We start from the raw sequence: 70,987 nt of genomic DNA, 5'->3' as shown, positions 1-70,987 counted from the left end.
ACATACCCTGTAAATGGAAGTTATATGGATATATTAAAACCTCAAGTCGTTATCAACCAGATATTTTGAAATTTAGTCGTTTCATGGCAACTCTCTGGTGATAAACTTGGAAATCTTTGACCTATCAAATTGATTAGGGCCTCCCGTTAATGCACCATTAGTTTGGTTTGGATTCAGGTCTGCATTACTGTAGACTGAACCATCCTTCCTATCTCATGCTTCATTAAAAATAGTGCAATATCGCCTCATACACAACATGATTCAAATAGATTCCGTCGAATATTTTTAACTTGTCTCTCAATATTTTTGTTTTGTTTTTCTTCAAGGACTATGAACGTTCACTTCGACAACTTAGTCTCGACGACATTGAGCGCTTGGCGGGAAGACTGCTTCACCCCGACGGCGAGGGCATGGACACCTCATATATGGACTGAAAATGCCCCGCTGGAAGTTGCTTACTGTGATTGTGTTTTGCGAGGTGCTCAGTGCTTGGAGGTGCATACAGTGTTCAGAGTGTGAGACATGGAAAACACAGTATCAGTTTTCATGCAGAGAGCCCCGGCTGTGTGCCTAGTCATTGGCTGAATCAACACAGATAACACTGACTGTCGATTATCTCTCAGCAATAGGGCTTTCTTATCCATGACCAAAGGCCTTGGATAAGAAAACTTTGCATCAGTCACTGTCATTGATGACGCAGCAATGGCACAAGACCTGATCCCATAATATTAGAATACAAAGGAATCCATTTATGCTGTTGGTTTCGCATGATCTCTGGCTGCTACAACTCCCAGTGGACACTAGCTTCTACTGGAGGGTATTTTGTTAGTAATATCTGTGTTGGATTATGACTGGGTGTTTTCTGTCAACCACCCATGAGAAGGTAACACATGTTTTATTCCGTAACTAACTGATGTTCATTGTATGATTTGTAAATATGTTTATATATAATACATACATTAAACCACAGAAAAAAAAAAAGACAAGTGTTAATGTTTACTGTTTTGTTGTATGCTTAGATAGATAGATAGATAGATTCAAGCATCACAGTTCCATAGTGCAAAACATGTTAGTAAAAAGGCAGTAAAAAAGTTAGTAGTGCAAAATATAAAGTACAAAAAAATATACCATGTATAAAAATACAAGGAGATGAAGAAAACTGTTAAAACTGAATATAGTGCAGGGTAACAGCTGTGATACACGACAATTAAAAAAGTGAATATAGTGCAGAAGAGACTTTTAAAAATGAGTATAGTCCATATATTAAATGTGTAAAAATAATACATTGAATGTTGACTGGGAAGGCTTTTTTAAAGCTGTTTTCTAAGCATAAAAAGCAGAAGTGGTTGAAAATATAAAAGGGATGTTGAGTATAGAGGGATTTTATAAGGCGGGACTAAAATACGTCATCTATGTGTCGACCAATCAGGTGACAGTGACGCGCATAATCATATTTTCTGACCAATCAGATTGAAGGAGAGTAATGCTAGTATGTGGTAAACTGACGGTTATATCTATTGCTGCTAATTTTTGGATAATAATTCTGTTAAAATGCGATGTTTCTCGCCGTTTTTCTACGAATAATGAAGGACAGACACGTTGGATGAAGGGGGGGATATAATTTAATTGGACAACGGTAAGGTCATAATGGAGCATCAGTTGTTCCAGTGGATAATCTAGTGTTAGCACAAAGCTAGCACATCTCTATCACTTCCTGCATTTACTGTACCAATTAGCCTTAGCCAGCTAACATTGACTGGCCTGTGTTGCTACATGATTAGTTGTTATGTAGGTCAATGTCGTTATAGAGGATTAAATAGACAGGTTTCATCTTGAAATCCTACTTAAGTTTAGTGTGTAAACTGGGAGGATTCAGCACAGTGTTGATGTATGTGATGCTTTGGGCGTTAACGTTACACCCCTCTCTCATCAGGACCACTCTTCTCTTTTGCAAACCAAGACAGACTTCCCTAAGGAAATACATGAAGCTTATTTATTTTTGTCATTTGCAGTGGGTATTATTCAACACTGTTTTTGTTTTTCTTGCTCAGATATATATATATATATATATATAATGCAGCCAACTTCATTCTCATTGGGCTTTTGGGGATTAGTATTTTCCTATGGGGCTTTACACCTTGCCACTAATGTCATATGATCAGTATGCTGCTGTAATGCTCTGGGGTATTGTGTGTAGAACACTATCAATGCCTAGTATAGGTAAAGCATTTGATGATTTGGGATAAATACTACCACTATAGGCCAGTGACTGTTTATTTTCTATAGGGATAATGTGCTAAAAATGCCATTTACCAATGTAGAGGTGCTATTTGTTACTTGTGCATGTGAATTTCTTATTAATCAGTAATTTGATGATGTGTGTATCAAATTGGGAAGTATTTCACATACTAGACTGAAGAGAAGTGAATTTAAGAAGTCCTATTCTTTCTAACTTCATCAGTGATTTTATCTGAAAGCACAAAAGACAAGTTATCGACTATGTCTGCAATGCTTATGGGATAAATACTACCACTATAGGCCAGTGACTGTTTATTTCCTATAGGGATAATGTGCTAAAAATGCCACTTACCAAGGTAGAGGTGCTATTTGTTACTTGTGCATGTGAATTTCTTATTAATCAGTAATTTGATGATGTGTGTATCAAATGGAGAAGTATTTCACATACTGGATTGAATGTATTCAGTAGAAGAGAAGTGAATTTAAGAAGTCCTATTCTTTCTAACTTCATCAGTGATTTTATCTGAAAGCACAAAAGACAAGTTATCGACTATGTCTGCAATGCTTATGGGATAAATACTACCACTATAGGCCAGTGACTGTTTATTTCCTATAGGGATAATGTGCTAAAAATGCCACTTACCAAGGTAGAGGTGCTATTTGTTACTTGTGCATGTGAATTTCTTATTAATCAGTAATTTGATGATGTGTGTATCAAATGGAGAAGTATTTCACATACTGGACTGAATGTGTTCAGCAGAAGAGAAGTTAATCTAAGAAGTCTTATTCTCTCTAACTTCATCAGTGATTTGATCTGAAAGCACAAAAGTACCTGCCCACACTCTAACATGCCTGTTATCGACTATGTCTGCCAATGCTTATGATAATGTGCTAAAAATGCCATTTACCAAGGTAGAGGTGCTATTTGTTACTTGTGCATGTGAATTTCTTATTAATAGTTGGTTTAATGTAAAGTTGATACAAAGTAAGAATTTCGGGTTGGCTGCACTTCTGAAATTTAAGTACTCTTCAACTAAACAAAGGGAGAGAAGAGAAGGCTTGCTAAATGTACTTTTTAGTTTTCAGCCAACTTCATTCTCATTGGGCTTTTGGGGATTAGCATTTTCCTAGCTAGGTGTTGGCTCAGAGTTATTCTAGTTTCAGTCAGATTTAATGTCACATGAGCTACTCCTTTCTTTCTGTCTATTCATGTTTGTTCTCTTTTACCAATTTAGTAAGTGCACCGAGGAAGGATGGAGACTCTGATTCCCACCATCAACCGTATGCAGGAGGTCTTCCTCACAGTGGGAGCAGAGGTCATACAGCTGCCTCAGATAGTCGTGGTTGGATCTCAGGTCAGTCAGGAAAAAAAACACAATGATAAGCTTAATTATAAACTTAACCATCTGTAACCCTTGCCAGGACTTCACTGTTGTTACTAAAACTTTAAGGTCTCTGATCTGAGTTTGAGGTTTTGATTTGATCATAAATTTGATATGCATTATTAATGTGTCTGCGGTGCACACTGATATAGAAAGACTGTATTAGTGCTGCTAGAAAAACATGCTGAATTGCTCTCATTATGTGTCATAACAGAGCAGTGGAAAGAGTTCTGTGTTGGAGAGCCTGGTCGGACGGGATTTCTTGCCTCGGGGATCAGGAATAGTCACAAGACGACCCCTCGTGTTGCAACTTGTTAACGTTGCCCCTCTGAAGGAGAGACTGAAGACTGAGAATGGTACCTTCACTTTTACCCGATTATTCATATTAAAAACAACAGGGAAGTTGTTTTGATTATCCTTGAAAACCCACAATCAAGTTATGCTATACTAAATATCAGCATATCATAGTAGGACAGCAGGTTTGTTATATCTGTCTAGGCATGTAGTCTGCTAGAAGTAGTTTGTGCGGTTAACACTCTGGCATGGCACTTTCACTCACTGTTTGAACTGCTACTTGTAGAGCCTCTCTTTGCTGACATGCATTCTTTCTTCCTCTTCTTCTTCACTACTCTTTCAGGACATGGGGTAAAACAAAATGCCCAAATCAGCTACCCAGGTCTCTGTCTATTTGGTCTGCGTGTACTTGTCTTTGTCATTTGTTTTGTGAACTCTCTAAATCATTGTGTTCGTTCTGATCTTCGTCTGTCAAGCATGATATATCAGTCCATTTGTAATTTTCACTTCAGTTTGCATTATTTCTCCCCAAACCATACATTATTTGCAGACATCTCTGTAAAATTACTTGCACTCACTCTAATATGTTTGTCCAGGTGTCAAAACTGAAGAATGGGGTACATTCCTGCACTGCAAGAACCAGGTACATTTATATGCTTTCTGCCTTTGTCCTGTGTAATGTCCTGGGTTTAGCTGATGCATCGTTCTCACACCTTCTTGACAGATCTTCGCAGATTTTCAGGAAATTCGCCGGGAAATTGAAGCGGAGACCGAACGCAGTTCAGGTGACAACAAGGTGAAAGAAAGCATTGATGTTAAGTCAGTGATGCCTTAAATTTAGCTTTTTACATGGCATTCATGATTTTCTCTCCTTTTTTTTCATATCCTCTAGGGAATCAGTCCTGAGCCCATATATTTGAAGATTTTCTCCCCCAAAGTCCTTAATCTCACCCTGGTCGATTTACCCGGCATTACTAAGGTAAATTCAGCCACTCGACAAGGATGTGGATTTTGTTTCATATGTGCAAACAAACATAATGGCATTAGATAATGATATCATCATCATCATCATCATGTCTGCAATCATCACAGATTCACAGCAGCACCACATCTGTGCTGTGTGCTTACAGTAACGCTGCTGAATGCTCATTGTTGTTGCCTCAGGTTCCGGTTGGTGACCAGCCAGAGGACATTGAGGCACAAGTACAAGAGATGATCCTGTCCTTCATTTCCAATCCAAACTCCCTCATCCTCACAGTGTCCCCTGCCAACTCTGACTTGGCCACCTCGGATGCTCTGAAATTGGCTCGTGAGGTTGATCCAGATGGTAGGACATTTTGTAAACGGGCGCCTCTTCTCCTCAGATTTCATTTAAATTTTCTTGCCTCTCCATCGGTGATTATTACATAACACGGCCTCAAGTTGAAAAGCATTGTGAATTATTAAATGTGCAGGAACACTGTACTGTACTCAAGTCATTTCAGGCTATTGGACCCGTCAGTCTTTACTGCTAAGAGCAATCTGACAGTTAACAGTTGCTTACAAAATTAATGTTGCAGTCATAGTGCACTCTGAATAATAGATGGATGGATGATGAGATTCTGCCTGTAGTAATTGTCTGGGAGGTTGGCAGTATGGCCTTAAAGTGCCTGTTGTACACTGATAGTGTGCAAGTTAGGATATGTGTATCTGGGTACAAATGCTCCCCTGTTGTCCTGAATCCTGTCCCATTAGAGACCTGTTTCCTTGTTTTCTTCTATGATGTCCTACTGCACACTTTCTTCTAGTCTTCCTCAATATAAATGATGAAAAACTGAATTATGAAGACTGTTAACTGTCCTTAGAAATATAATCTAAGATGTGTGTATGTCTATCAGGTCGCCGAACACTGCTGGTGATCAGTAAGCTGGACCTGATGGATGCAGGGACTGATGCCCTGGAGGTCCTTCTGGGTCGAGTCATTCCAGTCAAACTTGGGATTATTGGGGTTGTTAACAGGTTTGCAATAATAATTGATTTATTTTTGTTTAGCTATGTAATGTTTTTAGATTCACAATACAGCAAGGTGGCAAGTTGTTCATGCCCTTATTACCCTGATCATCTGATTACGCTCCCTCTCTCTCCCTAATCGGTGATCGTCCTAGGAGCCAGCATGACATCAACACCCAGAAGAACCTGGAGGACACGATGAGGGACGAGCATGCCTTCCTGCAGCGCCACTACCCCTCGCTCGCCTCCCGAGCCGGCTCACGCTATCTGGCCAAAACTCTCAGCAGGCTGCTCATGCACCACATCCGGGACTGCCTGCCAGAGCTCAAAACCCGAGTGACCGTGCTGAGCGCCCAGTACCAGGCGCGACTCAACGGCTACGGCCAGCCAGTAGAAGACCACAGCGCCACCCTGCTGCAGATTGTCACCAAGTTTGCCAGCGATTACTGCCACACCATCGAGGGAACGGCCAGATATATCCAGACCTCAGAGCTGTGAGTCTAATCTCTATATAGTAGCGTTTCAATACTTTATTGAAAAAGATCACAAAAAAATGTATACCAAACATGAACAAGACATTTTCAGATTTATTGTTAATCAGATAATCAAACAGAATATATTCAGTATATTCTGTATATTATTATTATTATTATATATATATGGTATGGTATATATTAATATATATATTAATATATATATATATATATATATATATATATATATATTATAATATATCGGGTCAATAGACAGACATTACACCCAGGACAACGTAGCACCATTAAAAGGTCATAGAGGGCTGGCTGCGAACAGGCAGCAGTGCATGCATACTGTATGTGTAGGCTCCAAATGTATTATTACAGTGCAATTTTGCCAGCGGGCAACATGTTAATATAGTTAATTAACGGTTGCCAGTTGGAGTAGAATCTGTCCAGGGTGCCTCTCATAGTGAACTTCTGGAAAGATGAGACATCACACAGCCAGGATTTAAATGAAGTAGCAGTATCTTTATTGGACAGCAAATGCTTTTTTTCTGATGATAGCAGCTTTTGTTTCATGTTTTAGTGAATTGGCTCTAATTTTCTCAGGTTGTCATCAAATTTCGTACTTTTGTTGCACGGCTCAGCATTTTACCTACATTGGTTCACAATGTCTATCATGAGGGTAATGTCCTTGAGGTAATGTAAATTGAAGTGGTATCAGCATCTTCTGTTGGCACCCTCGTATCTACAGCTCTCTTGCCACAAGGCGATTAATTCATGCAAATAAATAGGGAGCAAATATTGACCTTTTTTGGATGACTGCATTTAATTTTGGAGCAATTAACATTGCTGACACACAGCACTAAGAAACCCACCCTGAACCCATCTCTTCTACAGCTGTGGGGGTGCTCGGATCTGTTACATATTCCATGAGACCTTTGGGCGCACTTTGCAGTCCATCGACCCCCTGGGAGGATTGAGTGAGCTTGATATCCTCACTGCCATCCGCAATGCTACGGTGAGCTTCTCCCGACTTCTGTTCGTGTAATTAGTTTAATCCAAATTCCAGTCAAGCTCTCTCGTTTGGGGGAATAGCAGGTAAATTGTAGAGCTGCTGTGTGTGTGTGTGTGTGATTTGCCCTGCAGGGTCCGCGGCCAGCACTTTTTGTGCCCGAGGTGTCCTTTGAGTTGTTGGTGAAGCGGCAAATTAAGCGTCTGGAGGAGCCCAGTATGCGCTGTGTAGAGCTTGTTCATGAAGAGCTGCAGAGGATCATCCAGCACTGCTCCTCTTATAGCACTCAGGTTAGCCAAAAGATGTTTTTTTACTTGATTGACTTCCAAAAACAGAGAAACATTAATTATGACAACACCATGTTAAGAAAATCTTTTGTCTTTGTCTTTGCAAGGAGCTTCTGCGATTCCCCAAACTGCACGATTCCATTGTGGAAGTAGTGACAGGATTACTGAGGAAGCGCTTGCCGATTACTAATGAAATGGTAATCCACAGCTTAGATAAGATGATCTTTCATACTGTAATAATTTAACAGCCAAGTTCTATTAACTGCCCGAGATTGATTATGCTTTTTTCCCTTCAGGTGCACAATTTAGTATCAATAGAGCTCGCCTACATCAACACAAAACATCCAGACTTCATGGATGCAGCGCAGGTCTCTGCATCTGTCAACAGTCAGCAGGTAGTTATTTGTCCCTTATGGCAGGTACTCTCATTTATCATTTATTCTGCTAGGGTAAACAGCAGAAGTCGAGTTCTGTAAAGCCTTAACCATTATGTTTCACAGCCAAACATTAGAGCCCCTTTCAGAGTTTGTAGTGGAATTCTAGGCTCAGCGAAAATTGCTTTGACCCTCTGACTTCATCGGATTTCTTGCTGACAGGCGGAGGCCCTCGATGGAGGGAAGCGCTGGAAGAACGAGAAGGTTGCGGATGAGAGAATCCCGGCTGCAGGCTTTGGCAGTCACAGCAAAGGCCAGGCCATTAACCTCCTTGACACAGTGAGTAGTGGGATTAGCAGTAGGACAAAACACTTAGGAGTGAATACATTGCACACTGTCAACATTTTACTTTGCCTCTCTCTCTCTCTCTATCTGCCAGGCGGTACCCGTATCCCGCAAGCTGAGTGCGAAGGAGCAGAGGGATTGCGAGATCATCCAACGCCTCATCAAGAGCTACTTCCTCATTGTCCGCAAAAGCATCCAGGACAGGTTCGACTGAAACAAGTCATGAGCACCTTCTTTTTTTCTATTGTTAAGCACAGTTGTTGTTAGTGATGCTGATTTTGTATTTGTCTCGGGGCTGTGTGTGTCCACAGTGTGCCCAAGACAGTGATGCACTTCCTGGTGAACTTTGTGAAAGAGCATCTGCAGAGTGAGCTGGTGGGTCAGCTTTACAAACAGCAACTGCTGCAGGAGCTGCTCATTGAGTCACAGGACACGGCACAGCAGCGGACTGAGGTTGCTCAAATGCTTGAGGTAAAATTGGCCGATGCTTTTGTTCTCTGAATGAGTTCTGAGCATGAAGACCAGCAAGTCCTTTCTCTTTTTCTTTTATCTAGTACTTCAAAAGCCAGTGATTCAACTGCCCTCTTTGTTTTTTTGTCTTTTCTTTCTCAGGCGCTCCAAAAAGCGAATAACATCATCTCTGAGATCCGGGAGACCCATCTGTGGTAGCCAGAGGAAACGAACAATTACCTTGTCATAGGACAGCTTTGAGAGTATGAGAGTGTATGTGAGTTTACAGCACAGAGAGAGAGTGTGTGTGTGTTTGTCTTTGTGTGGCAGCACCCATGTTTTCTCATGGACCAATGACCATAGCAGATTAAGATCTACTTTCCCCCCCCCCCCCGTCATCTGTCGCCCTGACCAGTTCACCGGGGCTGTTGCTTTTCACTGTGAACGTTGTGTAGCGAAGCAAATTGATTAAACACTCAGGCCAAAAGTGTTACCGCAAAGTTGAAATGTGAAAGACAACCGCGAACAAAATCTTTTTGTGACAAAAATGTTTGATGGGTCGTAAGATTGTTGCTGTAATTGTAAAATGTAAATTATATGTGGAGTGTCTAAGTTGTTCTCTAGGGTGTTTTTGTTTTTTTGTTTGTTTGAAGGCGGGGTGATCAAAATGTGTTCACACTGTAAATTTCCACACTTTCCAAAAAAACTGGGCTTCCTCTGAGCCACGTTAGCAGGTGCTAGAACTATGCTAGATTAGATGTGTTCCAACTTTAATCCCCTTTTGTTGGAGCACTCACCAGAGATGGAAATGAAGCGGAAACCCAACTCAATTATTGCTGACTGCAATGCAACACTGAAGGCAGACCGCGGCCATTTGCAGAAATTACGGGATGAATGCAGATTGTTTTTCCAGCTTTGTAGTGCTAATCAATATCAGGTTTATTTTCCGGAGCCAAATTTACATATCAGCCCATTTGTACCGTTAACTGTTGCACTGACTTTCTAGTTCTGTGTGTAGTCATAAACGAGGAGACCAAAACATCCAACATATATTTACCCATTTATAGGTCTATAGGAGACAAGTTGGGCAGCTATAGTATGTAGAGTATATATACTATATATTTAGAAATGAATAAAATGTATCATGATAGTCAGGAGATTATGTTGTATGGGTAGGGTGCTCCATCATTTGCTAGATTTTAGATCCAGATGGCAGGGCGGTAATGTTCTGTAGCTTCTCTTTATTTCCTCGAGCCATTTGTTCGCTGGTTTCCGCTGTTAATGATACAGAGATATAAGATAGTTCCCTATTATTCTCCCCTGTCCAGTAGTAAGGACACTGCCCAAGTATAAGAGACTCGCTATGCAGCTACATCCTGCATGCAGAGCCATTTGCTCCCGTGCCAATTATAATTTCATTGTGTAATATTGCTAGATGTGAAAAATTATTCATCTTTTTACCATCTGTTCCCAATTTAAGTTGTTGTTCAGGCAGATTCCTCCCCCCCCTCCCCCAAGTGCTATAATATATATAAGCTATTAATGTGAATCTCCTCTCATAGCCAAAACAAATGGTTATCCTAAGAATGAGGCTTTTTTCAGGAAGACCTGCCTTAACGGGGACCATCAAACAGTAACAGTGTGATCAGGGAGCGAACACAGCACCCTGTCAGTCTGTCTTTCTGAAAGCCCTGTGTAAGTTTGCATGTGTGTGTTCAGTATGCATGTGTGGACGTACGAATGAGCGATTTATGTATATTTTGTATTATTTAAATATCTAATTATTATCATGTGTCAACTGCCTATGAGTTCTTGCCTGCCAATATTTGTGATATTACTGAATGAAGTCTGTTGAGATTGGAGGGACTCATTAAACCCTAACAAAGGACACTGTACGGACTCTGTTTGGGTGTTATTGATGAAATGCAGTTAAAGGAATTGATCTGTTTTCATAAGTTCTGTTTGTTTGTCTTCCACAGTGAGATGCGATTAGACTCACTCTGCTTCACTTTATTGATCTCAGGTGACTGGAAAAGTCTGTTCAGTCAGATGGGCCTGTCACAGCCGAGCCAACAGCGTGAAGACGAAGTCTCCTGAAGGGTGCCAACACGCACACAAACACACATTGTAAGAGTGACATGAGCAGCTTTGTGTTTGACTCACACACTGCACCACAGGGTGTGGAAAGAGCTACATATGGTGAAACTTTACTTCAGAGTTATCTGTTCCCATTTAGATAATGGAGAATTTGACTTTCAATGCCAATGCAATCCAAGTTCAAACCTGAGCAGAGGTTGAGAAAGTGAGATGATGGATGAGTTGAATGTGGCTGTAAGAGTGTAAGAACTGGTCATTAATGTTAGATGAGAGTGAGCACTATGGTCCCAAGCATTATTTGCACAACAAGGCAAACATGAATCAAATCAGAGCTGAATTTACAAACCCCACAAATTCAGATTGCACCTGCAACAGAGAGCTAGATTAAAAGGCTTAAGTTCATGTGGTGTGAGAGCACAAGGAAAGTATAAGGAACCTCAAACCTCTTACTTCAGGCGATTATTTTAAATTGCCTGCACTTTGTCTTCCACTGTAGTAGAGTTATTGTGATCACCCTCTTATAACACACCCCACCTCCCCACCAACTGAGACTAGACTAGACCATACCAACTCTGACAGCATGGGAGGGGGGCTCGGCTGCAGCGTCGTGACAACCGCATCAATTTGGTCACATAAAACCAGCTGAATTAAAAGTGGAACCGGCCCGAGGCGCGTTTTGATTCATATATAACATCCCTCCAGGTTCTCCTGCTGTCCTCCAGTGATTTACAGGAGGTTTTTCTGGCTGCAGTCCCCCTCCTCGCATGTCTTCCACCGGTGAGCCAGTCAGCAGAGCAAGCTGAACAAAGCCATGGGAGAGAGAGAGAGGAGCTTCTGGGAAGAAATGTCTCTCACTGACTCTGTCGCCTGGACAACCGGGTAAGAGAGGAGGGGAGGGTGCACGAAAGAGAGAGAAAGGTACCGAGGAGCATAGAAGAAGAGGAAAACAACACATTATTAACTGCTGAGATTAGAAGATTCCTGTAGAGAGAGAGTGTGTGTGTGTGGGGGACTGGGAAGTGGATTTGTGTGTGTGTCATTCTCTTGTGGGGGTTCCCATGGTGTCTCTCTCTTGATGAGTTATTAACTATGACAATAAAGCAGTGAGTGAATTATTTCTTTTCTTCCACACCAGAGCATGGAGGAGGTGAAATCTCAGAGCACAAGTTCAGCACATTACAAGTGGACCCAGTAGGCCTGAATGCTCCACCTGTGATTCTCGACTCATCAGCCTCAGGTAAGACTCTCATCATTGTTGCAGGCATTTGCTTTGATAGGGATACTTTTGTTTTTTGCCTTTATTGAGTTATTGATGAAAATATTAATTACCCAAGGGGTTAAACTGTGCAATTATCTAGGAAAAAGCAAGAGAGAGTGAAGAAATGGATTAACAAATCAATTAAAGCTCATCCTATCTGCTTTGGAGTAAAAGCATTGTTCATCAGAGTGACTCTGAAGCAGATAAGTTTGGGAACTAGGCTTCATATATGTGTTGTTTTTATGCTGTTAGAAAAAGAAAACTACCACCACTGTAATGTGAGGCTTATTTACAACATTTTTATTCAGGAGAGTGTGAGAAAACGCATGGTACAGCCCCAGGATGCTTCACACAGCACACACACAATTCATCGAGAATACAATGAGGAAAAAATGAACACCGTTGTCAGGTGCAAATGGATCTCGGGAGTTTGACTTGAACCACCGTCTCCAGATTCACAGTGCGTAAAAAGGAATAGAAGACACATCCGTTATAAACCTACTGCTGAGCGCTCATGCATAGGGAACGTATTCATAGAGCACTCGTGGTGAAATCAGTGCCCCTTTAAATGAGGTGGTTTGCTTGCTGAGTTTACACCCGGCTGAATGTGTGTGTGTGTGTGTGTGTGGGGCAGCAGGCAGGCGTGTGATATCCATATTGGATGAGATGGAGAGGAGATAAGACTGAGGAGGGTGGGGTTATTTTTAGCTGCTGTCAATAATGAAGGTTACAAATCTCTCACCTTTTGTGGACAAGATGGAGACGTGGAGAAAAGGCAGAAAGATTGAGGGGATGAAAAGGGCAGGAGAGTCAGGGATGGAGAGCAAAAAAGGAGGGGGGGATGAGTGAGATGTTGAGAGATTATTATAGGTGAAGGGTTCAGGCTCACAGCATGCTGGGATTGCTCCGAGCTCCCACCTCAACTACAAGACACAATCCAGAGATGAAGTGGAGGGTAAAAACGCTGACACTTCAGCTTTTGCACGTTCTTGTGGGAGAAAAAAATACACCTAGTGTCGTGGAGTTCACCCTCCTTTTTTGCTCACAACTGGCTGAACATGACACACGAGACAAATTCAGCTCTGTGCTGCACAACGCAGTCCATCAAATATTGCTGTACAAGCAGGCAGGTACAGCACGACTACCTGGGCAGTGCTTGTTTAACACAATTCAATAAAAAAATGCTACACTGAAAGTTCAAAATTGAGTCTTGCGTGAGGGAAGGAAAGTCATTTTCAAGCGATTAGTACAAGATTTCATACCTCAAAAGCTGCAAATAGATGTTCACTTCAAGCCACTCAGTGCATTTATCCGTCTCAGTTTTTTGAGTCTAAGAAACACAGCCCCCCTAATATAGACTGAGCCATGAGGGAGATGGCGTTTATTCCAATAAATACAGAAAGCAGGATGCCAAATTGCATTCTATTTTTAATCCGCACCTGCGTCGTTTTCTACCCTTAATCTTTGCAGAAAGAAATAGCGGTGTTGAACAATTGTGTGAGCTTGTAAACACATTAGTCATAGCAGGCTCTGCGCTGCTCGCAGTGGTTTACAGCTGCACACCGCTCATAATTATTGCACATGAGGTGCAATGCTTTTGGACGTGAAGAAGCGTCAGACTCATCAGGAGGAGAGAAAATGATGTTTTCCCCGAGGCCGTGCTTCACTGTAGTTATCTTTCCTCCACTGTACCTGCGTGCTGTCTGTTGCAAGTCGCACACAGTAGAGGTTTAGCATACAGCACAGAGCTATAGGCACCAAGTCTGCACATCAGTCACTAATGAGTTCCTCAGACTGTCAGACTTTGACATCTGCACCACTAATCAGCCTGTTTTGATGTTGAAACAGACACTGAAATGGAGCCTGTAGTACTGTCATTTCGATTTTTTTTTTGCCATGAATATTAAACGCCAGAAAAGCACAATTTCTGAGGTGCTGGTCGTTTGTTTGAAGGGTGACGGCTGTGTGTGTGTGTGTGTGTGCGTCTGCAGTCATTCCCCGACCTTTTCTTTCCCCCTTTCCTCCATTCCAATTCTCTCATCATATTTCTGTGCTCGTCTGCGCGCCTCCTCTCATCTTCTGTTGATGAGAGCACCATCATCAAAACAAGCTGGAGAGGCAGAAATGATGAAATGTAACAGGATTACAATAATCGAATTACTCAAAGCTGTATTCCATTTCATTTACTCTAAACGCGCAATTACATCTCGCATATTTCATCAAGATTTTGTCACGTAATTGGTCATATTACTATGACAGAAACATGTTTGAAGAGGAAAACTGGCTTTCATTATGGCATTACAGAAAACAAAATAATTGGGCTCATGATGGGTGCAGATAACCAGTAATGATGCCACCATGTTGCAGTCTATAAATTGGAACAAATTGTTTTCCTTGTTATTTTAGACACAAAAGGCACTGTGAGCCATAACTAGCTGAAAATAATTAGATGATTTTGTTGAGACAGCATATTCCGTTTTCTGTTTTCACACTTTGAAACCAAACTTCCCAACACCATTAATGAATTTGTCCTCTAAAAGAACAGGACCACATTCACAGTGCGTGGGCAGATGCTGGTCTGTTGCTCTCCCATTAAAAGGTGCACTGGTGTCCTTGCCTGTGCAGTAAGATGACATGGTGATTAATAAAAGGATGTGTTCTGCAGATTTAAAAAAAAAAAATGGCACATTAATAGGCCTTTTCACAGAGTATTAGACGCAGTGGAGCTCATGGTTTTCAGCTCAACAGGCTTTCTTATCTCTTTCATGAAAGGAAAAATCCAGCATAAAACCGCATTAGCATATGTAAAATCCTGTGGACATTTGAGAACTCTCTCGCAGAAAGTGTAGAGCTAAGACCGTTAATGATGTGACCATGAAACCCATCCATGAGTTGTTCCATTATCAGTGAACCAGAGACTTTGTGGACACAGTGACTGCACAGAACATGAGGTGCAGCAGACAGGAGCAAATTTTCTTCTTTATCTCTACCATAAAATAAAGTTTGCTCAGGTGTAAGAGCAAAAAACACAAATCCCATAAATCAACAAGCTTCCAGTTTATTTTCAGCTCCGGGGTTTGTCTCTCATGAGTCTTTCTTCTCTGCTTTCTAACTCAAGGAGTCTTAATCATTTCTACAAATATCGACTACGTGGTGTAATTTGTAAATTCTTCTCTCTTTTTATGATGGATTTTTCACTTCAGCTACAGAGCCGAGTGCGGCTATCGTTTACACATAATCAAGATTCACTGTCTTACCTGGCTGACCTTAAAGCACTGCTCTAAAGAGAATAGATAAATTGCTGCAGTTAGCGGGCTCACTGCCACTTGAATGCAAACTGCAGTATCTTGTGTGTGGAGGAGTGGGAAAAAAGTGGCACCTATTGACACTGTTACTCAAAGGCTGCCCATCACAGGAGATAAACCCTTTCTTATTCCACAACTCTGTCTAATATCCCACTCACTCTTCTTGTCAGTAATTAGACAAGTGAGATGATTTAATTTGCTGCAGCGCAGACACAGCTAGTGTTGATGTGTAGAAAGCCACCAGCAGACTCTCTCTGGGTGATAATGGCTGACAGGGAGAAGAATTAAATCACAGCTTTTAGCCTGTCTAACCCCCAAGCTCTTGTGATCAGCATCTTAAAGCAGGGCTCAGCCAACCATTTTTATCTTATAAGGAAAAAAAGGTCTCCCCTCTTCAATTTTCTTTCATGTGAGCTGCCAGTGGAAGCTGTTTGTCGACAGCTGTGCGAGGACAGACTTAATTCTCACGTCCTTGCTTTGCTGCGTGCCACTTTTCGGAGTTTGTCCTTCATTTTGTCGGATGGTCATGTCAGCTGCTGGTACTTCAAACACCTATTTTGTGCTCCTGCCCGAAGAGAGAAAAGGGTGTTACTTTAAGTGAGCGATGATCAAGTGGTGTTATGTGTCCCTGACAGGTGCCAGCATGGATGTGGAGGATGAGCCGCTGCTTTTTCAGACCAGCTGGGGAGGGGAGGAAGAAGAGGAGGAGGAGGAGGAGGAAGAGGATGGAGTAGCACAAGCAGCAGGACAGAGCTGTCTCTCTGGGGAGGCTGGGATGTGTGGACTGTGGAGGGCGGTGGGGTGGGTGTACACACAGCCCTGGGCCAGTGGAGTGGTGTTAGGGGTAGTTGTCTCGCTACCGTGCGCCCTGTTTGCCTACATGCTACTCTACTGCCCTCCTCTGGACATAGACCTCTCCTACAGTGCCTTCGAGGTTCACAGTCACTTCTCTGCCGAGCGTTTCGACGCCCTCACCATAGCTGTGAAGACTCAGCTGGGGTCCTGGGACAGACGTAGGCGAGACTTGGATAACAGCGAGTCTGAGGCCCTGAGGGAGCTCCTGCTGGAGAGGCTGAGCAGACAGGGAGTTTTCAACAGGACAGATAATGAGGGCGCGAGGTCCTCCACTCCTCAAAACGACTCTTTACATGCAGGAGATGATCAGAAGACAGGAGAAGCAGACAGCAGAGATAAAAGGACAGCGCTTGATTTGGGTCAGGAGGAAATGGGTAAGCACAAGAACTTAACTCACAGAGCAGAGGAGGAAGAGGAGAGGTCACGGGATGGAAACTCCACTCTTCCGCTCATTAGGAGGCGCAGGTTCGCTCCCAATTACTACCTGCAGAGCCAGGCTCTGTGGAGGATCGAGCTGGTGTTTGTGGCTCAAGGTGAGGGCGATCGCAACATCTTCACCCCCGAACGCCTGCAGACGATTCACCGTGTGGAGCGCCTGCTCATGCAGCACCCGCAGTTTCATCAGTTCTGCTGGAAGCCTCTGGAGATGCTGAGGGATCTGCCACTGGGGCCGTCCTACTGCTCCCCACCCAGCTCACTCCTGTCTTACCTGTACCCCAGTGAGAGAGGAGGGAAGATCTACTATGATGGCATGGGCCCAGATCTAGCTGATATTCAAGGTGAGCCCACAGTGCAGAAAGTGCTTTAAGCTTTCAAGCATAAAGGAATACCTGTAATAGTCCTCCTAAAAAGTGCTGATTTGCCATGTATGTATTCCCAGGTTCTCTGAGTTTGGCCATCACCCACCCACAGTTCTACTGGTACGTGGATGAAAGTCTGTCCCCAGAGCATCTCTCCTCCTCCCTCTTACGCAGTGAGATCCACTTCGGAGCTCCTCTTCCTTCCTACTACTCCCTGCAGGACCGAGCTCACGAGCAAAGATCACGCTTCAAAAACTTTGTGGTGCAGTACGCAGACATCCTGGCCAAGCAATCTACCAGGTCGGGGCAAAATCACTGCAATATTGCCCATTCATTACAATACATAATCACTCCTTTCAGGGAGTTATTTTGCTGCATTATAATAACATTATTTACACATTGTTGTAAACATTTGAAATTGGATGCTATCTTGTATCTGCTCCTCTTGTCACAGCCAGGTGAAGGTGCTGTATGGGGGAACGGAGCTGTTCGATGATGAGGTGAGACACACCTTCCACAATGACATGATGCTGGCGGTCATCAGCGGAGCCTGCATTACTGTTCTCGTCTTCGTCCTTACCTCCTTTTCTGGTACAGTATGACCTGCACTTTATTGCAGTTGCATTGATGTGTACATATCTCAATTTTGTAGTCAGTTATTTCGTAGCTTATGAATGTTTTTTGAGCTCCTTGTTGTTTCATTGTCTCTCTGTAGTGTTTCTGACTTTCTTTGGACTCGCTAGCATTGGACTGAGCTGCCTGATGGCTCTTTTCCTGTACCACGTTGTCTTTGGCGTGAGGTACTTGGGCATTCTCAATGGAGTTGCAGCCTTTGTTATTATCGGTATTGGTAAGGGAAAAGAAATATTTTCATTAAAGGAATAGTTCGACATTTGGGGAAATAGGCTTGTTTTCTTGCCAAGAGTTAGGTGAGAAGATAGATACCACTCTCTTTGATGAGAGAGTATCTATCTTCTCACCTAACTCTCAGCAAAAAAGTAAATACATGTATTTTTTTTTTTTTTTTTTTTTTTTCCAAAATGTCAAACTATTCCTTTAAAGGTTGAAAAAAAATTTTTTTTTTTACAGTACATTTACCATAATATGTAATAAGGCAGCTCTTTTGTTCTCTCACTGCTGCTCAGGGGTGGATGATGTATTTGTGTTCATCAGCACCTTCAGACAGGCTTCTCATCTACGTCAGCCGCAGCAGCGAATGATCTACACAATTAAAACAGCCGGCCGAGCTACTTTCCTCACCTCCTTCACTACCGCAGCTGCCTATGCTGCTAACACCTTCTCTCAGGTAACCATAGAAGAGCAATCCATCCGTTAATAGGATCCGTACAGGGAGTATAAATGACTCCTCGGCTATGGATGAATAGAAGTGCCTCTCTCAGCAGACAGGCATTTTCATGCGATAAGCACAAATTAAATGTTTCAAGGTCCTTTTACACTGTGCTTTATTTAACTGACACTCAGATCCCGGCCGTGCATGACTTCGGCCTATTCATGGCCCTCATTGTCAGCTGCTGCTGGCTCTGCGTATCCGCCCTGATGCCCGCTGCCCTGTGTATCTGGACCGAGTGTGTGGAGCCTCAGGAACACGCCTGGTTGAATTGGTAAGGCATTGTTTCCTTACTTTTGTGTGAGAATTTTTTTATTTGTGCACGCTGTGCGACACCACAGGCGCGTTGTAATCCCTTCAGCTGTCTCTCTCCCTTAACTGCCTCCTCACTCTCAAGCTGGAAGCTGTTTTCGGGCCTGTCGGCGAGCCACAGCCCTTTGTCAGATGAGGATGACGATGTGGCACTTCTGTCAGTGGAGATGGAGCCAGGTGAGATTATCTCCCTCACATTGAGTGAATCATGGAGGGTGAGAATAGGAAAGGGAATCTAGGTTGTAAAATGCTGCTGTTCAGGCACTACTAAGCCCCCTGTCTTTGTCTCGGCCAGGCTCCTGCGACACAGACGGCGATGCGGCCATTCTTTCCCTGTCAGTGGAGACACCCCTGTCCCCTCCAGGGCAGCAGCATGTGGGTGTGGTGAGCACAAATCTCCGGTGGGTCCTAAAGCACTTAGTGGCAGAGCCAGCTGTGGAGCGAAGAAAAGCCGTTCTAGGTGAGATTTGATCAAAAATCTCTGAGAACTCACTTACTTGACACGGCAATTTATACTCAAGAAAACTTAAAAAGATCAGGGAGAACTTTCTATAGTTTGGTTTTCACAGATCTTGATCTATGATTTAGACATGAGAGTAACCTCCAGCCCATCTCTGTCCGGCCTGAGGGGATTTGGTCTGTCAGAGGAAGAGCAAGTGCCTATCATGAATCATGATCAGCTTCCCTCTTTTAAGGAGTGACTGTAATTGATCCTTGCCCCTGATCTGTCTCTCAGCTGCTCTATCTACTCCATCAGACCCTCCTCTCTGCCATCATTTATCATTTTCTTCCTGTCGGCCCAGGCGTCTTCCTCCTCGTCCTGCTCTTATCTGCCGGGTGCTGCTGTCTCCTGAGGCCGGCGACTCACGCCCCACTTCTTTTCCGCCGGGACACAAACCTCCAGACTCTGCTGGCTCTGAGGAGCAACCTCAGCGGTCAAGGCATCTCCTGCCCCATGTGCTCAGGTGAGACTATGGCAGTGATAAAAACACACTCACCAGTTAAAGGGTAACTTATTGGTATTTTTCAACCCCTATTTTCACATGTTTTTGTGTCTAAGTGACTAATGGGGACAACAATTTTTGAAATTGGTCCAGTATTGAGGGAAAACGCTGTAACCAGCAGCAGCGAAATGAGCTGCGAGGGCAAATGAGCAACGTAACGTTACGTTCACTAAAAGTGCTTGTTTTTTCCACTAACAAACTAATGTCTGACAACATTATGGAAAGGACCCTACAGAAAAATAAAACGTTTTCTTACCTTTCTCTTGATCCAGTCTGTTATTGTGTCCAAGTAGAAGACTCTTTGTGAAATCTGAATATCCGTGTACTCAAATACATACGGGAGGCCATCAAATTTAAAGACCTCATCCACGTTGTGGAAATCATCTATATATTCAGCCATGACATTGAAAATCGATTATTATATAACGCTAATATACACTTTCTGTACTCCAACACAACAAACTTTGACCGGCTGGCACTCGCATTTCCACCACACCATGGATGTATTCCACTATTCCACCGCTGTCTTCCGGCAACATGTCACCTCACCAGATTTCAGAACGAGACGTCTTCTTGAGTGAGACTCTTTCCATAATATTGTCAGACACTTAATAATAACAATCAGAGCCTGTCATGGCAAAAACAAGCACATTTAGTGAACATAAATGACAGTGCCAGCTTGCCCCAATAGCACCATATTGCAGCCCGTGAGCAGCTGCCGGTTACAGCGTTGTCCCTCAACACTGAACCACTTTAAGAAACTGTTGTCCCCATTAGTCAGTTAGACACAAAAACATGGGAAAATAGGGTCCAGGTTGAAAAAATACCAAAGTTACCCTTTAACTTCACAGATCCAAAACAGATGTCTGATTTGCATGTTGTGTCCTGCAGGTGTGTTCATGGAAAAGCCCCATCCTTTGTACACCCACACTTCCTCATCAGCATTTAAGTTCTCTACACATCAGCAGACCCCGAGCACAGCAACATCCACTGCTCCTCGGAGCTCAGTGAAACCAAATTCAAGCACCAACCAAACAGGTAAAACACTCAGCTCATAATAATCCTCTTCATCCTCATTTAAAACCTCTCCCATCATTTTTAAAATATTGTACTTTTTGCTGTTGTTTTAGGCTCTTTACCTACAGTCTACATATCAAAGTTGGACCTTGGAGCCTCTGTGTCCCTTTACCGCTTCTCCCTCAACACCAGCACTCCCTCCCCATGGAAAATGTGCAGCACAGAGCATGAAGAGGTGTCATCATTTCAGGTTAGAGAGCAAATAAAAGTAATAGCAGCCAGTAATATAATTAGTTGTACGGTTATGTAACCCAACTGCGATATGAGCTGCTAAAGCGGCTTATAACTAATCTTGTTTTATCTGAATAGGCTTATAATCAGCCCCGCGGCAATTACACCACCAGAATGACAGTGTGTGTTTCCCATGTGTACCGCCCGTACCCCAGCTGGATGATCACATCCACCTCGTGTGAACCCCGTCATGGCTGGACGCCAGAGTTTTCCTTTTATGTAGCGTTGTCTCAGCAGCAGCACAGCAGGTGAAAACACAAATGGAAGAAAAATCATAGCATAAGTTTGATGGCCTGTCATGTCATTTTAGTGGACAATCTGTCATTTCAGCTCTGCTTTCTCCTCTTAGGAGACTGTGCTTTGCCCAGCGCCGCCTGAGACCTCATCCCAGCCGCGTGTGTGTCAACCCGCCTGGCTGCGGCATCAGTTCTGGGCCTGATGGACCCACACAAGGGACCTTTTATATTCCTCTTCCCAGTGGTGAGCGAGAAAACATCATTACCATGAAGATGGTTTGTTATCCCATCAAGAAAACTGAATGTGTGACACTGCTGAAATGTCTTCTTTTATGTCATTCATTCTCATGTTGAGTCTTAAAAATAGAGAAAATGCAGTGATATAACACTATAGCTTCTTAAAGTGACACTAGCTGAACCCACTGGAAGATTTTTTCCACAGTACTCTAGTTGTACAGATATTTTTACACAGTATAAATAAATGCCTGCTGAGAGATTTTCCTCTGGTTCTATTTTCAAAGATCCCTCTTCTGCTGCCAAAACAAAATCATCCAAAACGTCTGGCTTCAACCCATGCAGTGGCGGCGCATGTGGCCACCCAGCGGTGCGACCTCTGGTCGACACTGGGGCGATGGTTTTTGTTGTGTTTGGCATCCTGGGAGTCAACCGAACCGAACAGAGGGACAACCACGTCATTGGAGATATGGTGAGGGTCACACCTGTGTCAGTGTATCTTAATAATCAACAGAAATAAAGCATAGCCAGATTTTAATTATATTATCATTTGGTTGATGTGGTGTTTAATTCTCTCCAAAGGGCAGCATTATATTGGACCCAGACTTTGATGTTTTCCAGGAAATGGGGCGTCTTTGCAAAATTTGTAAAGCTATTAGTGCAAACACACAACTTGTGAAGCCAGGAGGAGCGCAGTGTTTGCCTTCAGGTAACTCCCAAACACAATTCAGAGTGAAGTCTTTTATTTGACCATAAAATATCATTAAAACCTTATAGAGCTGAAATGGTCTGTTGATTAATTGATTAGTTAATTTATCAACAAAAAAAATTAATGATCGATTCGATCGTTAAAGACATTTTTTTAAGCAAAAGTGCCAAATGTGAATATTTGCTGATTTTGTTATTGCTCTTTAATAGCAAATAGAATATTTTGGGTTTTTGGACTGTACTGAAGATGTTAACTTGGGGTTTGGGAAATTATAATGGATGTTTTTCATTATTTTCTTACATTTTATAAAAACAAATAATGCATCAGTCAATGGAGGAATGATAAGATGAAAATAATCAGTAGTTGCAGCCCTAAATTCTTAATTTAGACACAATGTAATATAAAGTGCTTAACAACTAAATTTCAATGTCCCTTCTTCGGTTCCCTTCAGGTAATAAACTGTCTTCTATTCTGCCTCTGCTCCATACTGAGTGTCACTCTCTCCCTGAGCCCAACCTGCTACCGGGACAGCTCTCCCACGGTGCAGTGGGAATGCACGGAGGCAAGGTCCGCTGGCTGTCCATGGCCTTTGAGTCTGTAAGTCCCTTCATCTCTCAGCTTTTCATGTTCCTGCATCACAGAGCAGCACATTTCCAGTTCACTTTCAGCTGGTGCCATCACGCGTAACGCTCTGCCTCTGCTCTCCCAAGACCACATACAAGGGCAAATCCTCCTTTCAGACCTATTCCGACTTCCTTCAGTGGGAGAACTTCATCCAGGAGCAGCTCGCCTCCCTCCCGCAGACCTCCGCCCTGCAACGGGGTTTCCAGACCTGCGAGCACTGGAAGCAGATTTTCATGGAAATCATAGGCGAGTGAGAGGTGGCACTGCATGTCAAAGAGATGTAGGTTTTTTTTTCTGCAAACTGAAGAGGATGCAGCATGTAAAAATCTGATAATATAGTGCTCTCTGGTCTATTTGTAGGTGTGGAGAGTGCCCTCTGGAGTCTGCTGCTGTCTCTGGCCATCTGTGTGGCAGCTGTGTCCGTGTTTACTGCACATCTCCTGCTGCTGCTCCCAGTACTCATAACCATTCTAGGTAATAGATGAAAAGTTGTATATTCAGGTTTGGAAGTGACTTGTTATTAAAGAGGACCTATTATGCTTATTTTCAGGTTCATACTTGCATTTCGGGATTCTATGAGAACATGTTTATGTGCTTTAGTGTTGAAAAACGCTTCACTTTTCTAATACCGGCTGTGCTGCAGCACCTCGTTTCACCCTCTGTCTGAAAAGCTCTGTTTGAGCTCCTGCCCCCCCATCCCTAAAAGCCCAGTCTGTTCTGATTGGTTAGCTGTTGTGATTGGCCAACCAAACCAAACTCTCCGCTCTAACTAGCTTTGTTTGATGGCGTGCCAGACTAGCCGCTAGGCAGGTATTATGCAAATGTGTTACTTGATGACATCACCATGTTACAGAAGAAAAGGCGGGACTTTAAGCAAGGTGTTTCAGGCTTTTCAGGAGCAGAGTTTCAGTGGGGGAGAGTAACTCCCTTTGGCATGGACTTTGGGCTTTGTAACTTTGCAGACCTTTTACATGTTTAAAAAAAACTATATAACACACTAAAGGAAAGGGGAAAAGCACAAAAGCATAATAGGTCCTCTTTAAAATGGAATATTCAGGCATGGGTCGGGATCATGTGTGTAATTCTGAGTTTTTGGCCTTCAATAGGAGTGATCTGTCTGGTGGTGGCGATCATGTATTGGCTGGGCTGGGAGATGGGAGCAGTGGAGGCGATTTCTCTGTCCATACTTGTGGGATCTTCAGTGGATTACTGTCTGCACCTGGTGGAGGGATACCTGCTGGCTGGGGAGGCCATGTCCTCTATGACTGATCATGACTCGGTATGGGAGTGTAAATTTGTCTTCAGTTTACACACTTGCAAAAACAAGCTAATGACTAAGATCTTTGGATTTAATAAGGCGAGGAGCGCCCTGAAGGCTCATGAATAAAGAGGAGCCGCTCCACCTATTAATCTGTGTTTTGTTTGCAGGAACATAGGGCCGAGAGGCAGAGGCGGACCCTGGAGGCAGTGAATCATGTGGGTGTTGCCATAGTGTCCAGCGCCGTCACCACGGTGATCTCCACGGTCCCTCTCTTCTTCTGCGTCATTGTGCCTTTCGCCAAGTTTGGCCAGATTGTGGCCATTAACACCGCTGTCTCCATTTTCTTCACCCTGACCGTGACTGTGGCCATGCTGGCGTGCATGGCCCCCGCCCGCTTCAGCAGACCCCCCGGCGCTGTGCTGAAGGCCAGCCTAGCCGTGATGGCGGCGGCAGCCTTGGGAGCGGCTCTGTGCTGGGTGGGAGGACAGCTGGGAGCGTTGGCCTGGCAATCAATCAGCACGTAAACAACAACTGTCCGCCAACTCACACTGATGTCAGGCAGGGGAGTTCTTCTGTATGCAAAACTACGAGAACTGTAAACACTCTATTTTCTCCTCCATGTTCGGGAGGAATATCAGATCAGTTAATGATCTTGTTCTTTACAGCACAAAGATGTCAGAATCTATTCCTTAATTAGAAGCTTTTTGTCATCTCAAAATACATATTTTTTCACTTTTATTGTGGATCAGTGGATTGTAAGCTTATGTTTATGACTATGTGACTCACAGTAGTAGGTTGACCTTTCTAGGTTGACATGATGATTCAGCTGAGGTATGTGTTTGAGCCGATATCGCCTTCAGCGTAGAGGTGGTGAAGCTATCGTTGGGAAACACCGGCTGAGTCACAGTTTTCATCAGCGTAACTCATTGCCACTGACTGTACTGTGACCTGCTGTTGTGAAGGCGCCGCGCTCCTACGTCCGTGACGGTTAGTGTTAGTGGTTCACATGATTCATGGACATCTTGTGAAACACCACTTTTTTTTTTAAAATCGTTTTCTTAGTTGTGCAATGAATGTGTCCACAGCCACATTTGCAACAAATGTTATGATGTCCTGATGTGGCTGGATTAAAAGTTGTCAAGTTTATACCGTGCACAGTTTTGTTAAGTGTAATGTGTGATGTAAATGTTTCAGTATGCTGCTCTCACACTTTCTCAACTGAACTTTTGATGCTGCCAGCACACACTTGTTCTGAAGAGTTGTGACTTACCACAAGATATCCTCTTTTCTGACTCTTTCACATGTTTATATCTTGGAACTCATACTGCTTCAATGTCTCTATTTTTGTCATCAGCGCCAACTGAAAGAGACCTCTTGTCAGCTCCTCAGGTGTAGCCTCTGCACGTCCTCCGCTGCACTTGTAGTCACTCACTGTAACCAACTCTGCTCCCTTCTCTGTTCTCACACAGTTTAGAGCACCACTCTAACACCCATCGACGCCGGCTCCGGTCTGCCCCACAGTAAAGGTGAGGGCCATTTGTCAAGCCACATAACACAATAATGGTTAGGGAGAGGGACTGACTCGATTGTGGCATGAGCAGTACATTTCTGTTTTGTGTGTGTGTTACTTGTGAATGTCAAATAAAACAGGTGCAGAAAGCCCGGGGTCTTTTCCTTTGTGAAAGCTTAGCACGGTTTTCTTCTGCATTGTTACGTAACGGAGAAGCAGAGCAGGATGAAGACCTGTCACGGTTTGCCTTTAGTCACATCGTTACTGAGAGAGCTACAGTAGGCAGCGTCACATCTCCAGTTGGCCGTCGTTAATTATTCATGTGAAACGGCTCCGATTTTACATCGGATTGCAATGCATGAATATTTCATGTGGGTCATTAAACAAAAGGACGACCGTTCTACACATGATAGCATTCCTGCTGATTGTGGTGGAAACAGAACAGAACAAATATTTTGAGTAAAAGCAGTAAAATATTGGCTTTGACTTTTATTCCGGAGAGTCCTCTGTCTGTGTTATTTTACGGAAGCATGCAGCATCACATTTATTGCGTTGCTGAAGAAAAAGAAAACAGTTTGTTGCCAATTTAGAGTACATTTCCACTGCCTGTGGAGGAACATTCAATAGAGTTTGAATGCCGGTGGTCTATTTACATTTGTTTAAATGTGGAGCACTTCTTGTATGGAGATCACATTTTCTAGCAAATAAAAAGTATGTGCAGCTGGTGTATAAAGAAATAATATTACTTTGAAAGGGTAAGGTGATATGTTTCCCGATCTAGAAATACTGAAATACAGTCTGCCTTTACTGGAGCAAAGACGCTACATTCCTTTCAACCGTTGCATGATAGTCTCTACGTAAGCAGTTTTGAGTACTAGATATTTATATTTCGGTCTGTCTCTCTATGGACAGATTTTTTCAGCGCGATAGGGTCGCAACTGTGCAACATGCAGTCTAGATCAGTGTAGGTGAGATCAAAATGAAAGTTCGAAGATGGCCGCAGTCCGAGAATGAAATACTATACTATGACATTTTTTACAATATACTATGGTATAACTCTTTTATGACAAAAGTCATAGTATATGCTATGGCTTTTTTATGACTTTTTTTACATGCTATATTATGACTTTTTTTTTTTTGTTTACTTTTTTGGACATACTATGACTTTTAGTGATGTTTTTCAATATACTACGACATTTTTAAAAACTTTTTTGGACATACCATACTATGACGTTTTTTGATATACTATACTATGACTTTTTGTGATTTCTTTTCAACATTCTATACTATGACTTTTTTCTACAACATACTATAATATGACTTTTAAGACATACTATGACGTTTTATGACAGTGTACTATGACATTTTTCAAGATACTATACTATGGCTTTTTGAAACATTTTTTGACATGACGTTCTTATAACCTTTTCAACATACAATGACTTTTTCATGACTTTTTCAACATACTATATACTATGATGTTTTATCCCTTTTTTGACATACTACACTATTTCTGTTTTGTGACTTTTTTCAACATACTATATTATGACTTTCTGTGGCTTTTACGACTTACTATACTATGGCTTTTCCATGCCATTTTCCGACATGCGTTTTTTTTGACATACTGTACTTGTGAGGAAGCTGGAAAGCATCCCCCTTACTACGGTGGAAAAAGACACTCACATGCCCTTTGACTGTGTAAAGATTGACAAAGCAGATGAATGCAGGAAGTTGCTATGTTGTGCTTTTATTTTGGGGAACTCCTCTAATCTCTCTCTCTTTGAGGTCTACTTCCAGGGGCCTGTTCTGGAGCCTTAGAACTCCAGCTGATGTCAATTACCTTGTAAGGCCGAACTTAGTAGCCAGGGAAGAGAGGAGAGTGGATAGAGGCTTCTTTGGTAAATTGTCTTTTGTTTGGTAATTCTTCTGTTTATTTTGCAGTTAATTTAATCTATATTCTGAAATATTCATTTGTATTTTGTTTGTGAAATTATAAGTGAGGTTAAATTGTAAATATATTACTATAATATATTGTGGGAGTGTTTGTGCCCTTCACTGTGTGCTGATAGAGACCACAGGCATACAGTTTATGCCAGGTGGGAAAGCAGTGTAGTGTCAGAGAGGGCGTCAGGTTGAGGGTCACTTCAACCACTGAAATCTGCTGCACCTCTGATATTGTTTTGTTGTCCATCTGTCTGCTTCCTGTTGGTGAGAAGGCTTTTTTGTAATTTGCGTATAATCACCAGTTAATATCAATGCTCTGGAAAAGTCCCTGTTTGACTGTTGCTGCTCTTTTCTCTATCCCGGTTTAAACATCAGTCCTGCTGGCTGTTGTCCTATACTATGATTTTTTTAATTACTATTTTTGATCTACAATTTTTGATGATTTTTTTTTGACATAATGTACTATGACTTTTTTCAACAAATTATATTGTACTATGACTTTTTTCAACATATCAACTATAGTAAATGGTAATTGGGCTTGCATTTAAATCACACCTTTCTACTATTCTGTGAACTTTTCACACACGGAAAAAAAGTTACGGTATATGTCGACAAATTTCATGAAAAAAAGTCATAGTATAGTATGTCGAAAATGTTCATGAAAAAAGTCATGAAAAAACATCATAGTATAGCATGTCAAAAATTACATGAAAAAAGTCATAGTATGGCATGTCGAAAAATTACATGAAAAAATCATAGTATAGCATGTCAAAAATTACATGAAAAAAGTCATGATATAGTATGTCGAAAAATTTCATGAACAAAAGTCATAGTAAAGTATGTTGAAAATTTTCATTAAAAAAAAGTCATAGTATACTATGTCGAAAATGTTCATGAAAAAAAGTCAAAGCATAGTATGTTGAAAAATTACATGAAAAAAGTCCTAGTATAGTATATCGAAAAATTTCATGAAAAAAAGTCATAGTATAGCATGTCGAAAATTTCATGAAAAAAAGTCATAGTATAGCATGTCGAAAATTTCATGAAAAAAAGTCATAGTATAGTATGTCGAAAATTTCATGAAAAAAGTTATAGTATAGCATGTCGAAAGATTTCATGAAAATAAATCATAGTATAGCATGTCAAAAATTACATGAAAAAAAGACAGTATAGTATTTCAAAAAATTTCATGAAAAAAGTCATAATATAGTATGTTGAAAAATTACATGAAAAAAAGTCATAGTATAGTATGTCGAAATATTTCATGAAAAAAGTCATAGTATAGCATGTCGAAAAATTACATGAAAAAATCATAGTATAGCATGTCAAAAATTACATGAAAAAAGTCATGATATAGTATGTCGAAAATGTTCATGAAAAAAAGTCAAAGCATAGTATGTTGAAAAATTACATGAAAAAAGTCCTAGTATAGTATATCGAAAAATTTCATGAAAAAAAGTCATGATATAGTATGTCGAAATATTTCATGAAAAAAGTTATAGTATAGCATGTCGAAAAATTACATGAAAAAATCATAGTATAGCATGTCAAAAATTACATGAAAAAAGTCATGATATAGTATGTCGAAAAATTTCATGAAAAAAAGTTATAGTATAGCATGTCGAAAATTTCATGAAAAAAAGTCATATAATATGTCGAAATATTTCATGAAAAAAGTTATAGTATAGCATGTCGAAAAATTACATGAAAAAATCATAGTATAGCATGTCAAAAATTACATGAAAAAAGTCATGATATAGTATGTCGAAAAATTTCATGAACAAAAGTCATAGTAAAGTATGTTGAAAATTTTCATTAAAAAAAGTCATAGTATACTATGTCGAAAATGTTCATGAAAAAAAGTCAAAGCATAGTATGTTGAAAAATTACATGAAAAAAGTCCTAGTATAGTATATCGAAAAATTTCATGAAAAAAAGTCATAGTATAGCATGTCGAAAATTTCATGAAAAAAAGTCATATAGTATGTCGAAAATTTCATGAAAAAAGTCATAGTATAGCATGTCGAAAAATTACATGAAAAAATCATAGTATAGCATGTCAAAAATTACATGAAAAAAGTCATGATATAGTATGTCGAAAAATTTCATGAACAAAAGTCATAGTAAAGTATGTTGAAAATTTTCATTAAAAAAAAGTCATAGTATACTATGTCGAAAATTTCATGAAAAAAAGTCATAGTATAGCATGTCGAAAATTTCATGAAAAAAAGTCATATAGTATGTCGAAAAATTTCATGAAAAAAAGTCATAGTATAGCATGTCGAAAATTTCATGAAAAAAAGTCATATAGTATGTCGAAAAATTTCATGAAAAAAAGTCATATAGTATGTCGAAAAATTTCATGAAAAGTCATGATATAGTATGTTGAAAAATTACATGAAAAAAAGTCATAGTATAGTATATCGAAAAATTTCATGAAAAGTCATGATATAGTATGTTGAAAAATTACATGAAAAAAAGTCATAGTATAGTATATCGAAAAATTTCATGAAAAAAAGTCATGATATAGTATGTCGAAATATTTCATGAAAAAAGTTATAGTATAGCATGTCGAAAGATTTCATGAAAATAAATCATAGTATAGCATGTCAAAAATTACATGAAAAAAAGACAGTATAATATTTCAAAAAATTTCATGAAAAAAGTCATAGTCGAAGTCATAGTATAGTCATAGTATAGCATGTCGAAAAATGTTCATGAAAAAAAGTCATGGTATAGCATGTCGAAAAAATAATAAAAGTCATAGTACAGTATGTCGAGAAATAAAAAAAGTCAGTGTAGTATGTTGAAAATGAAAGTCATAGTATAGTATGTTGAAAAAATAAAAAGGTCATAGTATAGTATGTCGAAAAAAGTTGAGGTCGGGGGACAGTGCCTGTGCAATGGTAAACCATGGAGGTGGTTCACATTTTTAAAAAGGGGGACCGGAGGGTGTGCTTCAATTATCGGGGTATCACACTGCTCAGCCTTCCCGGGGAAGTTTATTTTAGGGTACTGGAATGAAGGTTCCAACCGATTGTCGAACCTTGGATACAGGAGGAACAACGCGGATTTCGTCCTGGCCGTGGAACAGTGGACCAGCTCTTTACCCTTGTGGAGCTGCTGGAGGGGGCATGGGATTTTGCCCATCCAGTCTACATGTGTTTTGTGGACTTGGGAAGGCTTATGACAGGAGTCCTGTGGGGGCGTACTGCGGGAATATGGGGTACCGGGGTCGCTGTTACGAGCCATCCGGTCCTTGTATAACCAAATTGAGAGCTGTGTACGTATACTCGGCACAAAGTCAAACATGTTTCCAGCGGGTGTTGGCATCCGCCAGTGTTGTCCCTTGTCGTCGATCCTGTTTGTGATTTTCATGGACAGGATCTCAAGGCGCAGCCGGTGGGAGGAGAGTGTCCGGTTTCGGGCCCCTTTGAATTGCGTCTCTGCTCTTTGCAGATGATGTGGTTCTTTTGACTTCATCAGACTGTGACCTTCAGCACAAACTGGGGTGGTTTGCAGCCGAGTGTGAAGCGGTCGGGATGAGAGTCAGTACCTCAAAATCTGAGGCCATGGTGCTCTGCCGGAAAACGGTGAATTGCGCCCTCCGGGTTGGGAGTGAGTCTTTGACCCAAGCGTAGGAGTTCAAGTATCTTGGGGTCTTGTTCACAAGTGAGGGAAAAAATGGAGAGGGAGATGGACAGGCGGTTTGGTTGCAGTTATGCGGGTGCCGTATCGGACCATTGGGGTGAAGAGAAAGCTGAGCCGGAAGGCAAAGCTCTCGATTTACCAGTCCATCTACGTTCAAACCTTCACCTATGGTCATGAGCTTTAGGTAGTGACCGAGAGAATGAGATCACGGACACAAGTGGCCAAAATTAGTTTTCTTTGGAGGGTGGCTGGGCTCAGCCTTAGAGATAGAGTGAGGAGCTCAGACATCCGGAGGGAGCTCGTAGAGCCGCTGCTCCTTTGCGTCAAGGGGCCAGCTGAGATGGTTCGGGCATCTGATCAGGACGCCTCCCTTTGGAGGTTTTCCGGGTACATCCAACTAGTAAGAGGCCCCCAGGTAGACCCAGAACATGCTGGAGAGATTATATATCTCGTCTGACCTGGGAACGCCTTGAAGTCCCCCAGGAAGAGCTGGAAAACGTCGCTGGGGAGAGGGACGTCTGGAATTCCCTGCTAAGCCTGCTGCCCCCACAACCCAGCCCTGGATAACCGAAAGGAAATGGATGGATGGATGGAGTATATCATAAAAAGTTATAAAAAGTCATAGTATAGTATGCCATATAAAGAGTAAAAAAAGTCATAGTATAGTATGTCGTAAAAAAAAGTAATAATATCCCATGTCATAAAGAGCATCATAGTTAAGTATGTCAAAGAAGTCACAATATAATATCCTAAACTCATAGCAATGTTATAGTATAATATGTTATCTAAATGGTATAGAGTATGTAATATAAAACGAAAATAGTAAAAAGTATAGTATGTCATATAATGGTCATGAAAAAGTCATAGTATAGTAGGTCTTAAAAAAGGGATAGCTTATCATGCCATAAAAAGTCATAGTATAGTATGTTCTTAAAAAATGCCATAGCATAGTACATCATAAAAAAGTCATATAGTATGTCATGACCAGAATTACCGCCTTGAGTCCAAGTGGATGTCCGTGCCAGATGTAATACAATTACCTCCTGGCGTAAATGAGATATCACTTTTAAGAAAATGGGATAGATGTGAGGTCACAGTGACCCTGACCTTTGACCATCAAAATTTGACCAGCCAAATTTGAAGAAATTCGCTCAAGGTGTTCCGGGGGGACAGACGGACAACCCGAACACAACGCCTCCAGTACGTCATAAAAAAAAGTCATAGTATAGTATGTCATAACAAAGCCAAAGTGTAGTATGTCATATAAAAAGTAATATAGTATGTCGTCTAAAAAGTCCCAAAAAGTAATTGTAAATGTCATAAAAAATCATAGTATAATATGTCATATAGAGTCAAAGTACAGTATGTCTTTAAAAAGTATGTTTTCACTTTTCATGACATACTATTTTATGACGCATTATACTATGACTTTTTATATGACATACAATACTATGAATTTTTAATGATATACTATGACTTTTTTATGATATACTATATACTGTACTATGGCATTTTATGACATACTATACTATGTCTTTTTTTACATATTCGACTACACCGCCACTGAGAGTGCACGCAGGCAGGCAGGTAGGTAGGCAAGGAGGGTGAAACGATGAGATGTCACGCTTCATCAACGTGTCATATATTTGGGGTACAACACATGCGCATTAAAATCTGGTCTGAACTCCACACCTCTAGTTACACTGTGCATACCCAATACCCCAAGACTCGTGTCCCAGCCTCTTTCAATAGGCCTTGTACGTAGGTAGACAGACAGACAGGCAGGCAGTCAGGCCATTCAATCATGTCATGAATGAAATGATTGGACAGGCCTATTACAGTCCTGCAACAGTCACAGATAGCGGATTTTTTTCCTTTTTTTGTCAGCGTATTTGATTTGATTGCTATCGGGATGTAATGAGAATTTCAACAAATATAACCAAAAATGTATTTGAACAACACTACCAACCCTACCTTTAAGGAACATCAGATTACGCAAATCCAGAACTGAATCTAAACGATAACCATCTGCTAAAAAATGGACAAATGTGAAATACCATCATCAAAAGAAAACAAATTCATGTTCAAAGGTAATGTACTTGCACCTTTCAGGAATCTTTATAATTCATTCATGAACGTAAAATGTGCCTTCACCCTTTTAGAGTGTGTTATATCCACATTTATTACACGGCTGTGTTGAATACTCGATTCTGATTGGTCAATCACGGCATTCTGCGGTCTGTAATTTCTTTATAGCAGACCGTTGCTATGGGTGCAGTTCTGATGTCGGACTCTGGTGGACCGTTTTTGTGTCAAATTATTGATTTCCTAAGTAAGTAGCCGTATAATAAGCGGGATAATGTACAGCTAGCGGGTCATTGTTGTGAAAGAATCCCCTTCAGGGCGCTCCACATCGGGATGCGACATCGCCCTGTCGGAGATTCTTTCACAATAATGACCGGCTCGCTGTACATTATCCCTTACGTATTTTGCAGCAGTTTTTGTTGGGTAAAGTAGAGTTAGGGCCAATTTCAGTCGTGCCAGTCTGGCCGTTTTCTGTGCAACTACACTGCTCCTTGCGTTGTTGTATTTACATAAAAGCACAACAGAATGGTAATGGAATAATGATTGCGGGAGAGTGAAGTTACATGCAGGGGAATGTAAATTTAGCAAGGCGGAAAATTAAATGCTTTCCTTCTGTTGTCTGCAATGACGAGCTCCATCTATAAATAGTGGATCAAAGATAAGATGAAAAGGGATATTTATATTTTGCTTTGTTGTTTTTTTTCGGGTGTCAGAAAGGTATTTCAAACACAGACCAGTAGGCCTATTAAGTCCTCAGCTCTGTATTACTCATGTGTCTTGGTTTGCACTCAACCAGCAACTCAGCCAGTGTGATGCAGGACATGATTTAACTGAAATGGCACAAAACAGGTTTACAGTTATCAGTTAATATTGTGCACAAAGGTCAGACATCTAACGGATGCATCAGACAGCTACAGTGTCCCACAACATAATTCTCATCGTGTTGAGTGAGAAATAAATGGAGAAAAGGAATGAGTGAGCAACATAGTATATTCAACATAGACCAATGGCTATACATTAGAAGGCAATTATAGGGCTAATTTCAACAGTACCTTTACATTATATATGCAATTACTATAACAATAAATACCCAGGCTCATTTGGTTCTTGTGAAATACTTCATTGTACCAAGAAAAGGCATTTTCTCTGGAGAGAAATTATTTTACATCAGAACTGTAAATCAACACTGAAACATAAGTCATCTTTATTACCCCATGTTACAGGGCACACACAATGTTCAAGTATGCCTGAGGAACTAAATGGAGCAATTAGAAAAAAAAACAATGAAGCATAAGAGATAAAATGCATTTAAAAATAAGTGAACTGGCATTGCATTTCACAAAAATTCATAAGCTCATGATTTTGGAACAATTCACTGTAAAGTGCTAACTGGTTCGAGCTGAGAAAAGCACATGTTCCCTTTGAAAGATCATACACATTACTTTATACATGGAGGTACAGTAATAGCAAGTCATCAGGCAAGCAATTACCAACCAGAAGACATGGACCATAATTCATGTATTAGTCCTTTAATAAGATAACTGCTTCCTTAATTTCCTTGTTAATGGTAACAACGAGAATCTTGCCACTGGTTGCCAGGACAATGCCAATTACAAATGCTGGTGTTGTCACTGTACAGTTTTCCTTCTTTCCTTGTAATTACATGCAATTGACTGACATACAGTATCAAAAATCTTAAGTCAAGTCCTTCTAATCCTTTTACAGATAGGAATCCTTGAACCAAAGGGTTGAGTGTGTAGAGAGGAGAGGAATTATTGAGGAGTGCAGGGAGACCTTCCCATACTCCTCCCCCTCTTCCTCTCCTCCCCCTGGATGTGGTGGGCTGGCCCGACAAAAGCAGGGATCTGTCCAGCTGATGCCTGCCTTCCTACAGGTCCTGAGAATCCACTGTTTTCCTTTGTGCCTCTCATAAAGAGGCATGATTAAAAAAAAAACGGAGAAACAAACAAAAAAATATCTGGATGGGGTCTGGGTCAATAAATTTTCCCCTACTGTACGCCTAATGCGGACGTTCATCTTCCCACCCAAATCCTAACCATAAAAAGGTAAAAACATGGTGTACTGCAGAATGGCTTTACTCCTCACAGTCTGTGGGGGGAGCTAGAGCCCCTAGGAGCTGAGGTGCGGTTGGTGGTCTTGCGGCTGTTCTGTCGTGTCTGATTCATCTTGGTGGCCGAAGGTTTCCGAGCGTCAGGCTGGCGCCTCCCCTGGGGGCCCCTCCGTTTGCCCCTTTGCCCCGCACGGCCCCTTCCGGCCCCCGCTGGTCACTTGCGTGAGTGCAGTGTGTCCTGGAACTTGGTGCTGGTGTAGCGGACGTGGAATCCTTTTTTGTTGATTGTATCGTCAGAGCGGAACTTGATCACAATGGAGTCACCGGCCGAGTAGATCTCCTCTGGAGGCTGTCACGAGGGACAAAACAACAGATTAATTTGTTCTGTCACTTTGTGGTTCTTTGACTGCACTTCAATTAAAACTAAAAACTTCTCACATGCTGAAACTGAAGTCAAATCAGTGACCATAACGAATGGCTTCTGCCTGCAGAGGACTGCTGGTTCTGTAACAGCCAGAGGCCACGTAAAGGTCCGGGACCAGGACTAGACCTTTCCAGCTTTATTCTGATTAAGGCTTTGGCTGCTATTGAAGTGAGGATAAAATATACTCTGATGATTAGTTCCAGGTGCGCCGCTCCACCGAGCTCATTTCTTCCCTGAACAAAACCATATACTGCACAGCACTTCATATACTTCTACTGTCTTGAGCATAAAGTCGGCCAAACTGTTTCCAATGAAACAAAGGGGGGATTAACTTCATTATGTGTGCACAGAAAATATGCAACACTTGACCTGGCTGTTTGTCAGGATAGCGGTATCACATGAATATTAATTCAGAACATCGTACTGAAAAATAATTAGGTGGTTGAGGTGCTCAGGCAGCTGCATTCTACGACAAAGACGAGCGCTGCCGTGTCAGAGCAGGCAAAGCTTGTGCAACCAACTGTAAAACACCGGGCTGTTGATTAAAGCTGTTATTCATAACGTGAATAATATATCTACAATAGCCCATAAGTCTTGGTTTATTGGGAAAGGGATTTAAAGTGCAAGAAGAAAGTGGCCTACACATTTTATTGTACACCCAGCAAAACGTAGTCTGCTGTTTAACTGAGAAAAGCCCTCGGGCTAAAAGTAAGCCTCCCCACACTATAATGAGTTTTCACCCTACTTTGGACTGAATTGTGTCAGTTTATTTCGACCCATTTTATAAAAGGAAACTTGATTGAGGAGCCGCTCCCCGGGGGTTCTGGGGGTGTTATGTCCCCTCCAGCAAATCACTTACAGGAACAGGCGTGAGTAAAAGGCCAGAGCTTATTATTGAAGTGTGTAAATGAAATCAAGCTGTTCTCTGACCTGAGGAAACTTGTGTTTCTATTCCCTGCTGGTCTCATTCTTCCAGACTCAGGCTGCAGCCTCAGCATTGGCTGATTATTTTGCTGTTACAACCCAATGCCAGAGACTCTGATAGGCTATCGGCAACCAGGGAGCGATGGCTTGTGTTGACCTACAACCATCTACACTCCCGAACCCAGAGGAACACATCAACTTTAACAAAGCGATTAAAGTTGGAGTATGGAGTTCACAAAGCCACCCTTTTACAAACCGCTGGCAAAGGTTATTCAACAGCAGCGCTAATCCCAGAATAACTGTCTGAATACTCCTGCTGTTATACTATAAAACTGAAAACAGTGCTGTGACAAGCCAAGAAAAGTAATTTAAAGAGTAGCGGCCATTAGGAAAATGTTCTTACCCCTGAGCCACAGTAACGTCCCAGCCGTGGGGACTTGGTGTCCGCTCCATCGAAGAGCTCCATGTAGTCATAGCCGCAGTCTGCCTCCTCCTCAATCTCAAAGGTCTGGAAGATGAGCTCCACGCCGTAGCCTTTCTCCGCCGAGATCACCCACTGGCAGTCGGATGCTCCGGGGTAGTTATTGTCCCCGAACTGGGCATGGGAGAAGAGGTCCTTTGTTTTGACCTCAGCCTTTAGGCGACCTCCACACTCTGTGACCAGAAAAGTTGAGTTGGACATTTTGTAGACAGAGGCCAGCGTTGATAAGCTACAAGTTCAGCCGTTGTACTTGTTGGTCTCTGGCTAATTTGTGGTTTTACAGTCATACAGATAAAAAAGGATTCTTTAACATGCTCTGCAGTTAGATATGAGTCATAATCATTCTCAGACATGGTGGTGAATTGTGACCAAAACTAAATCTTGGAAGCATTACATCGAAAAACCATTGTGAAGTTTGATATGTGAGTAATTGACCTTACATTAACTTTATGTCCCGAAAACATGAAGGCTTCAGAGATTTTACTGGAAGCCCTATCATTGTGTTTTTCCTTAAAAGGGATAGTTTGGGTGTTTTGATGGGGTTGTAAGAGGTCCTTATCTATAGTCAGTGTATTACCTACAGTAGAGGATTCTCGGCATGCCCCCAGTTTGGAGAAGCACTTAGTTACCGCATGGAAGCAAAACAATGTACTGCTGTAGACGGGGTCTAGTCTACCGCTGCCTCGATTGGTTAGTTTGTTTGTGCTAGTGTGACTTTGGTGAATCCGAACTAAACAAAGTCACACAATAACACAAACAAACTAACCAATCGAGGCAGTGGTAGACCAGCAACTCCCGTATTCTGCGAGGTAAAATTACAGTTTTTTTCAGTGGGGTCTGGTTGCTTTGGCGAGAGCATAGATGGATAGAACAGCATAGGTAACGGCTTCAGTTCCACGTTGGAAACATAGACTGTATGGCTCTCTCACAGCATGGTAAACCGGCAAAATTATTCTACATATAGCGTAGACTTAAACTGATATCGATTATTTTTAGGTGAGTCTTTCTTTTAGGTGGCTAAATTATGTTTCGCTGCTGCGATTGGATTATGATTGAAGGAGATTTTGTACTTTGAGATCATATTCCACCCATGCAATGAGCCCTTCACAAGATTGAATAAGCACGGTACACCTGAAGGATCCAAAGAGTACCTGTATGTGATTACCACAAAGACCCAGCAACGCTTCTACTCAGTTGTCTTCACCTGAACTATCCCTTTAAGCAGGAAGAGAAACTAAATTCTTACCTGCAGTATGGGAAGCCTCGAAGCCTTTTTTCTGCACAGAGTTATCAGAGAAGAAGCGAATGAACAGCTTGTTTGCAGTAGACGTGATGGCTTCGGGCTCCTTGGTGCCACAGAAGCGACCCAGGGTCGGAGCTTTCCCATCTCGCCCGTCGTAAATCTCAATGTGGTCATAAGCACACTCCAGGTGGGGCTCCATGTCGATCTCATTGAAGGCCTGTGAAAAAAACAAAGGTGATGAGTATGTTTCAAGAAGTGTGTTACTTAATAGAGATGTACAGGATCAAACTTTAAATATTTTATGCTATTCTTTTTTTTTTTTTTTTTTAAATCAAAAAGACATTCTTAGAGTTTAAAAGTAAATATTTGACTAAACGATGTCCTCCAACTTTTTGCATTATTTTGAAACAGAGGCGTGCATGACATTCTTTGATTATAAGTTGGAGATTGATTTTCTTTCAGCGAGCGCTACAAATGTTAAAGATTTTAAAATAATGTACTTTATGTCAGTGACAAAAATGCCGAGAATAACAGAAGAGGGAGCCACACATCATCGTTGGGAATGGCATAACAGTTTCTGACAGCAGCACAGTAAACACAGATGTCCTCAGTGGATTTAGCAATTCAATTATGCAAATAAGCCACACACAAATAAATACATGACTGACAAGTGAAACTACACAGAGAGCGGGAGGACACATACGATTTTGATGCGGTGGCCCGGAGTCGTGGTGAGTGCCCAGGTGCATGCCTTCTTGCTGGGGTATTTATCCGGCCAATTGGGGCTGGTGATGACGCCGCTCACGCTATTCACAGTGTGATCACAGCCAGCTGTGAAAAGAGTCAACGCAGACCTCTGTATCATGCTAATATGGAACAGACTCAAACTGTTTTTGACACAAATAAGCATGCCTGCTCTGATTGCAAGAAATAAGTCAGGAGCAAGAATAAATGAGCAAGCGTATCAAAGAGACAGGAGTTTGAGATGAAAATACCTTCTTTACAGTCATGTTTGTTCTCATGCAGCACAAAGCCACTCCTGCACTGACAGCTGTAGCTCCCAAAGGTGTTGACACACTCGTGTTGACAGCCACCGTTCTCCTTAGAGCACTCATCTTTGTCTGAGGAAGCACAGGGGACACAACCTTGGTTGACTGTTTCCTTTCCAGACTGACAGATAGCAGCTCCAAGTGACTGACTGAAAAGACTTGTGATGCTGTGCACATCGCTGTCAGTCAGGGGACTCACCTGAGAAGAACTGTGCTTTAAAGCCCTTTTTGGACACCGTATTGTCTGATTTGAACTCAATGCGCATGTTGTTGTACTGGGAGGTAATAGCTTCAGGTTTCTCTGCCCCGCAGAACTTCCCATGTAGCCTTGAGTCTGCCGACAGCCCGCTGCGCACCTCCACGTAGTCGTACTTACAAACCTGAGCAGAGAAAACAGAGCATGTGAAGAGGCTGGGACATTTTTATCTGACTTTAATCATGAAACACAAGGAGGACAGGAAGGCGTGTGCGATGACAGAGACAGAGAGCACAGAACAAACCCACCCCGCGCCGATTCAAAATAACCCCAGTGCTCACGTCATTGCCCTCAGTCTCGAAGACGTCAAAGAGCAGAGTGATGCGGTATTGCGTGGGGGCGACCAGCTGCCAGATGCAGTTCTTGTTTGGGGGGTACTCTCTGGGCCAACCCGGGCTGGTGATTGACCCATTCAGCTTGGTGATGAAGCCTCCACAGGCAGCTGGACAAGAAAACACAACATCATGGGAAAAAGACAAGGACAAATAGTTTATAGCTCGATACAGATGTGCAAACAGAAAATTAATTATATCACCAAATGTTTCAAATGTCACGCTGCAAAATATACAGCTGAAAAGAAAGCCCTCTGAAATATCCTTTTGTGTTCGGAATAAACCCGATTACTGCCTGACCTGCCCGTGAGGACTCAGGCAAGCTTTGTATCAGTTACGCAATACAAACATGTTGCCCCTCACCTGGCTATTTTTGTGCAGTGTTGATCTTTACCAACTGCAATAGATGGTAAATGGACTTTTGGACATTTATATAGCGCCTGTCTAGTTTTCCGACCTCTCAAAGCGCTTTAGAATATATGTCGTGTTGAAACATGGATTGTAAAGTTATTAAATGTGGATATTGGTGAAATGTTGGAAAAGTAAAGTTACAATACTATTAGCTATTTTTACATGCCATGTAAGGGATAATGTACAGCGAGCCGGTTATTGTTGTATAATAAACCCCGACAGGGCGATGTGGTTATGACACAAAAACAGTCCGACATCAGAACTGCGTCCATAGCAACGGTCTGCTCTAAAGAAATAACAGACCATAGAACGCCGTGATTGACCAATCAGAATGGAGTATTTAACAAAGCCGTGTAATAAACGGATGTAAGGCACCCGTTTCTTACCCATTTTATCTGTGATTGTGTTATTTCAATGTAATTTGCTTGTCTTTATAAATCTATTGCATAAGCTAAATATCGATGCACATCGGCAAGGCTGTAGTGATAGCTGACTTTCTCTAGGGGCGCACAGTGGCTAAGTGGTCAACCAGACATTGTACAGTTTGTATGCTAGTAGTTAGGTCTTAAACAACAACATGTAATTTGAGCTAAAAATAATGCTTGCATTGTTGTGACTCAAATCTTTTAAAAGGTAGTGCCCGGCCAGCACAAGCATCTCTGTTTTCCGACTTTTAGGGAATGACTGTACTTATTGTATTTGGGTGACTAACTGTGTAAAGTGCTTTAGCATGTAAATTACATGGTGAGCAGGGCTGGTGACTTTTCTCCCTGTACTTACCCTCGCAGCTGCGCTTGTCAGCGGCCAGCTCATAGCCCGGGTCACAGGCACACTTGTAGCTGCCTAGTGTGTTGACACAGCGTTGCTCACAGCGACCGTTGTCCGGCTTGGAGCACTCATCCATCTCTGAAAACACAAAGATATGTTAGGACCCTTTTCGCCGGCCCCCCTGGCTCGGTGGTTTACAAGAGAAATCCCCCAAAACAACAAGCGGAGCCAGGGAAAGAGGGTCGCACAGAACCCAGCGGTGAAACAAAAAGATTTGAAATAAGCTTATACTGCCATATATTGTTTAAAACGATAACGACAGACAGACTGCTGTAACATGTCAGATTAAACAGATGTTGATATTCTCTCTTTCAAGAATTTACAACCCTTGATCTCTGACCTTTGAAGAAGTTGGCAGCAAAGCCGGCCTTGTTGACGGAGCCATCTGAAACAAATTTCATCCACAGCTGGTTGGAGCTGGTTTTGATGTCATCTGGCTTGTCGTAGCCACAGAAGCGGCCCAGTAGGGGACTGTTTTCAGAGTTTCCATCGCGCACCTCCAGGTAGTCATAGGCACAACTGTCATGTCTCTCAATCTGAGGAAGGTCAGAGGGTTTGAGGTGAGAGCTCAGCAAAACATCCAAATTAATCACAAAATGCATCAATCAAGTTTTGATCAATAAGTAACAAAGGACTCACCTCAAAAGACTGGAAGGTAAGGCCTACGTGGTAGCCCTGAGCTACAGTAATCTTCCACACGCACACTTTGTTGGGCCTGTAGTCATCAGGGTAGTTGGGGGACTGGATCTGGCCATTGTCTTTCTTCACCTCCCCACCACAGATGGCTGCATGTAGCAGAAAAAACAATATTAAAAAAACAAAAAACAATATTGAGCTCCCTCAACAGCAATATCATCAGCACATGCCTCTGAAAAAAACAAAACGTGTGCTCACTGTTCTGATTTACCCGATGTGGATTAGCTGAAATGCCTCCACTACCAGCACCCCCACACACACATGCACACACACAAACAGAAATCATCCCTTTGCACGGTCTGGAAACAATGGAGCCGAGTGTGAAGGCCGGCCAACATCTGATTAATGCAGCGTAAAGTGCCTGACACATCAGCAGTAGGGGAGCCAAAAGACTGTGGATATTACTGCAGCCTCTAGGCACATTGTTGGATGTGTGACTGGCCATGCGTTCAGTCAGCTGAGCGGCATGCTGGAATGGGGTGCAGCGAGGTCGGGGGAACGGGCGCTTACCCTCATAAACGGCGGAGAAACCTTTTCCCACCCAGTTGCTGCTGCTACGGAACTCGATCCACAGTCGGCTGTCGGTGGAGATAATTGGCTCAGGCAGCTTGTCGCCACAGAAACGACCTGGGTCACAGGTGAAGACACACGCACATAAACCATGATTTGATTATCACAACACCTGAGATAGCTCTGAAATTCCTCCACACAGCTCTTTACTTCATAGAAAGTAAACACACTGTGAAAGGATAAAAGACAAAATGAGAGACTGAATTCAAAAATAGACAATAAACTAAACAATTATCATCTTTATTTTAGCATTTAATGTTTAGCAAATAGCAAACTGTATGTCCTCGGTATGACTAATAGAAGTGTCACCACTTTCACCCATCAAAACTGTCTTTACCCTACAGTTTCTATATATTTGAACTAGGGCTGTCAAAGTTAATGTGATAATAACGCCACTAATTTCTTTAGCTCATTAACACAACTTGTGATTTTTAGGTTGTAGCCGGCTCAGTTTTAAAGCTAGAGTGAAAATACTGGTATCATATGAAACTAGAAAACCTGAAGAATCCATTGGTACTATTTTTGTGTTGTTAATTGATTTTCAATAAAAAAATATATACATACATTTACATAAAGCAAGCATATTTGCCCACTTCCATGTTGATAAGAGATCATAAATACTTGACAAATCTCCCTTTAAGGTACATTTTGAACAGATAAAAATATGTGATTGATCGGGATCAACTTTGGACAATCACGTGATTAATCATGATTAAATATTTTAATCCCAGCCCTAATTTGAACACACGAAAAGCCTGTGTTTAGCTATCACTACTGTAGTATTTTTCTTTTATGATGGTTAACTGAATATCTTTGAATTTTGGACTATTGGTTGGACAAAAATAGATTTTGGAGACGCCACCTTTTTGTTGTGAATTAATTGAGAAAATTATAATCACAATGGATAATGAAATGATTCGTTAGTTGCGGCTCTAGTGCAGCATTCTCCAATTAAAACTGACCTTTTAGAGGCGCCTTCCTCCAGTACCCATCTCGGATTTCCACGTGGTCGTACCAACACAGGTGGCTCCTGTACAGATCCATGGAGGTGAAGTTCAGGATGATCTTAAAAACAAAAAGAGCGTGATTACTGACACGGTTCAGATAAATAAGAAGTAACAGAGACACCACATCAGGGTAAACACAGTCAGTGAAGCTTGTTTTCAGGCATCTCAAAGTCCATCTTTCCATATGCTCATACCTTTTCCCCCGGTGTGACTGATATTCTCCAGATGCAGTGCATGTAGGCCGAGTATCCGTTGGGGAAGCCGGGAGAGGAGAAGTTCCCGCTGCTGTCCTGCAGACTGTCCCCACATCCTGTTCACAAACACACACACACACATATACTGATGTAAGGCCTGAGCCGTGAGCATGATGCACCGCCAATTAGTCTGAAAAGCACCTAAGCCACTAATTCAAACTATATACACACATCAGCTCTGAAGTAAATCCCCTGAAACCTCGCTGCAGAGACAGATGCTGGAATTACAACACCGAATGTGAAGTAAAGAGCAGCTCTTTTATGTTCAAAGGCACATCTGCTGATAATATTCACCCACAACCTCGTTCCTCACCCCTCCCGTCCCCCCCTACCTACTCCAGATGATGATCACACAAAGGAATTGAGAGTGTGAGACACTTTTCTCTGAGCATCCTCTGAAAATAAACCTGGCCCACTATAAATAACCGAGCCCTCTGGAGGACGTGATGCATTATGTACGCCTTGCCAGTGAAAAACCACCCTTTAGTTTGGCTGGCAAAAACTAAAGTGTGCAAGTGTGTGAGGAGGACTGATTCCAAACACACAGCCTCGTGGTGCGGCTCATGCCAAGTGGGGGAAAGATGTGTTTAATTAAGACAGAGAGGAAATGGTAGAGAGTAGATTGTATCTTCTTGTCCATCTTGAGAACTGTGTAAGCATTCATTATTACTCTGTGTTATCTTTACCTCGGGGTGCGTTTTTCAAGGAGTAAGGAAAACATCTCCCCCGACTGTTCGCATTCATTGCCTCCCCCTTGAGGTTTGTGTGTAAGCAATAAAACGAGGAGCCCTGAGCTACGATGAGTTGTGTGTAATAATGCTTGGCAGAGGTTTGCCTGTACTAAACTATTAACAAGCTCTCAGGAACACACCAGGATGACAAACACTTCCAGGAATGCTGCGTTGGGTGAATGGGAGATCCGTGGCTCTTTAAGGATTATTTCCCCCCCACGAAGAACATGTGGAGACTCCTCCACCTCATCCCCCACAACGTGCGTCACATCATCCAGTCAGTTTCTTCCTCACGAGACAGAAACTGTCTCGAAGAAAGAGACAGAACGCTTGCACAGACACGTATATATGTAGATCCCTTTCAGGTTTCCACTAAAACCACACCGACCGGCTCTGGTGACCATCACTATGTTTATTCATTGAGCTTTAATGTGAGGCTGACAGCTCAGCTATCCCGGCCTGACCTACAATTAACTCTGTCATCAAATCTATTCAGCAGAAGGCGGTTGTCAATGTACATCTGCTAATGCTATAAATCTGTTTACTCCATGAATCATAAACAAAGTAAGTGCTTGGGAGAAGGGCCAGGCTTGTGTAACTCTCCATGGTGTATAGCCTCATAGTTTACATCGCACATGCTGTGATGTGCGGATCTGAGCGTTTTAGTCATTGTCTTCTCGAAAAACAGCTGTTCTTTTGCGTCTGTCTGGGAAAAAATTATGACAAACTTCCTGTCCCTGGATAGTGTTTACACTCATACTGGCTTGGGAGTCTTGGACGCAGTAGCCAAGGAACCACACCACATCTATAGTAGATGCTTGGCTATTTCCACACAGCCTGAGCTGCCTCTATCGTAGGGCAGACAGGAGGAGCTGCAGACCCGTCTCTCTCTCTCAGGGCAATGTTACACACACATGCAAAAATAGACAGGAAAAACCTCATAGCCGACAGCATCTGTCATTTTGGTCTTACTGGAGCATTTGTAGAGTTTGCGTGCCTGTGCGATATCCCCTTTGCTCAGTCGGGTTCTCTGGCCAATGGGTGGTCGCACTCCGTTCACATCGTAGCGTGGCAGGATGGTGTCCAGAAAGATGCCTCTGTAATTCAGCAAGAGAGACCAATGTTAATGTCGCGTGAAACCGAGACGGCATGCACACAACCCCGATAACTATTCCAACATGCACGCACGCCACAAAACACGTTTGCTCAAGGATTAAGTGACTTACCATCGTACAGTGCAATTCAATCACTGTCAACATTATCATTAACGGTTTCTAGAGACTTCTAAATGGTGAAAATGAGCCCTGCCATTCTTGGCTAAGCCAAACAAAATCCGGCTGTTTTGCAGAAAAATAGAGCAAATCCAGCAGTCAGACAAGAGGGGCATGGAGAGCTCATTTTCATATTCACTTTGGATAAGCTTTTAAACAGACATGTAAACCTGGTGACTCAGAACACTGATATGCATTTGTTACCATAAAATGTCTAAATACATTTGAGATTTCTGATGTAAAACCCACATCAAATAAAAATCTGTTGATACTTCTTCCAGTTAAAACATGTAATGCTGATAAAATGCTTGTGGCAGTTAAATTGGCGGTATGAAGCCTTCATGCACACCCACACCTATGTGGACACAAGAGTATTATCATGGTCCTGACCCAGCGGCTTGGACTGTTGAACCATTAAAACATTTAGCAAAACCTCTTATCTATGAATAAACACTCCTTTAATAAGTAACCAATCATGATGTGGCTTTTCCACTTGACCCATCATCACTTTCTAATGAGGTACATTTGACCAGTGATGTTATTTAAAATAGATAAGAAATCTATTTTGTGCTTTTTCCTAACTCAATTGCCATGTGTTCCTTCATCTCCCACCAACATATGTGAATGTGTGTGCGTTTTATTTTAACCTCATCCACTCCGTCTTTCAGAGGCTGTAGCAGGCTACTGGTATCACGTGACACTAGAAAACCTACAGAATCCATTTGTACCAACCATGTATCGCGCTAGCATGTCGGGAATGAGGCTAACTAACGCTCCGAAGTTAGGCAAAATTTTGGCGAGGAAAAACTGACAGCAAATTTCAAAGAGGTCCCTTGAACTCTGACCTCAAGATATGTGAAGGAAAATGGGTTCTGTGGGTACCCACAAGTCTCCCCTTTACAGACATGTCCACTTTATGATAATCACATGCATTTTATAAGAGTCACGGCATCAAGACATATACATGCCATTATGAGTGATAGTCATAGCGCCACCTAAAGGAAACAGGAAGTTGTTAGATTTACGAGCCCAATGTGGCATTATACTTGCCCCCGGCAAGTGAGCAATCCTTATTGTTGAGCCGTGCCTGAGGAACCTGCTCAATAGAATCAGGTTTTACTCCAATCAAACCATGTCACTAATCATTCCGACTTAATGTGGTCAACACCGTAGAGTGTGCATAATTCACATCACAACCAATAAATAACACAGACAATAAGTTTGTCTTTACAGCCTCTTTTCCCACGACAATGGGACACACCCAAACTCTGACGCTCACGTCGATTAGATCGCTCACCCAGTAACGTTGTTGTTTTTCGTTCTTAACTTTGTCACCAGTAGCTGCAGGTTTGACTTCATGAATGTAATGGGGGACCAAATGACATACTGATATGCTTTTTGTCATGATTATAGGTGATGACAGTACAATATCTGAAATTACAGGCACCAGAAGCTAATAAAAAAAGTGCAGTGCATTTCTTTTAACGGTAGTCTCTACACCACAAATGCCTACACCTCAGTCTGGGTGTAGGAATGACACTGACAACAGAGAGGTGACAGTGGAGGAGGTTCAGAGGGTTCTGCACCTTGCATTAAAAGCTATGAACACCCACACAGGTGTTTTCAGTTTATCTGGTTGATTAGATCTCTGCTCACTGTAATTTATTGACATCTTTCTGAGTCTCCTGTCAGCCTTCATTGAACCCGTTTGGGCATTCTTATCATTCTTGTAGGTAGATGGAGATTTGTGACCTCATGAATTCCACCTTCACCCTGAGCAGAGGTTTAATCAGCCAGAATAACTGAAAACACCTGTGTGGGTGTTGAGAGGACAAACAGGTTCAGCTTATACAGAGTTTGAACAAAGTGTTTAGATGTACGACGATTTTAGCCCTGATTTTCCGCTTCCCGACTAGCGACTAGAAAGGAGCCTGTAAGTTGCGAAATTTGATCTGAGATCTGCAAAATCTCTCGTGAGACTCGCTGCCAGACGACCTATCCTAACCTCAACCATTCGAGGCATACAACATGACACAGCAGGCTGTTGTAACTTGACTATACATATTCCAATCTGCCCAAACTTCCCAAGCTGGATAAGAGTCCCGGCCTGAAGACATTTACGTTCCATTATTGAGTCAACAAGAAATGGTTGTATACTGCCACCCACCCTCATAGAAGTGCCTTTTAAGGATGCCCCACTGGTTCTCATCAGGTCATTTACAGCGCCACGCGCTCCACGCAGAAAATACCCTCTAACTGTTGCGTGCAGTGTCCGACTTTCATGGAAATGCACGGCAGCGGGTACCCCCGACGTGCGCAAAGGGGCGAGGGCTCGTTCAACTTTAATTATTATTTTTTTATTTGACCTCACTGTATAAAATGACCTCTAGGATAATCACAGCCTCATGAAACTTTACAACCACAAATTAGAGACCTAGAGCATTCAGAGGATGGATGGCTTTCCTTAGTATATTGAAAATAAGAGTATAATAAAAATTTCTGAGCAGTTTCCAGAACAGAAGCGCCCGCCATCGAATCGCATGCATGGATCGAATGCAAATCTACCAGAAATCTCCAAATGTCAAAAGTTTTTGATACCTAATAAACAGCATGGCTTTTTCTATGGTGTTCCTCAAGGTCTTGGTGTCTTAATGTGGTATTTTGATACTTTTGATAATTTTTATCAATTCTCGTCTGGTAACAACTTATAAGACATAAGTGAGCACGGGAATGGCCATCATATATTTCTATCATAATGTTCTTATGCACTTTCACAATTTATTTTAATGAATTCATTATTTTTATTCTGATTTATGACTAGTAAAACTTGATACACAGTACGGAGCTGCATCTCAAATTAATCTTCAGTTTACCAGCTTTCAGATGATGTACACCACTTCTATGTGACACATACTGTTGACCTGCCATCTACCCCTTAGGACCCCTGAACCCCCCTAAAAAAGACAAAAACAGGTCAATGGTAAAGAGGGGTGGAGTCGAAAGGTTAAATCAATTAAGTTTAACCTTATAATTCTTTTAGATCTACTCATCTCTGACTAAAACGCACCAGATGCATCCTTTGAGGTCGGAGTCACACGGTCTGTTTCTGAGGTTAACGCTGACATCATTCTTCACACACGTCTGCCCTACAGATGGACCCAAACTAAAAGCCTTCTTCTGAGGTACTGTGCGATCAAAATAAATTGCATAAGCTGTGAAGGTAGGGACGTCAACAAACTTTTTTTTTTTTAAAACGATCAGGTAAAGCATCTACTGTACGTAGCTTTAAAGACGGAAGAGAACAGTAAGTACAGAAAAACTCTTTTCACACTGCTGTCTCACTTGACACTTTGCTAGTTTATCATCTCCATTTTTCTCAAAGTATTGGCGAGCAACGGCCTGGCTCCCTGGCCGTTCCCATGGTGACATGCCTATCAACGCCAGGCATGTGCAAACAGAGCAGCCTGAGCTAACAGTTTAGACTGTGCCTGCCCGTCTGTCTGTGAGCTTCCAGGAGCCCGTATGCTGGCTGTCGGTGAAAAAAACGCCACTCCAGCCGGTGTCAGAGCAGACAAAGGGCACACTGGCAGGTCTCTATTTGAGTTGGCACTGCTCCATGCACCAGCCCTGAAAAATATCTCTGGAGCAATAGGAGGGGGCAGGCAGTTGTGGGTCGGGTAACACACCCCAGACAAAAAGAGCATGGGGATCAGCCCTGCTTGTCCCCGAGAGACACAGAAAAACATCAAGACAAGCCATGAAATCTTCCGAACAACACCCGCTGCAAAGGCCCTGGCTTCCCACGGTGATTTACTGTACAACACGGAGCAAACACGCTGGCTAATAAGGGGGTAACAAAGAAAGACACTGGCACAGGTAAATCAGCCAATCAGCGCTCAAGAAGAAGTGCTTGGAATGACTTGTGAAAAGCTAACAGGAGCCCCTTGTCTGCTGATACAGCTCTGTGAGACATTCCCCGGCAGCGGCAGCCATTCCCCTCTCTCTCGTATATAAACAGTCTTATTGATCAACACAGTTCCACGAATTAGGATAGCAAGAATTGGGAGAGAAAACAGAACAGGGCGGATTACCCGACATAAACATACTTTAAAGGCTGGGCTGATCTATTGTGCAGCAGGCTGGTAGTGCATACTACAAAATTTAGAGGATCACGAGGTTAAGTCCAAATTTTGACCCAAGAGTGACAGCTACTAAATGGATCTACTGTTTTTTAAGTGACTGAAATCCAATAAGAGATAAAACAGTCCTCTCTTTCTTTTTGTCAACAGCAGCGGTGGACTTTGATCAGGGCACAAAAGGATCCCGTCGACCTAAAAGCCCACTAGGGAGAAATAGCTGTTATTGGTATGAACTAAAAGGAGTTTGGAGAATAATATTATACCAGATGTTAATTTATGACTCTCCGTTCCCTCATTTTCCTGTACAATACTAAACACTAAACCTCCGAACAAAATCAAACTCTGCAATATTTCAGCTCCATCCTGTGTTAAGTGCATACTCGACCTACAGTTTGGATGCACGGGGCCAGACAGGCATTTCTGTACATTGGCCTACACCCAGCCGCAGCCTCCGTTTAGACAAAGATTCCCTCTCTGCTTCCCAGAATCCGTTTGCCGCAAGGGCATGGCAGTTGACTTGGGAAGAAGCCCATACACTGAGAGAGTAACGCAGGGCATGGGAGAACTGCTGGTGGAGAAAATGAAAAAAATACATATACAGCTGACACAGAGGGCCAAGTAGGAACAAAAGGAGAGCCAACAGCTGGTTCTCATACCAGAGTAAGGTAGTAATGATCATAGTCTGGGTTGCATTGTTTTTTGCTTGTGTGCCAATAGATCACATTACACCCACTCTGGCTCACTGAACACTGTCAAAACTACTCCTGCTATAGGTAAAAAGTTGCATAGGTGAGGTGACCTGCAGCTGTCTGAAAGGTTCCCACTTTTTTTATCAATGCAATAAGGGGAAAAAAATCAGTTTTCATTCACAAAACTGAAGTCATATCTTGCACGTGGCAGCAGGAGGTAACTGTAATATTTACACCACTCTATGTGAAGTTGTCACAGCTTGTGATATAATTGAATGTACAGGAACAGGTTGTCAAAAAGCCACTTTGCAGTGAGTGTAACGCTGCTTTTGTAATTACAATGATGACTCAGAAGCTGAATCTGAGTCAACTTCTCCCAAGAGGTCTATTTTGGCTTTGCATACACCAAGCTGGTAAATAAGACTTCAAATTAACCGCAGCCTAAGATGACTAGAGCCCAGACTGACCAGTGTTTGTCATGGGTGTTTTTCTAGTAGGATCATTCCTCTGACTCCGCAACACCTGGGTGTAGTGCCGAATGACAGCACAACATCTGGGATAGCTTCCTGTAGCATCTGACAGGGAGTAAGGAATGAGGTCAGCTGGCGACAAGATGACGTGTTAAGTTTGACACATTTACAGTTCTGCTTTTACAAACAGGACTTTTTCTATGCAACATGTTTCCAGTATCCAACTAATTCAATATCAAATTTGGTTTAATCTGGGTCCCCGCATTTTAGCCATTTATGCCTATTAAAGTAATTAGATGTCCAAAGTCTAAGATACAGTCGAGTCATGTGAATCTATTTGCTGAGCCTGGGGAGCATTAGAAATTTGGCAGAACTTTTCCTTAAACACGCGGAAAACATTAATTGAACCAATAAAATGTTCCCTCCTCCATCCTTACCATACGTAGGTGATTATTAGCGGTTGACCTAAATTGTGCTTGGAGTGCAGTAACGACATTTAGTAGCAAGGCATGTCTTCTAACACCTGAGTGCTATGAAGGTGCTAAAAGGCTTTGCAGCAGACATAGGAAATAAATCTCTATGAGCTCCTGCAGCAGCCTCGGGTGAACATCATGCTCCTAATCACCGAAGCCTCTTCAAAGAGCCTTTAGGAGCGTAATGAGGTGGTTCGTGGTGTGAAAGCACAACTTTTACAAGAAGCTTCACGTAGCCTTGGAAGTAGCACAGAGAATTTTTTGTCGTGATGAGACAGGGCTACTGTTGCTGGGCTAGCTCAGCCCCAGGACTGACTGCTGCTTTACTGGGGCTGCTGCTGCTGCTGCAAAAGCAGCAGGAGCCGAGGAGTGATGCCTTAATTTGAACAGGCTGTGGGAAGGAGCTGGCACATCCCAGACAAACACTTTCACTATGGCTACAAAGACTTGGCTTTGACTTTAAAGAAAAAAAAACATAATATAAAAAAAGACATTGGATTTTAATAATTTTAAAACACTGCTTAGAGCTGCAAATGCTGCACAATGAGAATGAAAAGTGTACGGTTTCGGATGCCAAAACAGGTAAAAACCCGTGGAGCAACAAAGCTAGATGTGAAACTGACAGGGCTACTAAGCTAAATGGAACCAGACATGTCAGATTTCTTGCTTCAACTTACTTCACACAAGTGTATTATATTTTTTCCCCTCACTATTTCCATTACAGCAATAACCAATTTGTCCAAATATTACATAAATCACATCAGTCTCCCTAAAGCCCCGTGCAATGAGAGCATCAATTGTCCAAAAAAAGTCCAGCCAAAAGAAACGTAGACGAGAGGAGAGTCCTTAGTCCAAAAAATAAGCTTTTTGTTGGAGCTACTTTATAAATAAAATCCCACCTTCTCCCAAGAAACCAGTTTCTATCTTTTTGCACTTGAACTCAAACAGTGAGGAGACAATTCAGATCAATGACAGGCATTCAAAGAACAGTGAGCCTCTTCTAAACTCTTTGTCCTCAGGCTACATGCTAGTTTTCTAGTGATTTATTATTGGGGAGAATTAAGTGTTCATTCTTGCCTTTGGGAATCCTGCCACATCACTCGGCAGCAGCCCATAAGACACAGACCTGGAGCATTACAGATCTATATGCTCATAAAACACTAAGAGCAGAAATGGAAAATAAAGATAATGGGTTAAAAGGTTGCAGCAGAGTGGGGGGAAACAGCTCGTCCCGACGTGATCTAAGACTAGTTTTCACGTCTGCGGCGTGAGGAATGGAACTTGGCTCCTACCTGGAAAATGTATTCCTGGCATAGTGCATGATACTGTCGAAGTCATAGACCTCTCCCAGAGAGTCCACCTCCCCCGGCTCCATCTTCAAGAAGTTATACTCTTGTCCTGTGAAAAGGGAAAAGCACAGTTGAAATATGAAGCAGAGTCATACTGTGCATCCTTAGATTAGATATGTATGTCAAAGGTGAGTACGGTTTACTAGATCATACAATGAGGCTACAGATACCAGACACAGTCGATATGTCACAGTGATATTTTATGCATTTTACAATGGCAAACGTTTAAACATTTGATATTTAATACATTTTAAAAAGCTGTCCTTGATACCGACCGTCACGATCAACTATTTATATGCCGTTGTCCAGCTCTATAAACACTTCTAAGGATGAGCGTATACCCCACTGGTGTATTTTTTTCCCATTTTATCATCTTAGCCCAGACTTTCTGTGTGTACACATGTGTTACTTTTATTATTATGTTTCTTTCCAACATTATTGCTGCGGGATCGATGAGACCTGGGCTCCTACCTGGCTGAATGTTGTCCCTGATAATGCTGACGTGCTCGTCTCGGTCAGGCCGCGTGTGTTCGTGCCAGAATCCAATCACGTGACCCAACTCGTGCACCACGATGCCAAACTTGTCACAATTCTTCCCGATGGATATGGCCTGAGGGCCCCCTCCACGGCGACCCACATAGGAGCAGCACCTATGAATCAGCAGCCAAACACACACACACACACAGGCAGGGTTAACAAAGCCAAAATAGTGACTAGACTTAATGATTTAGTAAATTTAAAAAAAATGACCAACATGCAAGTGGAAACTACAGAGGGAGGCCAAAAAAAGTTATGTTTCCCAGAGGAGAAGAAGAAGGAATGTGTCTCTGGCTCTATAATGTTTACTAGCTCTTTATTTTAACGTGCTCAGTACATATACAGTATATAATTGAGCTTGTAATGAGAACGACATTATCTCAACAACCTCTGGTCTGTTTTACAGGAGAGCTGTGCACGAGGCGACCCGTCCTCCACACATACAGCAGCGACATTCATTCATCCGTCTGCCAAATGCCGGGAGTGACGGTGGTAGCTGGCCGGCTGCAGCGCTCCGTCTCAGCGTGACATGAAAGGTTCAGTGTGGGAGTCTGGGAGGACGGGCACACATCGCGGCCCTGTGGGCCAGACAGCCGCTCTCTAATTACTGCGAGCCAGGCCCGGCTCTCCTGAGACACGCCTTGAACTTTGCACAGGACAGATGGGGGCCTGCTGAATATGCAGCAGAGTCAAGCGTTTCCCACTGCTAACCGCTGCCGCCTGCGTGGATAATGTCATCCCTGTTGCTCCAGAGGCCAGTTACCAGGCTAAAAATGGCTATCAACAGTTGGCTGGAAAAAAAAGCTCACTTTCATGAGCTGCATCCGCTTTCTGTTAAGCGGTTTGTGCTGAATGATACATATCAGTGGGAGAGGTACATTGTGTGTAATGACATAATGGTTCCAGCTTGTGGTTTAAATCTGTGTGTGGTTGAATCATGGGAACTGGGAACATTTAGAGTTTGTATGTCCCCTGGGAAGCTCTCTAATACGTTTTCCTCAAAAACTCAAATTAATAGGTTGCTATGGTTTGTGTTCCCAACAACAGCAAGTGCTTTAATTTAAAAAAAATATTTCATCATTTAGTAAAAGAGCCCTGTGCGTCCAAATAGGTTGTCAATAGTCGCTTAGCAACAACAAGCGCCACAACCAGCACTTTTCCCCTGAGTATTTCTTTAAGAAGAAATGCTGAGTGGACACTGAGCCTAACTTTAGTGGAGTGTGGTAAGCAAGGTTATAGAGGAAGTCTCTTGCTGGGATGCAATTCTGTACACCATGTTTGACACTCGGTGACTGTTGCAGTGTGATGATGAGGCACAGGAAACATTCCTGGCCACTGAATGGCCGTCTCTCTCAGGGCTGGCAGGGGGTTGAAATAACAACTCGCACAGAGACCGCGAACAGAGAGGATGAACAATGGTGAAAGGCTGCTGAGCAGGAAGCAAGGAAAAGTACTTAGGCGCTAAATAATTAGCTGGAGATAACGAAGGCCCGACAGAGGCCGACCATTGTTCAGTTCCTTCATGTGGAAGCTAGAAAACCCCACTGACTCACCCACATGGTCGGTAGGTGAAGACAATATAGCTCTCCTCCTGTGTCCTCTCTATAAAAGTCACACAGGTGTGCTTCTCCCAGTGCCGCATGGCTTGGCGGAATATCGCCCGCTGGCTGCCTGAATAGGACGATAGAGAGGGTGAGATCAGTGGAGCTGACAAAAACATTTATAGAAAACAGGAGATGAATAGAAACGGGGACAGCTGGAATCAACTTCAAGATGTAGAGTTTATTCATTTAGAGGAATTAGGAATTAGCTTTATTTTCTGCAGCAACAACATTACATCATGTAAATAAATACATTCTTTGAGGATGAGTAAATCTTACCACTAAAGTTTCCACTGATGACATAGGGAATAACACCTTCGGGCCAAACACGTTCGGGTCTGGAGGTGGCAGCCCTTTTCCTGCGGCGTGAACCTTGCCTATTTTGGCTACTCTGATTGGTTGATCCTGGAGATTTCAAAGAAAGACAACAAAAACAACATTAATGACTTCTGGTTCTGACTGAGGAAATTCTCCTCCAGCATTTTTATGATGAGCAAATATGCTTTATCTTTGGATAGTTCCTCGGATGACAAAAGAAAGTTTTTATCCTGAAACTACAGGATATCATTCAAGGTTTGATGAAACTCTAATTATTATTTCTCATTTAGGAAATTACATTTACTCCCTTAAAGAGACGTTTGCTCAGTGTTCCTTCCATTTTGCACAAATGGATTTTATTGAAGCTGAATTCTTTCTTCTTCCAAAATTAATTTCACCGTTTTAATGTCACTCAAACGCACATAAATGCAGAGTAACCATGGAGACTAAGCTCCCACCTAAACCTGGTGATTATAATAAGAAACATCCATATGTGAACCACACGTAGTACGAGCTCCCCACTGTACTTCATTATGCTGCAGAACAGGCATAACTTTTATCAAAGAAAATATAACCGCTATCATCTGGTATACACCCATTTTACAGAAAATGTTTGAACAGTTACAGAAAAAAGTGTGCATCCAAAATATTAGAAATAATGTTAAGTATATGTTTTTGTTGGTTTCCAATTGATTTACTTAAAAAGGACCTATTGTGCTTTTTCCCTTTCCTTTAATGTGTTATAGTTTTTTGTGCATGTAAAAGGTCTGCAAAGTTACAAAGCCCACGCCAAAGAGAGTTACTCTCCCCCACAGAAACACCGCTCCTGAACTGCCTGAAACGCCTTGCTTAAAGTCCCGCCTTTTCTTTCGTAACGTGGTGATGTCACCAAGTAACGCGTAATACCTGCCTAGTGGCTAGTTTGGTACGCCCTCAAACAAAGCTACTTAGAGCGGAGCTAGAGCGGAGTCTGAAGAGTTTGGTTCAGTTGACCAATCACAACAGTGGGCCAGCTGACCAATCAGAGCAGACTGGGATTTTTTTGGGGGGAGGAGGCGGTAGTTCAAACAGAGCGTTTCAAACAGAGGGTGAAAAGAGGTGCTGCATCACAGCCGGTATGAGAAAAATAAAGCCTTTTTTTTTTAGCATTAAAGCATGTAAACACGTTCTAGTAGAAACCCAAAATACAAGTATGAATCTGAAAATAAGGATTGAATAACATCCGGAAGTAAAGTGATGCCTCAGCGTGTTTTTTCCTGCCGCAACTTTTATGAAAACGAAAAGATGGTGAAATACAGAGTTAGACACCATCGACATGTTGTTTTCTTGTCCTTTTAACCACATCCAGAAATAACAGTTTTATAGTTTTGAGACTCTGTGGCCTTTAAAGGAAATAAATGTTGACTTTGGATTATGCATGATACATTGCATCATTGTACAAAAATATATCCTTGTTAAAAAGTAGACTCCTTTCCTTAGACGGGGGATCAGTAAATGTGTGTAGGAGAGAAAACTTCAGAGGTCTGATGACCAAGGCCGAGAGCCACTGACTTTTAGATAGAGTTCACGCAGTGCAGGAATTTAATGGGTGTGCTGGGAAGAAGTCTAAGCCATACAATTAACATTTATATAAAAAGACAATGTGCTGTTCCTTCTACTTTCCTGACCAAAATGTTTATAGATAGATAACGTTGATGTGCTTTAGAGGGCTGGGACACTGCAGGTTTTTATTTCCACATAAAGACTCCGACAGCAACTCATATCGTTTCTCATATCTGGGTTAAACATGTCAGTGTTTCACTTTAATGAAAACCTACAAAACCCCCCATGGTACATTGATGCCTGTCCCTGGTGTGGAGTTATCAAATGATTAATTTAACCTTTATTAAAACAATTAATTAGCATGTTGACCTCTATCCAACGAGGAGTTTTATGTGATCGCTGCAGAAACAGTAAAGCAGGGATATCTGGCACAACTTCCCCTACTGGTGCATGGTAAAGGGAAATAGTCTGAGGAGGCCAAAACTCCAGCAACACTTGTAATATAAAGAGCAACTTTATTGTGAGGCATCACCTGGATGACCCTGACAAAGTCGACGTGTCGGTTTCATAATAAAGTTATCACTGTAGAAACAAGACATCTGGTTTGAGTGCATCCTGCACACGGATAGTTGTTCCTATCTACTTGAAGCCGTGCGACTACGAGCCCTCATCTTCGCTAACTAAATATGATTAACATGCAAGCCACAGTTTTTTTTTTATTTGCTGGAACAATGTGTTCTGTCGAATTTCAGTCTGCAAGAGTAAATCTTAGCAGCCTGGCGAGATCAATTAGCACGTACACTTGTGCATGTGTTGAGGAAAAGCCTGATAACAGCCAAATCTGCTCGGATAGCTGATAGGAAAGAGTGCTGGGGAGATAAAACTTGTGGAAGATGTGTTGATTACAATAATACGATTAAATCTACCACCTTCATAGTTAGATGGGTTTTAAGGTTTTTAGGTCAAAGGTTTTATTAGTTGTTATTCTGATCATGTTATTTATTCAACCAAATGCCCCTGCTCCTCTGGCCTGAAAAATAAGGATTAGAGTTGGGATCAGGTGAAGAAATACGACCACACCTGTAGAAAAGAAGAAGTTAATCACACAGCTGCCGCGTTCCGGTTTATGATAAGCAAGCTCATAGTCCAGTGAGGTGAAGTGACAGACTTGAGACAGCATTTAAAAATGTTTTGAATCCACAAATTTAATTCATTGACACCATATGGAATAAATAAATTATGATTTGTCTTGTTTCCTGAAATAGGGATGGCTGTTTTAATAAGTAACGCTTTTGAATGATGTGCATACACTGAGGACTAATCGTGAAAGAGTGGGTGGAGAAAAGTAAAAAATGATTACTTTACTTGAACATTTTTGTACCAATTTCTTATAAAAGTTGAATGTTCCTTTAAGATACTTGAAGGAACAGTGTGTAACATTTCGGGGGATGTATTAGTAGAAATGGAATACATGAACTAAGATTTGTTGTGTTTTGTTGTTAGGGTTAACTTAGAATGAGCTCTTTATATCTACACAGGGAGCGGGTCCTCTTCACGGAGTCCACCATTTATACCGCCATGTTTCTATAGTGGCACAGAACGGACAAACCAAACACTGGCTCTATAAAGAGACTTTCAAGTTTTTACATTACCTGAAGGCCACCGTAGTTCTCCGACGCGCTTGTAAAACTGCGGTAACATGATCCGCAGAGTGCAAAACTGGCACCGCCAGCCGCCATCTGAGTTCCGTTGCTCCTAGAGTAATGTTATTATGGTATGGATGGCGTCTGAGCGAGGTGAACGGCGTTACCACGGTTTTGCACTTGGCGGCTCACATTACCACAGTCTTGGAAAGGGACGAATGAGCGCAGGGGTACTCAGATGGTTGCAATCTGCAACCACACCACTAGATGTCACCAAATCCTACACACTGTCCCTTTAAAGTGTTTATTCATAAATATATAGCTGTTAGGTCCTACGCAATAACCGCAATATTGCAATACCGCGCTATTGACAAGCCAACCGCAAGGGATGGCAATCAACCGCCACAACCTCTATGTTCATGTTTTTTTACATGGATCGGCGGGTCCGCCCTTTCTCCCTACGTGCTTCAGCCTTCCCTTCATCCAGAGCAAGTACTCTACCTTGTGCTGACATTTTTACTTCAGCGGGTATTCCATATCATAGCAACCAGAAGCAACTAAAGGGTCTTAGCTAAAACAAATGCTGCGCCCCTTTGCCCTTTAATGTGCTGCATTTATCAATAAAGTATTTAATTAGATTTAAAACTGTCTTCTTTGCAATTTAAAATGCCACAATATACATAATAATAGCCTAAAAATAAAGTGTATTTAGACAACATTAAAATCAGAATAAATTAAGAAAAAAAAAAAGAAAAAGAAAACTGTGACAGCCCTTATAACTGAAACGTTCTATTCTTGGACATTTGATTGATTTGTGTGTATCTGGATTTAAGAGGACCTCTGTGGTGGCCTAATATGGTAGAAATAATAACGTGTAATGGTTATCTTGACTACTAATTAGGATCCACACCTATGTGAGACGATCTGGTATACAGTATATACTGAAGTGACAGATTGTCTGTGCAGCCTGAGGAAGGTTCATGGGAACAAAACACTACTGTGAATGAATATTGTGTTTAAAAGCTGAGATTCTCAGTGTTTTTTCAGCCAAGGACCCCTTACAAAGTGGAGAATATACCGAGGTCCCCCTCAAAAACGTCCCTTGAAATAATTTGACGTAGCCTATTTTTTACACTTCTATAGTCTTAGTTATGTGAAAGAACAAGAGAAACATTAGAAAGGCATGTATTAAACATATTTGCAGATTATAAGAGTTATAGATTTGTTAGATGAGAACGTAATCCATGAACTATTATATATAGATTTTAAAATAAAAATATGATTTGTTTAACTATGAAGCCTTTTGTAAATATATATATATTTAATATCATGATGATTTAAATGAATGAATCTGAACGCACTGGCAGAGTGCCATTGTACCGTGGGGGTCACTGGACCCCACTTTGAGAATCACTGTTTTAAACAACAATCTTATACAACTACACTGATAGTGTTTTTCAGTTTCAACACTAGAGTATCCTTTCTTCTACAGAACAATTAGATGCACAATGACTAACCTGCTGAAGTGGACAAATGGATATTCAGAGATGAGTGTACACGCAGTCCTGAGCTATGAGTCTGCTCTTATCTCCCTGCCTCGGGGGTCACTATTTAGTCTATAAATCAATCTCACTCATTGGATATTTTGAGAGTTGTTGAAACGTAAATCCAGCAAAATGTTTCTTTTCCTCAGCATGCTCATTAACTCAAGTGGAAAAATAACAAACTGACAGCGGTTAAAGCACAAACAGCAACGTGCACATACTTGTTGGTTCATGCTCACCTGTAGTTTATAGGATTGTGAAGCCTATCGGTCCCTGCTGACTCACGGCTGTTGCTTAATAACGGCTTTTTATTTTAAGAGCAACAGTTAACCTGACAAAGCCTTGCTATTACTGTCCACCATGGTGATACAAGTGGAGCAATGTGTCGTGATGACAGGACAATTGTAGGCATAAACATTTAAAGAGGGGCTCATGAAAAGCACAAAACTGCTATCCGACAGGTGCTGCTGCCGACTCTCAGTTGGAGAGGATCTGAGTGGTTTGACAGAAAGTAACATGTCCTTGCGTAGAATTACTCCTCAATGAGAAACAAAATGCGGAAACAATGTTCATTTCAAGTGTTTTGTTGCAATTTTCCAATCCAAAACACTTTGCCTCAGTGCTCTAACAAGGGATTTTCACCTCATAATGTAATCTTTGAAGAAGTGGTTACCTGCGTCTGTGCGATTAACAAGCTGGACGGTTCTCTGAGCCAAATCGATTATTCTTTCCACTTTAAACATCCGCATGTCCTCCTCATCAAGGGCGATGTCTCCCAGAAAGGCAACTGAAACACACAAACAGAGATGGCACATGTCAGAGGACTGTAAAGGCGACTGCACAATATGGAGCATCAGTCTGAGCCTCCAAGGAGCCTCGAGCTTTTCCTGCTGCTCAGACAGAGTAGGCTGCGTGGAGGCCCAGTCAAAGCACTTGTGGAAGGCCTGGAGCGTGTAACACATAAATACAAAAAACATATACAGTACTTCATTCCTTTCTTGACTCTGTTCTGTTTACCCTTTCCTCGCAGCAAAATAGAAATAGAGTTGTGAAACAGCAGTGTGTCTGTTTGGATAACAGGAAAGGCCGCGTTGTCTGGGCTCCAAATTATAGGACAGAAATGTAAGCAGCATATTGCACAAGGTTCATGAGGGTTCACACAATGAAGAGAGAGTATGAACTCAGAAACCGGACCGTTGATGTGATTAATTGAGCCAAGTTAAGTCCAGATGTCACCAAATAAAATTCACAGTGTGCTTTGGCGTCTTCCTTGGAGAGTTAGAAGGGAACTACGCCCATTTTCAAAATTCATACATGTTACTCCTATAGTCTATGACAGTCCAAAAAAATATTAGTATACATAAACAACTGTCTCTCAAATCCAAAAACTAGAGTGCTAAAACTCAAACTTGTGATGTCATCGGGTATAAAGTGTGCAGCCGCTCCATAGACAATGAATGTGAGAGATGTTATAGATGACATTGAGAGCACCCAGGGGGATGATCTGAGTATATGGGAACATTTTCCGTTTCACAACTGACAACACTACAATAGAATAAAGCTCATTTTGGTATAAAAAGAAAACACCCATTCATTGTCTATGGAGCAGCTCCACACTTTATACCCAATGACATCACAAGTTTGAGACTTACTTCTCTGGTTTCTGGCTTTGAGAGAGAGTAGCTCATGTTCACACACATTGATTGAACTTTACGGCCATGGATATAACATATTGGAATTCTTAATTTGAGAGGTGTTCCCCTTTAATGAGAGCAATCAGATATGATACAGTGAGACACTGACACAGTGGAGTAATATGGGGCACCTTGAGCAAGTAATAGCTCTTTAATGAGGCCAAGGAGAGAGAGAAGAATAACCAAATAGTCCCACTTTATGAGGAATGTGCTTTATGGGATTCCTACTAAATGCCCCATTTCTGTATGAGGATCAGCTAGGAGTCCTCTCCGCAGAGACAGGGTGCTCACTTTCACAGGCTTTTAACACCAGCACATCTCTAGAATTTATGGCCCGGCTTGTATGCAGGAGTTTGGGGGGTGGGGGGGATAGGGTGAGGGTGGGGGGGCGATGGGGGTTTCGGGTGAAGCAGAGGGGGAGATGACAACGAGAGGGGAAGGGAAGGGAAGATAGGAAGAAGGCATATCCTCTCTGCCCACATCACCGCAGCTCTGAATAGGGAAGGCAGATGTGGAGCAGAAAGAAAATGACAGCCTTCTGCATGTGTGTTTGGAGGTTAGCGTGGTGGAGGGGAGACCAACCCAGAGGGGTAAGAAGCCGGGAGAACCACTAAACTGTAAAAATTAATGGGAGTGATTTACAGCAGTTGTTTGTCAAAAGTTTGAATCTGTAAATCTTCAATGCATCACCCCGATAAAAGCCACCCTTACTGTGAAAGAAAATACATCATGTGTAGATAAACTTGATTGTATCTGGATTCGAGGCCGCCTTTTTTTTTTTTAGCTTGCAACAAAAACATCCACAGGAAAGATCTTTTATCTCCTGCACTCCTTTAAAAGTTTGAAAGAGGTCTGAGACAAGAGAGAAAGGGATGAAAAGCACAATAGAAGCAAAGACAAAAAAACACTTGGCTCGCATTCACCAGAAGAGTATTATTGAAACAATCTGGAGCTGGCTTTGGGAGACAGGCCAATCTTCCACCCTGCAGGACGTGGAGGAGGATGCACAGCAGAATGAGTGTGTTTTGGGATTAAAGGCTAATGACAGCAATAAGAAAAGGTGTAGATCACAGCCCAGCAAGACGGGACACGCACAGAGGACAGGTTTAAATTCCAGAGGTCAAAGGGTTCCTCTAATTTGTGCTTGCAAAAAAAAAAAAAAAAAGCAATTCACTCCAACCAAATCCCTGAGACACAAAACAGACTACACACAATCAGCACAGCCATTGCCAAAAACACCACCGATAAAGAAGCAACCAGATGTCAGGCAGTATAGGATGGATAGGCTGACAACAGAAAGACATTTTCCACTGTTATCTTCACATTTTTTTGTTTGATTCCCAGAACTGTCTAAGCACTGAAAAGAACAGGCAGTGCTTAACTCCAAGTTGCTGTCATATAAGGCCTTAAGCGGGGGAGAAAAGGTATTCAAAAGAATGCTATGAAACTCTCTTTCACTCCATATCGAATGAGGAACAACAATTGGAGGACGTTTCTTTTCACATACAGTGTCAACTTGCAGCACATCAGCGGTGTTATGTGCAGGCTGTGGCCAAATAACGAGGCGCAGGCTTCCTCCCACCCCCATGAGGTTCACAGAGGGCTGCGCTCTCTGGCCCAATCATCCACCACCGTGCCGGAGACAGGCCGGTTAATCCGCAGTGTCATTGTTCTCAGACAACAGTGGAGATTGAAGTGAGCAAATGCATGGCCCGGCGGCATTAGGACTCATTTCCCCCGGGCACAGCAGTCGTCCTGGAGACGCTGTTGCAGGTTTATGGAAAGACTCTCAGGGATTGCGAATTAATCCCCTTGTCTCCTGGCTTTAATTATCCACAGACGCACGGTTTTAGGGAATCTTTTGTGCACGACCGCAGGCCGGGATTGAGGACAGGCTATGGAGAAAGGTGATAAACTCATCTAGATACAGAGTGCTGTGATGATATGAGGTACAAACACAGGGAGACTCGTGTGTTGTACTTTAGATTAAAACCTAGTGAATGTGGCAGATGGCAAGAGATCACCGTAGAGTACAGCGTGCATCTCTCTCCAAACATTATTCATTACCTAAATGACAACAGCTGCAGCTGTAATGCTAAATAGTTAGGTAATAGTTGTAGGTTTTTTTAGCTGTTCTAGTTTAGGTGTCCCTTTTTAGTCAGAGGACACCACAAAGAGTAGGCGTTTAAATCTAAGGTTAAATATGTGTGTATATTTCACAAACTAATGAGACTAAACTTAACATTTGATGACATTTTGGGTTGAACATATTTGATGTGATAAAATCCAAATCCACTGAATTTTTTTTAGTTAATCTAAACCATCATAATCCTTCTCATCTCAGACTGCCCCCAACAATCAGCGACATCCAGTCAGATTACACATGAGATCTCGATCAAATTAATCCCATTGATTCGTGTAATGCCCTAGCCTCGACCTCTGCCGCGGTGTCAAATACTCCAGGACTATTCCTATAAATCTCCTTCCGTGAATACCAGACCGCGACATCTGCCACTGAAACCTGCACAAACATCAATACTAAGCCTATACAGACACTAACACCAGCCTATATTTAGAAGGCCAACTCCGCTGTTAGGCCACGGTTCACTCCTCGCTGTGCTCTACAGAGATGTTTAGACAGTCTTTTCCCGATACGATGAGGGATGAGAAGGCCCGGCCAATATGTAAGCCTGGAACGCATCACAATGCCCTGGCACCGCCTTTCACCGCCTGTGTTTGGTAACAAACGCTGCATTTGAATTCAAATGGAGGGCCAATAGTGTATTGCGTTAGGCTGATTACCATCTGATGACAGTGAGTATCACTTTTCAGGTTTCATTCTGTACCAGCCCTTTCTGCCAGTATAGCAATTATATCCCTCCAAACACTGTGTTTAAAGCTACACAGAAAGTAGCAAAGCCGGTGTAACCTGGAATATTGAGACAAAGTAAAAGTAAGGAAACAATCCTAACTAAGGGATGATGAATTGTATTATGCAGGCCTGTTGTCGTGTAAATATGGTACCTCTCTACCCTAAAAACAACACCAGCTGCTATTTCTTTAGCGAATGCTTACCTTGACATTTCCTAACACAGCAATTTGAGCCCAAGGCAGTAGAGGGAAAAAAATCCACTTAGCTACTCATTTCAAAAACTACGGTATGTTTGGAAGAGAGATTCTGGCGACGTCTCAAGCTACAACCTGAGATTCAAGTAATTATTTTCCAATAAGAGCCTGAAGTCTCATCACAGCCACCGCTGAGATCAAGCCCAAGTTACTGTCACCGCACCGCGGCTTCAATCTTATCGACAAAATGAGAGCTGCAAAGGGCACACAGCAAGACACTGCCTCCCCTTTAACATTTCACACTCCATCAAGCCCATTAGCAGATTGGATTTCCCAGCTCATCCCTGCCACTGATTACTGATATACCCTACTGCCAGTCCACTGACTCATCAGCTCGCCAGCCGTTTGTCTTTTTTAATGTCAACCATACACAGCATTCAAGCTCCGTATGGATGAATAATTCAACGCCACACAGCAGGGATTCTCACCTTTGACAAAACTTATTTTGACCATCCAGACTTCATATTTGTGGTTCAGACAGCAGACTAACACATAGTCATGCAGTCTGGTGTGAGGAGGAAAGAGCAGGTCTTTCTCAGAAACAGATGTCCAAAGCAAAGTTTAAATGGGTTTGTGGATTAACTAAATCTGGAAGATTCTTCAACCCGCAACACTTTCCATAAATAATAGCTATCTGTATTCACCACAGGTGGAGGGAACAGAAAAACAATTCTTAGCGTAGCACCGCTGAATTATTTAGAAAAAAACAAACTGTGAATAATGAAGAAGTGGCTGCTAAGCTGCTCATTATGGTAGGCTAATTGGGCATCATTCGAGCCATTTAAATGAGCTTTTCCCAGAGTATTTGTTGTTACTTGGGCTCCGGACTCCAGGCTCGGTATTAATGCAATGCGAGATTAGTTATTACTTAGCTCTGACGACAAACATATTGTCCCAACTAATGCACCGAGATCGTGCCAATAGATCGGCTCCCTAATCACCTGAACCCTGCAGGGACAGAAGTGGCAGGGGTCCTGTAATGTAAGAAAAACACTCAGTGTGGGCTCGGCTATACAGCCTGCCTTCCATGATAAAAGAAAAAGGCATCTGCTTAAGTGTTGCTTAAAGGCCCAATCATGAAGTTCAACAGGCAGCCCCATCTCCGGACTAAGGGAGGGAGCTGGGTAACGAGTGGCATCTGTTCAGAGACTCAGATGAGACAAACCCAAAGAAACAAATAAAACTAAACTTTTCAGTTTTTGTGAATGAAGGCAATTCACAAAAAACTGATCAACACAACCCACATCATGTTGATGTTTGGTTTTTATCCTAACATTATACTATTTATCATGCTACACAAGTGACTGTAATGTAGTAGGTCACAGAGGCACTTAGCAGCAACTGAGTGACACCTCAGAGAATAAAAAAACTGACTTATGAGAAAGTAGGGCTGCAACTAACGATTATTTTCATTTTCATTGGTCTATAAAATGTCAGAAAATGGTGAAAAATGTTGATCAGTGTTTCCCAAAGCCCAAGACGACATCCTCAAAATGTCTTGTTTTGTCCACAACTCAAAGGGGAGTAAAGAAACCAGAAAATATTCACATTTAAGAAGCTTGAATCAACAAATTTTGACTTTTTTTTCTTTAAAAAAAATACTTAATTAACCGATTAATTGTTGCAGCTCTCCTTCAGAGAATGAAAAACAGACTCATGAGAAAGTAAAAGCTCTGAAACATTGTTATCAAAAAACAACCCAGCTGCAGTCCTCTAAATGGCCAAATCACAGCCGAGGCCCGACATCCAGCGGCAGCAACAAATTCTTCAGAGGCAGTGAACCCCCTCGTGAATGGCCGGCTCTCACCTCACCTGGGTTGGTGTGGCACAACGCGGCTGGCCTGCCCTCCACCTTCCAGCCGTGCTTTCCCTTGGCACGAGGTGAATGACCTACAGTCTGTGTGTGAAGTGTTAGAGCCAGTCATAGCAGAGAGCTGGGTGCCCAGATAGACCATGAAACCACTTGCATAAGAGAGGACAAGAGACGAGGAGGGGTGTTCAGGTTGCCCTGTCTGCAGCTGCAGCAGCACAAACTGCAAAAGCATCCATCCAAAACTTGAACAACGGGACGACGCAGACGCACAACGCCATCACGGGAGTCTTTCGTAGATTAAGATGTTTGCCTCATAAATGAATTAATACGTACACGTCAAACTCAATCACTGCTTTCCGTGATTATCATTTAAACAGAGCAGACAATGAGCGTGACTGCTTCTCATCCATTTTTCATTTTGGAAATGAGTGGCTCTAATCTCAGAGGGTTGTTAGAGTCTTAAATGACTTCCTGGGATGCTGCCAAGTTTTGGAGTTCTGCAAGCTAAGGAATTTTCCACTGGTTAACTTCCTAAATAGACGGCATTACTTCAGTGTTATTGCACTGCTCGCTTCAATCAATGCACATTTTCTATCATGTCTGGTGTAGTGATGAGTTATTTAATCCTTTGTAAATGGGAGACAGTTTTGAGGGATTCTTTTGGGCTTAACTGGGGAGGAGGAGGAGTGACACACAATGTGTTGTGGCAAGAAATGGAGAACTTAGTCAATGCTTTATAAATGATCTGAGGGAATTAAATGAAATGGTCACCACTCGGTCAATTAGCCGACTGACAAATTAGCCGAGTATCACAACAATGTGTCATCTTGTTTTTCCACCTCACTTTCAAGTGGAAAAGTATTTCACACGCGTTAGTAAAAATCCTGACATCGAAGAACAGTGTTAACCAAGGACAGCCGAGCAGAGAGGGCAAGAAAGAAATGCACTCCTCGCTGAGCATTATACTGCATTAGACACCTCACACAGCCGTAAGCATTTTCCTGAGCGGAAGCAGCAGCATGACATAAAAACGCTGACCCTGAGGCCACAAAGAGCGATCAAATGGACTCAGTGCAGGGATGTGCTTGAAAAATTAGGGGGAAAAAGAGAGGAAATCAATAATCCAAGAATCATGATCTACAAGTATGGAGTTGACTATAGTGAAAAATGTTGTCTCAACACGAAGGGAGAGCTGAGACATTGTGGACGTTTTGCTGCTTTAGTAGGAAAGAAGGAGAAAAGCAGGTGGGTGTTGGAAGAGCTGGAGACTGGGAGGGTTGAGAGAGTGGGAGTTTGTACTTGTGACCGTCTCCGAACCACCTGTCTGCAGACGTGGCCAGAGGAAACAATAAACAAAAACATCCAAATGACACTACTTAAAACTTGGATTACTAATAATGATAACATCCTAACAAGCAAGATAAACTCTTGATTCTGACCTGGGGATTATTATCAAGCGGGAATGTCCCTGATGACACATTTCCGTTAGATATCAACAATTTCTCGGAAACAACGGGGGGAAACTTGAAATACAAACAAAGTATCGTTGACCCTTGGTTAGTTTACCCTCCAGGAGTCATCAGAACACCGCGTCCATTAATCCATACTAGTGATGCAACACAATCTGGCATGACCACTTGAATGACTAAAACAGTGAGGCAATCACAGGAAGCAACATCTTCACGCGGGTCATCTGCAGCCTGACCTTTGTCATGTTTACATAAAGCCACATCTCTCCTAAATCTTTACATCTCCCTCGACACTTTTATCTAACGATTTGGCGTGGAGAGGAGGTCGTTATGCTCTGGCTCTATCTATTTGGCGTGGAGAGGAGGTTGTAACATTATATGTATTAATCTCTGTCATATGGATTGTCTATGTTGTATTTTCATTATGTTGGCACTCTGTACACACTACATCTATTGCACATCTGTCCATCCTGGAAGGGGGATCCCTCCTCTGTTGCTCTTCCTGAGGCTTCTTCCTTGTTTTTCCCTGTTAAAAGGGTTTCTTTGAGAGGGTTGCACTCTAAAAGGACAGCGGGTGTCGTATCCTGTACAGATTGTAAAGCCCCCTGAGGCAAATTTGGGATTTTGGGCTATACAAATACAATTGACTTGACTACTCTTCTTCTCAGGGGGAAAGATGAAGGAAACATAAAAGGTTGGGTAGTAGAGAAGTTGGGAGGATTGAATCGTGTTTTGTAATTGACTGCCACATCAGAAATTTCTCAAACGCCAAATCGGTAAGCACTTCCAGGACTTTAGAGGTCATTTCGAGTGAAGCCAACTCTCTGTATCTGTAACCTGAATACTTTCACCAGATGGAAAACACAATCTGTTCAAACTCCCCCAAAGGGATTTGGCAAGACAGTGAGTTCACAGTACACACACATACACACACACACACACACACAAGATTACAATGACAAGTCAGATATGCTTTTGCCAAATAATGCTAAAACACAAATATGCAATACAGGACAAAAAAAATAAGCACACATATTTATACATTGAGCCATAAAGACAACATCCAACATAATTATTATGTGTGCATAATTTCTGAGCTCCACTGTACTCTCCTCTCTCTCCCCTCCTCCACTTTGTTTTAGTGGCCGTGTGAACAGCCGGTGAGGGGAAAAAAACACACTATTTGTGCAGAAAACCCAACCAAAGAAAGAGAGCAGAAGAAGAATCAAAGTGCAGGAATCCTTCTTTTGCACAACCATAATGACACACAGCAGCAGACCGCCTGCAGGAAACTACAAGGTCCCATTTTAAGAAAATAAAAGTGCATTTGCTGCAAAACTTTTCACTTAAGCCAAAAACTTTTCTCAAGAAAATGCATTCACATCTTTTTTTATTTTGATTCCTACAAGCTTTTGCAGGCGCTCTCCAAAAGCTGGGTTATCCAAGGCGACTCTGTGCGTTAAATGTTTTAAACTGCACAAACTATGCCACTCAGAACAAAAACAAATGCACATAATGTCCCCTTTTAAAAACCTTTTCAAAACTACATCCCTCTACTGTCATCTCTCCAAAAAACAGCGTTTCTCCAATGCGAGCTCCTCAAAACAGATTCGTGGCATGTTTTCTACCTTCCACATAAAAAAAGGTGAATCACACAGCAAAAAAAAAAAAAAAAAGGGGAAAATCTCTCACCAGCTTTACAGGGATCCTTATAGTCGATCGCCTCTGATGTGGCACTGGAGTCCACATAGTAGCCCGGATCAATCGCCTCCAAATCGATCGCCAATATCACGCCGAGACAGCAGGATAGCAGACACAAACATCTCGCCGTGAGATCCATTATTGTGGTGGGGGAAACGGAGAAAGGCAAGGGATAAAAGGTAAAGGAAGAGAGACAGAAGAGTGAGAGAGAGAAAGAGAGAGAAAGAGAGAGAGAGAGAGAGAGAGAGAGAGAAAATGGGAGGTTTTTTTTGGGGGGGAAACGAGATCCCTGTGGAGGGCGGGTTTTAAATCCAGCCTCTCTCCGGTGTCTTCAGTGATTCCTCTCCTCCAGCCTCCAGGAGAAACTTTGATGATCTGGCAGCTCCACAGGGGCGGTGAAAAAGCTCTGTTACTCCATGATGATGCCCTCTGTCCTGTGCGTATTTGTTGCTCCCTAGTGGATCCATCAGGAGGTCCTTGGAGAGCACATGAGGGACTATACATTTTGGATCACTAGCCTACACCAGGGGTCTTTTTCAGGCCAAGGACCCCCAAACTGATGGATAGATGGAGCAGGAACCCCCTACTATATATATTGTATAAAATTGTGTTCTATATTAAACTGTAAATGTACCTTGTTATTGTGCATTCAATACCAAGCTATTCAAATAATACACAGGTTCATATATTCATGTTTTTGTTTTAAACATGTGCAAGGTACAGTGAGTTGGGTGGCCATGCCACTGCCATTTATAAACATACCTTGTTAACTGATACCAATGCCAATATCAACAATGTCTGTCAATTGCATGATATTACTTTTGCCTCCATTTATTTGTTCGCCACAATATGTTGAATTCATGGTAATGTGTATTTAAAGACATTTAAATTTGTGGGGGAAAAATGGGGGGGGGAATAAAAATGTTTTCTAATCAACTAA

At 42.1% G+C, this 70,987-nt stretch overlaps 4 protein-coding genes across 9 annotated transcripts in view; 3 read left to right on the top strand and 1 right to left on the bottom strand.

Moving 5' to 3' along the window:
* Positions 1–986, top strand: part of ubl4a (ubiquitin like 4A) — a 4,549-nt gene extending 3,563 nt beyond the window's left edge. Inside the window, exon 4 of the mRNA XM_037778453.1 lies at positions 327–986. Within this exon, the coding sequence (XP_037634381.1) occupies positions 327–434 (108 nt within the window). The 3' untranslated portion in view covers positions 435–986. The remainder of the gene's footprint in view (positions 1–326) is intronic.
* si:dkey-32e23.4 (dynamin-1-like protein) overlaps positions 1–10,802 on the top strand; it is a 17,813-nt gene extending 7,011 nt beyond the window's left edge. Inside the window, exons 1-18 of one of the 4 annotated variants that reach the window (XM_037778448.1) lie at positions 1,462–1,636; positions 3,474–3,593; positions 3,835–3,976; positions 4,258–4,296; positions 4,511–4,557; positions 4,639–4,710; positions 4,807–4,893; positions 5,079–5,241; positions 5,792–5,912; positions 6,059–6,397; positions 7,280–7,400; positions 7,529–7,684; positions 7,789–7,878; positions 7,978–8,076; positions 8,278–8,394; positions 8,495–8,604; positions 8,712–8,871; positions 9,013–10,802. In XM_037778448.1, coding sequence (XP_037634376.1) covers positions 3,492–3,593; positions 3,835–3,976; positions 4,258–4,296; positions 4,511–4,557; positions 4,639–4,710; positions 4,807–4,893; positions 5,079–5,241; positions 5,792–5,912; positions 6,059–6,397; positions 7,280–7,400; positions 7,529–7,684; positions 7,789–7,878; positions 7,978–8,076; positions 8,278–8,394; positions 8,495–8,604; positions 8,712–8,871; positions 9,013–9,069 — 2,022 coding nt within the window. In that variant the 5' untranslated portion in view covers positions 1,462–1,636; positions 3,474–3,491 and the 3' untranslated portion in view covers positions 9,070–10,802. Of the gene's footprint in view, positions 1–1,461; positions 1,637–1,990; positions 2,016–3,473; positions 3,594–3,834; positions 3,977–4,257; positions 4,297–4,510; positions 4,558–4,638; positions 4,711–4,806; positions 4,894–5,078; positions 5,242–5,791; positions 5,913–6,058; positions 6,398–7,279; positions 7,401–7,528; positions 7,685–7,788; positions 7,879–7,977; positions 8,077–8,277; positions 8,395–8,494; positions 8,605–8,711; positions 8,872–9,012 lie in introns of those variants that run through there. The other 3 variants (XM_037778450.1, XM_037778449.1, XM_037778451.1) reach the window with 3 other exon arrangements.
* A 720-nt stretch (positions 10,803–11,522) lies between these two features.
* Positions 11,523–25,860, top strand: disp3 (dispatched RND transporter family member 3). 2 transcript variants are annotated; one of them, XM_037778441.1, is made up of 22 exons: positions 11,523–11,826; positions 12,083–12,184; positions 16,146–17,144; positions 17,246–17,465; positions 17,620–17,756; positions 17,881–18,015; positions 18,311–18,471; positions 18,648–18,787; positions 18,911–19,002; positions 19,121–19,285; positions 19,629–19,790; positions 20,721–20,867; positions 20,960–21,096; positions 21,216–21,385; positions 21,487–21,617; positions 21,895–22,079; positions 22,190–22,316; positions 22,768–22,913; positions 23,027–23,186; positions 23,301–23,414; positions 24,047–24,219; positions 24,369–25,860. In XM_037778441.1, exons 3-22 carry the CDS (start codon positions 16,154–16,156, stop codon positions 24,723–24,725), a joined length of 4,050 nt encoding a protein of 1,349 aa, XP_037634369.1. In that variant the 5' UTR covers positions 11,523–11,826; positions 12,083–12,184; positions 16,146–16,153; the 3' UTR covers positions 24,726–25,860. The 2 variants fall into 2 exon arrangements, with proteins under 2 accessions (XP_037634369.1, XP_037634370.1); XM_037778442.1 differs by lacking the exon at positions 11,523–11,826 and having other exon boundaries at positions 11,849–12,184.
* Positions 25,861–34,363: 8,503 nt separating this feature from the next.
* On the bottom strand, positions 34,364–70,370 carry bmp1a (bone morphogenetic protein 1a). Of its 2 annotated transcripts, none has more exons than XM_037777799.1 (20): positions 70,039–70,370; positions 60,918–61,031; positions 55,477–55,602; positions 55,150–55,267; positions 53,531–53,709; positions 53,003–53,108; positions 45,641–45,765; positions 43,878–43,993; positions 43,639–43,741; positions 42,617–42,733; positions 42,050–42,195; positions 41,751–41,946; positions 41,363–41,488; positions 40,088–40,281; positions 39,783–39,963; positions 39,530–39,655; positions 39,238–39,365; positions 38,538–38,751; positions 37,214–37,464; positions 34,364–35,811 (listed from the first exon to the last, which is right to left on the bottom strand). In XM_037777799.1, the coding sequence occupies exons 1-20, from the start codon at positions 70,184–70,186 to the stop codon at positions 35,677–35,679; spliced, it is 2,949 nt and encodes a 982-aa protein (XP_037633727.1). In that variant the 5' UTR covers positions 70,187–70,370; the 3' UTR covers positions 34,364–35,676. The 2 variants fall into 2 exon arrangements, with proteins under 2 accessions (XP_037633727.1, XP_037633728.1); XM_037777800.1 differs by having other exon boundaries at positions 40,121–40,281; positions 70,039–70,366.
* Positions 70,371–70,987: the final 617 nt, after the last annotated feature.

Source organism: Sebastes umbrosus, chromosome 8 (genome assembly GCF_015220745.1).
Source record: "Sebastes umbrosus isolate fSebUmb1 chromosome 8, fSebUmb1.pri, whole genome shotgun sequence".
Classification (NCBI taxonomy): Eukaryota; Metazoa; Chordata; class Actinopteri; order Perciformes; family Sebastidae; genus Sebastes; species Sebastes umbrosus.
The sequence above is the reverse complement of the archived record's forward strand: the minus strand, read 5'-3'. Positions and strand labels throughout refer to the sequence as shown.

Coding starts and splice junctions, on each gene's coding strand:
- disp3 (XM_037778441.1), top strand. CDS start 16,154: ATGGATGTGGAGGATGAGCCGCTGCTTTTTCAGACCAGCTGGGGAGGG. Junction 17,466..17,619: donor CTGGCCAAGCAATCTACCAG/GTCGGGGCAAAA, acceptor CTCTTGTCACAG/CCAGGTGAAGGTGCTGTATG. Junction 21,097..21,215: donor AAGAGGTGTCATCATTTCAG/GTTAGAGAGCAA, acceptor TTATCTGAATAG/GCTTATAATCAGCCCCGCGG.
- bmp1a (XM_037777799.1), bottom strand. CDS start 70,186: ATGGATCTCACGGCGAGATGTTTGTGTCTGCTATCCTGCTGTCTCGGC. Junction 55,268..55,476: donor CATCAGTGGAAACTTTAGTG/GTAAGATTTACT, acceptor CGTCCTATTCAG/GCAGCCAGCGGGCGATATTC. Junction 35,812..37,213: donor GACGTTACTGTGGCTCAGGG/GTAAGAACATTT, acceptor CCCTCGTGACAG/CCTCCAGAGGAGATCTACTC.